The sequence below is a fragment of the Manis javanica genome, chromosome 16 (genome assembly GCF_040802235.1).
Source record: "Manis javanica isolate MJ-LG chromosome 16, MJ_LKY, whole genome shotgun sequence".
Classification (NCBI taxonomy): Eukaryota; Metazoa; Chordata; class Mammalia; order Pholidota; family Manidae; genus Manis; species Manis javanica.
The window spans coordinates 5,527,699-5,599,787 of record NC_133171.1 but is presented as its reverse complement, the minus strand read 5'-3'; positions in this window follow the sequence as shown (position 1 = coordinate 5,599,787).

Below are 72,089 nucleotides of genomic sequence, written 5' to 3'. Positions count from 1 at the left end.
TTGTATCATCCCATTTGTCCTTCCATTGGCTGGGAACTGAATGATGAAAAAATAACAAAAATGAAGAAATGTCAGTCAGGTGCTGATTCTTGAACAGCTACTGATACCTAAAATTTTAAAGAGCTCTTTATTTTAGTCAGCCAAGGATGGGCCGGCTCAATACTTATTATTCTGCTAATTGTGTTACTTAAGGCGCTTAGAAGACTATGTGATATGTCAATAAAGGCAACAATATTGCACAATTGAACCTTTTAAATCTTTGTTGCATTTGGAGATGGTCTCATTACCCTAAACATTACAGATTTGGCTGTGTATTTGGAAGGCTTTATAGAGTCCTAGCTTTTAGCATCCATGTCCTCTGGCACAGTTCATAAATTCTAAATATCTAGTCAAATGAGCCATACTTACAACTGATACTGCCAACAGGAAGGTCCCCATCAGGTTTTTCACTTTACATTTGACCTTGGGAATTGAAGGAAATAATTTGAAAATGAGATGTGTTTTGAGATAAAACACTCCTGACTTCTCTGTTGAGTTTTAAATTGTCCCAGAGAGATTTGAAAACGTTGTTTCAACTTCTTGTAGTAGCAGAATACAATTAAAAAACCAGTGCTTTTTTGAAAATTGATATAATATGTGAAAAAGCCAAGGGAAATATTGGAAAGGATGGTGTCAATTCATGAGGCTTAAAGAACAAACTCTTCTTGCATACAGAAACTTTGGTGTGGTCAACTATGAAGAACACCAAAGGAACAAAGAAAAATAAATCCAAACTGACATAGATTCCGCATGCAACTAAAGGATTAGGGTCACTTTAATGCGAATTATTGTACAATTTTGAAATTTCATTTTCAATGATAAGTATAAACTGATAAGTAAAATGTCAAGCCCTGTTCTAAGAAATCTGCTTCAGAGTGAACGGAGCTGTGGTGAGAATCGGTGTCAGTAGTAACTTGCCTTATGACATGAACATGCCGATACCTCAGTTTTCTCTGTGTTGTTCAAGTTTAGGTAAGACTCTTCATGAAGCTGCTTTCCATTCACATGCTCTCAAGCTCTTCTCCATCCCCAAAACTGTGATTCTGGGTCTGACAGGGCATTAGGGTAAAAAGAATAAGAAATGAATGGCCCTGGTTTGAGTTTCAAATTGGAAAATCACAGAACTTTTAAGTGAAACTGACCTGAGTCACGTATCTTACAGAATATTAGAAAGAATAGCTGGCTCTCTCTTTTCCCAGAAACAAAGGACAGATTTTAATGGACTAGAATGCACTGGATACAAATACCAAATACTAAATATCTGGGTTCCAGCTCTGTTTCTGTCATGTGCATATTGTATAACTTCGACAAATCATTTTGTGTCTCTATCAGTTTCCTATTTGTTAACTGAAGATTATATTATGTGATTTAAAATCAACATCTAAAAACTAAAAATAAACTTAATTTCTCAGTTGTATTGTATGAAATGCATATAAAATATGGGCAGACTTAGTGTTAGCTGGTAAGATGGGGGACAGATCTGACTATATTGAGGAAATTAAAAAATGCTTAATATTATAATAAAAGCAAGTTGTCAGATAATTTCACATATGCTTGGGCTTCACTCTTGAGCCCTCCTCAGACCACAGAAATATATTTTAAATTCTTAAGATTATAACAGATATCTATAAAATCAATTTGTTCAAGAGGCTTTCAATTTTATTGCTTAGATTTGCGGGGGCATTTTGAATAAATATAGCTCACATGGAAATTATTTAAAATCATACGGTAGATCTATGTCAGCCCAACATAGTTTATCTATAGCTCTACTTGGAAGCTAGGGCAGGGATTATATGACTTCTATAGGCTCCTGCATGTCCCAGGAATATATGGGTAATTGGTTTTAACAGTGCTTGAACAGCACATGGTTTGAGTACAGAGAAGGCAGAATTTGACCCCAGGAAGACAGACATGATGTTAATTTTTTAAAAATAAGAGCACCTGAAGGGAACCAGAAATAAATCCAGACTTACTATAAACAAGGCAGAGAGGGGCTTACTCATCACAGAAAAAAGTCAGACTCATTAAGAAGGTAATTATTACCTCTGACATATAGAACTGTGTGCTGCTTTAAATTAAGGTTCTTAACGAGGCATTTCATTGTATGTCCTTAACTGAGGAATTGAAGAAGGCAGCCTTTTTTTCCAAAGTCAACATAAATGTGAGTTGTATCTTCAAGAGTTTTACTGGAGGTGAGTATTTCAGGAAAGAATAGCTCAGGAATACTGAACAAACAAAAGTGCCCACAATTTCAGTACAGATTGGAGACGTGCTGAGTGTCCCATACACATCATGTACTTTTAAATGGGAAATGTAAACTTTGCCATGTGCTAATGATATGCTAATGAATTTTCATGTTACTTTCATGAAGTTTCATTGTTTCATCTTTGTTCCTTTTCTGTTAATGTAATGACTGAGCTTGAATAAACAGCTTTAAGAGAAAGTTGTGTTTACTCTCTATTTTTATCAGTTTGTTTATTTCACTTTTGCTCAACAAATGTCTACCTTTTACACTTTCTCTATTGTGTTACTTATAGGATTTGGGGTGGACTTCATTGTATTTGAGATTTAACATATCCTCATCTTCTCATGAGAAGGGAATTTGTCTTGATCACCAAAAAGAAACCCTTTATACCTGTGTCTAAACTGTTGCTTTATCAAAAAGTGAATATTGAACACCAATATCCACTTCTTGTGATACATAAGTGTGTTATTTTTTTAAGGAAAATAAATTGTTTTCAATTTAATACACTTATTTAAAAAGATACACTTTATGGCCCTGCTTTTCAAAGTTTAAAAATAATTCACCAAACCACACTGCTATTATAAGAAATGAAATGGGGGCACTGCTCAAATCTGAAGTTTGCATTCTACTCTTTTTCCAAGTATATAGCTAAATTCTGGAAAACCTATAGCCCATTAACATGATTTCCCTAAGGATTTTTACCTCTTCCTTCTAAGTGTAAGTGGCAGGATAGCAATTTTGTAACCTCATTTTCTCTATCTGTCAGAAAAGTAGCAATGTCTCCCAAGTGCCCAAGAGATACACTAGTCCAAGATAGAATCTATGATCTGTACCTACTATAGAGAAAAAAATCAAAATCTTTCTAAACTTCAGCATATGAGAGCATTTGAGTGTGACCCACAATATTACTACCCGGTTAAAATCCATTTCCAGTTAAATTACAAAGTCCTATTGTGATTCACTTTCATCTCACCATGGGACTTTCAAAGTTGGTTCATGTCCTTGGTAAGTGTTCAAAATGTTCTCAAAAGTCAAATATCCTGTGACATGAACCGTGATGTCAGTGTTTGCTGCTGACCTAACCTTGTTCAGTTTCCATCATGATGTCATGCTTAAAGTATTTGTTTTGTCTGTTTTTAAAATAAATTCAACATCTTCTGATTTTTTTACATGCTATCTTTCCAATCTTGGCCCTGGGTGCAGCCTTTATTCTCTGGTTTTTTTTTTTTTCTGCATGATTTACAGATTATAGGGCAGTTGTCTTACAACTGGCTATTTCAGTTGGTCTAGTTTTTCCCTATATGTTCCTCATCATTTAACATTGAAATTCAAGATATAAAATTTCTATTAAATATTAAAACTATCAGGAATTTGAAGTAAGATATTTAGGATGAAAATATTCAGAATTGTTTTTGAATATAAATGAAAAATTCCACACTATATGCTATGTCCAATATCTCAGTTATTTGATGTTTAATTAAGAGTTTAATTCTATTCACATATAATCCATTCATTTAAAGGATTCATTATATTAATCAATGGCCGTATCTTTAGGTCTCAATTTTGTGTGGGTATCTAGAGACCACAAAGCACAGAGAAAGCATGCCTCAGATACGTACCTTCAAGAATATTCCATTTAAATGAATATTAATAATCATTTCATTAAATTTTAATATTAAGTCACTGAGAGATCTTACTGGGCTCTCTCATTCTACCACAGATATTTGCATCTAAATCATAATGCCTTTGTAGGTCACTTTCCTCACTTGTGAGTTGAAAAGTCTTTACTTGCCTTTACCATTTTGGGGTCTTATTGAAAGGATTCCCCTGATATTTTCCCACTTATAGTCTTGTTTATGGCTGTAAAAGCTACTAGCTCATGGAGCTCTAAACATATTTTAATTCTAACTTATAGATGAGAATAGGGACTTTCTAAAGAGTTTACACTCAATCCAATATGAACATCCCATTTTATCAATAGTTTAATGAAAGGAGAAAAAAGTGATCTGAATTTCGTGATCCTTCACCTTCTGATTTGTAGCAATAATATCAGTCTGGAATTATGACAAAATATCTGAATTATTTAATACAATGTAATGTGCTCTTTCAAAACAGGAAGCCTTACAGTTAGCTATCAAATGTGCTAATGAAAGCTCATGGTTGTTTTGAGATGTGCATTTGTTAACTGTTTCTCAGCTAAGTTTTAGAGATACTCTAACAAAGCACGAGCATTAGATTTTAAAACCCTTTAAAAGCTTTCATTTCATATTTTGGTCATTCCTCAAGCACAAGCTTGTGACTGTTTATGTGAAGTCTAAGACAATCCAAGGTAAACTTCCTGAGATACCTTCAAAATCACCTCTGCATGTAACTGTCTTTATATTGGACAATGGCCATACTCAACTCTGCAGCAAAGGCACCCAGAGCCAGTGCTGCCCTTTGCTCTTGGTCTCATCTGCGTTAAGTCCTCTCAAGACCTCCTGTACAACTGCACCTCTGGAACCTCTTCTCTCTTAAAACATACACAGTTTCTATTAACCTGAAAACCAAATAAAATTTCATTATCTAATATTGCTACTACTCATTACTATCATGGACAACATAATTTTCCTTCTTCCTTTCGCCAAATTTAAAAAGGTTCCATAACTCATTGAATCATTCATTCTCAGATGCAGTCATTTACTAAGGATGTTTATTGCAGATCTGATACTGTGCTAGGCCAGTAGAGAAAAACCTGTGCATGTCACTCTCCTGGCCACCAAGACATATTTAACATATAGTAAGTGCTAAACAAATGTGTTCTTTTATCTGCTCACTCCCCATTCTCTCTCCACATTTGCCAATTCTCTTCTCTGTTTAAAGTTATTTTATTAGGGCCAAAGTCATGCTTTCTGTGCATAAATGCCATATATGCAAGATATGGGTAAGTTTTAAAAATTATTGCTTATAATTATACCATCTTAATACAATGTTTATTTTTATTACCTCTCCAGGAATAACTTACATGGATACATACTCTCATGCCACAGTTTTACACTGAAATCATTGTGTCTTCAAACTCACGCATGATTTTTGCTTTATCATTTCCAAAAACTCAAGAGTTTAAAACACAGAATAAAAATTAAGTGAAATTCCATCACCCTGAGATATCATCTAAATATTTTAGTGACCTTGATTTCATATATTCCCTATGTGCATACACATATAATTATATATGAATTGAATACTGTTTAAAGTGTTCAAAGATTGAAAAATCATGCCTATAATATTTGAAGACACTGTAAATATAAACAACTGCAGGATCAAACCTGAATTGTCTAAATTCTTCCCACTGGTTTTCATCCCAGTTTGATTTACCTCCTTCTAAGTCTTTCAGCACCATTACATAGATGAGTAAATATCTGAATATAGTTATTCTAACAACATAAATAACTGAGGTGGTATTAAATGTACTTATCTGCAGCTCACTTAATATAACAATGTCTTGGACATAATTCCATATCAGTGCAACAATATTCACCTCACTCAATATTTTATGTTTTTTACTAATCACATTTTTATTTTTGACTAAATAATATATATTCATGTGTCTAAAAGTACTTACTACTCTAAGGCTTGAAAATTAAAACAGCAGTTGACAGCCCATCCCACTGTAAGCTGCTCCTCAGAAATTCTTTTGGTCATTTTTTTCTGTGTTAAAAATCTGTTTTTCTTCTTTATCTCCTTTAATTTTTGTCTTTCATGTTGCAAGCCTTAAAAAAAATGTGCTATATCTGTTTCTCTGTTCAGAGTTCAAAATGATTCAGTAACACACTAATAGGCAGTTGCAAGTGAGTGAGGAGATTTGGCAACTGTGTGGAAACTCGGTTTTTTGTTTGGTGGCTTCCAAATGCTATTGTATATAAGTTTTTTCTCTTGGACTAGGGAATTTTCCCAGACAGAAACCCTGCAATCTCTTGACTGTGAGGCCAGTGTAAGGATGGTGTGAAAGAGCTTTATTTTAGCTTAGCTGCTGAGGCGGAGCACGGGGCGAGGGAGGGGGAGTGTGGGATCCTAGTTCAATCCTCACCTTCATTCACTGGCTCCCTTCTTGGTGCTTCACTCTTGTGCTCAACTCTGTACGATGTCTGTGAGCCAGAGTTTCTCTGACTCAAAATATTTTCACAGCAAACATCCCATTTCCTGTAAGGTGGCAGAGGTGTAGTTATCTAGCCGAATCAGACGGGAAAGGTACCCTGGGTTGTCATTAGTTATGCAGACTTACACCTCCCTTTTCCTATGCCCATTTCATGTCTTTGTCTTCATATGTACCAGTTGCCTACAATTTTTGAGGTATTTTGGGATTTTTTGGTGAAAATTAACTTGCTTCCTGTTGGCCTTTAATAGAGGTGAGGGTGCTGATACTTAACACTTGTGGTTACACAGCTATCGAATTTTGTCTTCTGAGTATTCTAGAAATTTCTCATCTGGAATCATGTTTTCTCTAAATCTTTTTTATTTTCTGCTGTTTTCCTTTTAAATTCTTTTACTGTGAATTTAATAAAATTTCCTAAGGTAGCAAAGATATATATGTGTTCATCTTGCCACAATTAATCAATGTCTCCAGTCCATTCCTTTCTCAAATGTTAGTAGTAGCTTGTTTTTCCTTAAATCTTTGCTTATTTACCATGTCTGCCCTTGATCTTTCCATGCACTGATATCATTTACCATTTACTTTTGAGTTGAATGACTTAGTTCTAGCTTTTTATGTCTGTTTGTTCTTGGTCTCTTTGGTAGATTTCTTCTTAATGTCTAACCTCTTAATATGAGTGTTTCCAAAGGATTCATTTATATCCTTTTCACTTCTGAGGAATAAATTAGATAATTTATCCATCACTTATTGTGCTGGGTGGCTTAAAACAGGAGCTCAGTAAACAACTACACGTAATCCTTTATTTATCCTTATCACCAAATTACAAATTGGATTGCATTTGTTTTGAGGTCAGGATCTATGTTTAATCTGCCTGTGTGTGTTCAACATCTTGAAGCATGACCAATATGTTTGTTTATGAAAACATATGATGTGTTCAATGGGTGTTTGTGGAGGGAAGAAAGGAGGATCGGAAGGGCCGAAGAAGAAATGACTATCATTTGCAAAGTTTATCAATTAACCATACAACATTTAAAAGTAATCATAATGGTTTCTTGGTATGGTAATGAAGGATGATGATGAGAAAACAAAAACTTACATTTTGAGGCCTCTGTTTCAGATATGGGAGAAAATAGCATTGGAGTGTTAATAATGACTTACAGAGAAACATTTGAAGCTTCATTCAGATCCAACACTTTCACATCTCCTTCACCTCATTGTTGAACTAGTTTTACTCTTCCAGACTGTGTAGGACAACATACGCCACAGGCAGAAAGAAACAAAAACCAAACTACAGTATAAACAAAGCCTACAGGAAGTAGTGCATTTTGTTCAGTAGTGTTTTAATAAATCAAAAGCACAAGAAAATAAGTACTTATATGAATATAAATAAGATTTGTTATTTTAAAATTGCATCAGAATGGCTGACAAAAGAGGATCCCACAAGACAATACCCCCAAAACTTGGCAGAGTCTCCCTGCTGTCAACTGTAAATTACTCCTATAGGGTGGGATGCCTACGCCAGGCCCATCAGTGTTGTGGACAATTAACAAGCTGTGAATTTCAGGAGAGGAATTTACTTTTTGATTTTCTAAAAATGTCAACATAAGGCAAACAAATTTTCCATACCATCTACACTTGAGTGTTCTTATTTAGCTATTTCTTGTCTATGGGTCTTTTCTCTTTCCAATGTTCCTCAAGAGCAGAATGCTTCTTAAGTGCTAAATAAATACTCCATAATCCAAGAAAGATACCATTCAGTGTACTTCATTTGTCCTTAGGTGGTATGACCTGGATATCTCTATACAATTTTTGGAAGAAAACTTCTTGGAAAGGGCAGTTCACAATATTTATTAAAGCAAATGACTTCTGTGAAAGGGAAGATTTATATAAGAACCCTTAAAATTGCCACCTTGTGAATTTATTCTCTGAACCAAATGATGCTCGTCTCTCATGCTAACCAACTGGCTGGAGCCCGGGTAACGGTTCTCTCAGGGTGACATGGAGGGGCCTTCTTCAATGACCCTAGAACCATTATGAAGAAAACATCTGGCAGACCATCCCTTATTGACCCCAACCGTATCATTTTACAATTTGTAATCAAAATCATTCTTCATACATATTATGCCCATAGTATTTCTTTTTCTTATCAACCTCAGGATACTAAGGGATTGGCTTTAGGATAGATCCTGAATAGTCTTGCATTTTTAATGATTTAGTTCTGAAAAGAAGTCCTAGACTAAACAGTTCTTTCAAATAGTTTCCTCAAAAATATAAAGAAACATTTTTTACTTCTGCTTTTCTCTGAGCATGACCCTCCATGCAACATTCACAGGTACTTGAGAGATGTCAGTGAGAATCAGATGTAACCAAGGAAAGGCATTTACACTCATTTTTCACAATTATTGGTTAGTCAAATTTTGTAGATTGATAAGGAAGCTATGAGTTTAATGGTAGGCAGTGTGTTTTGTCTCCTGTTTACAAACTGGAACATTCTACAGTTTGGGAGTTGCATCAGCATCAACAGGTTATCAGTGTCAGCACCGAACATTGATGAGTCCATCTGGGTGGAGTTCATGATCAAAGACCACTTATCTGAGGAGGGGCTCAGAAAACTCCCTCCTGAGGAATTCAACCTCATATCAGCAGATGTGAAGTGGATATGAGAAAAATGCCTTGTGTGTGGAGAGCATTAGGAAAGGGTATATATTTCAAAAAAGAATATTGTTTACAAGGAGTGTTAATAGGTTTCAGGGGAAATGTTAATTTTTTTTTTCTGGATGAAATAGCTACTATAAGTTTTTAATGGTTAATCATTCATTCCTGAATTTTTATATTAAGCATTTTATATTACTTTATTGACTTAACTTTTATGCTCTTCTTCATTTTGACAGTAAAGAATGACCAGGCAATACTCTTTGAAAATTGGAGACCATTTGCAGCTGCTCTCTGTTGAAGAAAGTGAATAATAGGGTGCCCTCCAGGAATTTCAAAGGTATCACTCAACAGAAACTTTTGTGTCTGAAGAAAACTAGATCATTTTATCATGGTAGGCATACTGATATGTTTGCTTTAATAAAATGCCATATTTCTGCCTTTAATCTCTTGTCAACCAGCTATTAAAAAGCCCCAAAGTGCATGCGTGCAGCACATGTAAACACTTGTGGTTTTGAGGTTACCCCAGAACATACTAATAAAGCATGTAATTTGTGTTTTGTGCACAGACTGTAATAATTTATTGAGTGGTAGAAAGAAGCTAGAAAAGGATTTTCTCTAAGTTCAGCCAGCAAGTCAATTTAATCTTAGGGCTCCATGCAGAGGTGCATTCTCATACAATTAAATCATATTTAAAAAGCATCTGAAAGCCTTCATAACAAAAGTGGGGGAAAATACAAATTAATTTCACACACACACAGTACATTCTATCAAGTATTCTAATGTTCCTGTTTGTGAATCACTAGGAGGATGTGCTGCATAGTTTTTTCCAAAGGGAAGAGAGAGAGAGAGAAAGAGAGAGAGAGAGTGTGTGTGTGTATATGTGTGTGAGACACACTGACAATACGTTGGTAGAATGTAGATTAATTCAAATAAACTATGATAAATCATAATAACAATTACTTTTTAAATTTTATGAACAGTATCTCCACAAGCGCTGTGGAAAGAGGGCCAACAGTTTAGTTCTTCATTTTATAGGGAATGACACAAGTTGGAAAGGCTGAATCCATTCTACAGACTCACAGAAGAACTTGTTCCCTGACTACAGCTTCTACAGGCTTATCTGAGTAGCTGACTTGTCTGTTTATGCATGAAACTTACTGGGAAAGGATGCATGTTATTTATCTTGATGGTACCACTTTTTCCTCATGGGATGGATATCTTGCATACAGGGCAAAGATCATTTGAATGGAAAGTTCTTGAACATATGGAAGAAATGAGAATCTTACTGTAAACATGCCAATTTCTGGAAAATTTTGTGAACCACTGTAGTTTGGGAATAAAACCAACATTATTTGCTCAGACAAACAAAAACATGTTTAGCTTAGAGTAAATGTCTGTGCCCAGAGGAAATGGGTGTTAGGAACTCTAAATGTGTTTATTTCAAAAAGATGCAAGATTTCTTTCAGAAAACAATTCACCTTGCCAGACACTTCAAAATATATAATACTGTGGGTAAAATTGTAACATTTCCAGAATATCTCACCTGGCTTTAGTACATCTGCATATCAATAGGTGTTACATGGAAAGAAGTATGGCTTTAGTGCATTTGCATGATTCCTCACGCGTGGAGAGAAGTTCATCTCCATATCAATGGATAATTACCTGGGCAAGGAGGGCTTATCTGTACCCAAGAGGTGCGGGGAGGGCTGGTTTTGCTTCTGCTGGAGCAGGAAAAAGAGAAGGGCCCAGACTGCAGTTTGTAAGCAATAAATGGATTTTAAGCTTTATTTCTCCCTTTGACTGATTTTGGTTTTTAGAGGTATTTTGCATTGGGATTTCCTTTCCCTGGACTTACAAATACTACAATATATATGTATGTTTTCAATGTTTAGACAAATTTTTGTGGTTCAAAACCATTTACATTTGAGGACTAATTAAAATAATCCTTTGTGCCACCTTTAAGGGAAAATCCACTTTGTCATTTTATACAGATACTTATATAATCAACAGTTTCCATTTACAACTAGAGATGGAAGAGCTTCCTGTGGTCTTGGGAAGCCTAAAGGCATGTTGGGAATCTATAAAGAGACAATAGCGATGTGTGCCTGAGGGCCCTGGTATTGGAAAAGATTTGAAATTTCACCTAGGTATATGCAAAGCTGATCAAACATTGAAAAAACTTTTCTACAAGGGTCTAAGCCAAGTCTTATTGGAAGGAAACCCTGAACCTAGTGGCTATCCTGTAATTTCTGTGGTCTGAACTGCTCCACAGTTTTAATCATTTGCTCATATAATAAAGACATAGAGAGGAGAGGGGAGGGAAAGGGACAGCAGAGAAAGAAAAAAGAAAAAAATAGAAGAAAGTTATTCTTCTTCAAATGTTAATCTTGAGCATGTTATCTGGTACTATTTTCTTTTGTACTAACAGAGGTGAAGTCAGTATAAATAAAAAGCCAGGAACAAATATTTTCAGATTGATGAAAGTTGTGATTTGGAAGATTTCTGATTGGCATAAAATGTGACAGATACTAAAAACATCTATTTAAATAATTAAATGGAAACAAGCCTAATTGGAGATATTTTGCTTAACATCCTTTTTCGTATTTTCTGTGAGTTTCTAGACCCTGCACGGATGTCAAATGGATGCCAAATCATCTTTCATGAAGTGTCTCTTAACTGAACCAATTTCTTTTAACACATACAAGCAAAGGGGAGGAGGGGCAAGCAGGTACAAAAGATTCAGAGTCAAAAATCTGTAAATATAAGTTTGCAAAGTTAATGTATATAAAACTTTATTTCATGTGATGATCAAAACAGTTATTGAAACATTTTAGGTAAAGATGAGTAGATTTGAAGAATAATGACAAAATGAATCAATTTAGAACACCAAGTATAGACCATACTCTAAATTAAAATTATTTGAAAATCATATCAGCATCCACTATTACTGTTTTAAGGCTTTCACTTTTTTTTAACAAAAATGTCATAACACAAGGACTATAATTCCTATTTAAGGTAATTAATTTAAAAAATTCCATTACTGCAATAAAAACATAATTGATACCAAAACATGTCAGTGTTGACATCACAGGACACAATCCAAATTGCAACTCATTCAGTCTACTCAGGTGTTTTCCTGAATAAGAAGAAGTAAGGAAAGACAATAGTTTTTCTTTTTTATTCCTATAGAGCTTATATACACACACACACATGTATATATATATATATATATATATATATATATATGTATTACTTTATAATGAGATCTAGAATTAACTGATGAGAGAAAATTGTCACAAGTTCAGGTTCCAAAAGAGTTTGTTAATGTCAATGTCTTATAGTAATCATGGTCCTTTATAATAATCTGTGAATTTAATATTTTAGGATCTCAGTATTCCACTAGGTAAGATAAAGTAGTTATGAAAAATTGAGATATAGAGATTCATACCCATCTGGACTAGATCTTGCTGAATATGACCTCTGAAAGTTACTAACTGTATTTGTTAGAATATTATAATTTACATCTGGCCAATTTTCTTTAGGGATTACTTTTCATATTTGAAATAATCATTCACTCTGAATGAATATAAAAAAATCATTCTAGATGCTATAGATCTATAGTAAATACAATAGAGTAAATTTCTTGCCCTCTTGGAGATGACATTCTAATGATAAAATCTCATTAAAATATTCATGCATTTGAAACTAAATTCCAAGGCAGTTAGACAAACAATCTTCCCCAGTGGCCCTCTTCCCTCTTCCCCGCCTCCCACCATCCCCCACCCCCTATTTAGACTCCCATGGCTCCCTTGCCCTTCACCAAGAACAAATTGTGGAGGCCGGTATTTTTGCAGACGTGGCTCTCAAGGTGAGTTTGCTAACTGTTACTTTGGCACATGCCCTTTCTCACTATGGCTTTATCAGGGGGTATCTCAGCTATAATCCCAGAAAAAGAGGTTTCTACTCAGCACTGACAAATAGAAAATACAGCAGGAAACATTCATCAATTGTCTTCCCCAAAGTATTCTGGCTAGAAATGTCAGTGTAGCACATGCCTTGACAATCTGTGTACAGATGTCTGAGAGGCATTTGCGGTTCCTCTCTTTGAGATTAGATTACAGCTGATAATGTAAAAAGGGGAGAAAATGGTCTTTCCCTACAGCATTATCAATGCTTCTTCTCTATTTCTTCATACAGTACCAGCAAGCACACTGGCTGCTTTTTGAAATCATATTTTATTTTTTAGCAAGGACATTTGGTCCAAAGCTACTGTGAGGGATTCAACTAAGTTGCATTAACAAGGTGGGGTTAGGGAGCCATCAAGTTTAGTGGGAGTCCAAGATTCAGCCATGTGGACTCCCAGAAATTGCCTTATTTGTAGGAGGTGTTGAAGTGCCTTCTTAACAAAGCTCATCTCTAGGACAGAAGAAATCAAAGCACAGAAGCTCGAAAATACCTCATGATCAGAAAGGGTGATTCCAAGATCCAAGGAAGATTTATCATCCATGTTACCCTCTGGTCCAACTTTTTAGAATGGTGCCTGAGTGTGAAGGAGAGAGCTATAGGAGGAAAAAGGGACAGAGAGAGAGAGAGAGAGAACAACCAGAAACAAATGTTTCTGTTTTATGAGAACACAGCTACATGGCTGTAAATGCAGAGTGGTGTGTGGTCAAGTGGCAGCAGCAGGATGTCCCTGAGTAGGAGAAACCTCAGCTCATAGGTGGCTCCTCAGAGGCTCTAGAGAGCTCACCCCTGACTCTAAGCATCAGTCAGACTGGCTGGTGGAGAGTTTCAGGTTACACAGAAAGTAGTCCAGGGAACCTTCTGCAGCTTCAGCTATAAGACTAAACCACATCGGCAGCTCCTGGTTACTGGAGCAGAATAGTGGCAATGGCCAGTATTTGAGCGCTATGTGCCTGATGAAATTGTAAAAGATTTATGTGTATTAACTCTTATAATCCTCAAAACAACTGTGTGTGTTAGATCTTTTGTTATCCTCATTTTATAGATGACAACGAAGGCACAGAGGGGTTAAGTGATTTGCCCAATGTCACACAGCAAAACATGTCAGAGCTGCTCTTTTAATGTGGGTAGGAAAAAAAAATGAATGATTTTTCTAGGATCCAAGAAACATTTGAAGTGGTTTGGAGGAAGGAATTTCACTTTGAAGGCAGAGTCATTGGGTACCGAGAACTTGGAAGAGTGAGAAGCCAAATTTTTTTCAGTCCTAGGTTTATGTGGCCTCACAACATTACTCTAGAAGCAATGGAGCAGCAAATACCTTTCCTGTCCTCACTACCTTAGGGGGCTGCACTCAGTTAACCCCAAGAGAAGAGGAGATGGAAGAGCACATCTGAAATGCTTATCATGAGTCAGTCACCCATGACAAACGTGCTACCAGTCCTCTGATGCTCACAGTGATCCTACCATAGATCGTTTCAGTTCTATTTTATAGTTCAGGAGACAGGCTTAGAGAAGTCAAGCAAATTTCTCAAAGTCGTACAGTGCAACATTGCAGAAATGGGATTCAAACACAGGTCTGACAAATTCCAAGGGCCATGGTCTGTTCAAGTACCTTGCTGCTCCTCCCCAGAGAAGACATCTACCAGAAAAGGGGAGAAAATAGGATTAGAGCATCTTTCAAGTTAACAAAGTGTGAAATCTGTAAAAAATATTGTATTATCAAATTGATAATTTTCTTGAATTAAACATTCCTCAGAATACAATTTGCTGACATCCTATTCATCTAATTAAAATTACAAGGAAAGACATTCATAAACAGTATTGCAAGAGGTTCAGTTGTTAACCAGAGGTTCTAACTGAATGCATCCTTACTGCTTTTGATTAGGACAAAGACGAATGCTGAAAGAGCTACTTGCCCAAATGCTTAGGAAGCACTTTGAAAACAAGACTGTAACTCTTTACACAAGCTGGTAGAGTTAGTCAAAACCTCTGATGCACAAAGGTTTGTGCTATCATTCCCACTCATGCAGTGATGTTCCAAAATATTTACATTACATAAATGGCCTATTTCTGCTCTAAAATGTTTCTCCCATTCCTTCTCCCTTAACCTAGGCACTATGTTAAACATCAGTGTGACAATGCAAAAAGTCTCTGATTTTAATGAATTATATTCTGCAGTTGCTTAGAAATCAAATCCATTCTCTCAGAAGATACTTATTATAAAGATAGCATAATTGTCAGTCCTCTTAACCTATTTGACAGATTAAGAAAGCATACCAGAGACAGCCTAGGTGAGTTGAGGGAAGATAAGTTTGGTGTCATGAGAACAGGATTTTGAATCTTTGAGTGATGGACCAGTATTCCTCCCCACTAAATTTTATCTTCTAAGCCTTGTTTTAAGTAATGCTAATACTAGAAACTCTACTCCACTCTTCCTCTGAGCCATATATGGCTCTATCTACTTTATGTATCTATTCATTTTACAACTTTCTATGGCAAGTACTATTTGGTCCCATTCTACCCAAGAAAAACAGGGAGGGATAAAAATGTGCCAGTGTGAGAAGTGAGGCAAAAACCTCCCCCACAAACCACATATAACATGAAAATGCAACAAATACAACTAATCCTGAAAGAGCAACCCGAAGACTGCTACAGATTGCCTATATCTGGAGAAAAAAGAAGACCTCACAAAAAGGGGTAAAGTAGCAAAGCCTCAATCTGGCAAGACACAAGCCCTTTTCCCACCCCAGCTTACAGGTGGGAGGAAGAGAAATGGAGCAGGCAGGGAGCAGAAGCTCAGGACTGCTAAACACCCACTCCTGAAGATCTGCTGTGCGAGCACGAATTCACATTACATGGTACTCTGGAGATTAGTGGGGCTGGAAAGCAAACACAGTCAGACTACTCAGAGAGACTGAGATTCTGGCCACTGGTGGAGAACAGGTACCCACAACCAGCTGCTTCAGGACAAAAGGAAGGTGGGCATTTTGAAAGACTTCCCAAGAGCAAAAGGGGAAAGGATTACACAGACCTTGCTGCTCAGGAGAAATGACAGGTAGACAAAATCATCCTGGCACACTCAACCCAGCAGATTGGGAACTTTCAGAAACTACAGACATTTTATCTCCCTGGTTAGCAATGCAGCACTGAGCCCCTGCCCTGCCACTGCAATATGCAGCTTGCCACTCCTTCCTCTGGCTGGCACCAGTCAGCACACCTGCTGCCCCTGCCATCATATCAGGCCAGCCAGAGGAAAGCCCACCTATGGCAGCTACAGGGATGTAACATAGAGGCTCCTCCCCGCGCAATTGGCCCACTGGCCATGGCAGTGGAGGCAGGCACTGCAGCTGGAAAGCAGGAAAGAGCTCTTTCCTCCCAGCAGGTGCTGGCACCATGTGCCTGCAACCCCCACCATCACTCCAGGTGTTGGGTAGCTCCAGAGAATAGAGCTTCTGGAAACTACAGGGCACTGCCAACACAAAGTTATTTTTCCATATTATTCATTAAGATTATGAAGCAGCAAAAGAAACTTGTTCAAATCAAAACACCTCAGACACCAGAAAGAAGGCTGAGTGAAACTGAAATCACTAATCTTCTTGATAAAGATTTCAAAATAAAAATCATAAACATGCTCATGGAGCTGCAGTAAACTATTCAAGATCTCAGGAACAACTTCAAGAAAGAGAATCTTTGAAAAATACAGTATCTGAAATGAAATATACAAGGCAGGGATTTAAAAGCAGATTAGATGGGGTAGAGAAGATGGTAAATGAAATAGAAATTATAGAACAGGAAAACAAAGAAGCTGAGACACAGGGAGAAAAAAAAGGATCTCTAGAAATGAAATAATAATAAGATAACTGTGCAAACAATCCAAACAGAACAATATTCACATTATAGGGGTACCAGAGGAAGAAGAGAGAAAAAATGATAGAAAGTGTCTTAGAGGAAATAATTGCTGAAAACTTCTCCAATCTGGTGAAGGAAATAGTCTTTCAGGCCATGGAAGTGCCAGATCTCCCAACACATGGGACTCTAGGAAGACACCACCAAGATGTATAATAATTAAAATGATCAAGGGCAAGGAGAGTGTATTAAAAGCAGCCAGAGAGAGAAAAAAGATTACCTACAAAGGAAAGCCCATCAGGCTATCATCAGACTTTTCAGCAGAAACCTTACAGGCCAGAAGAGAATGGCACGATGTATTCAATGCAATGAAACAGAAGGGCCACAAACCAAGAATACTCTACCCGGTAAGATTATCATTTAAATTTGAAGCAGGGATTAAACAATTTCCAGATAAGCAAAAGTTGACAGAATTTACCTCCCACAAAGCATCTCTACAATGTATTCTAAAAGGACTGCTCTAGATGGAGGTGCTCCTAAGGCTAAATAGCTGTCATCAGAGAAAATAAAACCGTAGTAGAGGAAGAAGACCAATTAATTACTAAGCAAATGCCAAATTAAATCAACTACCACCAAAGTCAGTCAAACACAAAGAGTACAGAGTGTAACAACTAATATATAAAGAGTGTTGGAGGAAGAAAAAGAAGCAAGAAAAAAAAGAACATTTAGATTGTGTTTGAAATAGTGTAATAAGCGAGTTAAGTTAGACTGTTAGATAGCAAAGAAGCTACCCTTGAACCTTTGGTAACCATGAATCCAAAGAGAAACAGGTTAGGTAGTTTGCCCAAGATCACACAGCTGGTAATGGCAACCAGAATTATAAAATGTGAAAAATTATATCCATTCTCACAGTTCTGAGACTCACTTAAAAGGTATATATATTTAAGTGATAACAACAAGATCTTTTTTTGTGTGAAATACCCTCTTATTACAAACCACCTTCTTCAATCTTTCCTGAGGTAGAAATGTCTCATAAAAGATATCTCAGATCTTTTCCATGGACTCAGTAGTAAGCCTTTGAATATCTCAGCCCAGTTTCTTTTGAACAGTTTTCAAAAAACAGTTGCCACAGATAAACTGGGCAACTTGGACCTAGGAATGGTTTTGCCCCTCTTTTTCTGTCTAAAATCTTATTTTGATTTTGGCCTCACAATAATCAAAACACAAAAGATTGAAAAAAATAGAAAGGAAAAAGTTGAAATACAGCAGGAAATTATGTCCTTCATAAAAATGGTGAAAAATCAAAACCTTCAAAAAATCCTCAAGTATCAATTAATATATTTAAATAAATTCTGGTATAAAATCAATGGTTGTAACTCTAAGAGGAAGGGAGTTCCCTTCTCTGGGCAAGTTTTTTATGAATCTTAGAAGACCAAAGGAATACAAGGGAAAGGGTAGGTTGGGGGTTAAGAGTTTTTTATTCTCATGCCTCAGTCTTTCTCCCCTGTGGAGCTCTGCTTGGAACCGCCGGCTATTCCACTCTGTCTCTCTCTCTCTTTCCCTCTGCATTCCACTCCCTCTCACTTAGCTCTGCTTCCAAGCTCTGCCTTGCTGGCCTTGGTACGCAATCTGCTTCCCCAACTCTTTGCCTCAGGAGGAAATCTGTGGGTAGATTCCTGGTGACTGGTAGGTGCCTGACCAATACCAGATGCCAAAGAGGATTGATGAATGGGGACAGATATTCTAGTCAACTTTATTGGCATCAGGCAGGGGAAGGTATTTAGCATTCAGGCACCCAGAGCTCAATGCTCATAACACATTGCAAAAGCCTTCAGTGAAAGGAACAAACAACCTTATTTATGTATTAAACATCTATTTATGGCCATCTTCAGAATCTCTGGGGGTCTGGGGGTGCAGTGAATAAATATCTAGCAGGAATTTCTGAGACATTGTGAATGGTAATGTACTAACAATCTCAGGGTAAAGCAACAGTGTTTCCTCAGTAAGCTTCATGGTAAACTTTGGCCTACAAAAGTCCTACACAGTCACCTATGTATTGCTGGGCATATATCTAGTATGGCATTAAGGCTTTGTAATGAATTTCTGAAAACATATTTTAAATTTTTTCTCCCACTAGAACTTTAAGGCTACTCTTTTCCTATTGCAATTCTATGAAAACAAAAAGGTAGATTCTTATCTTCCACCAGGGAGACTTTCCAGTATATAAATAATAGTCATAGCCATGTGTGTTTGATTTATGGCTCAGATCATGGTAGTGTTCTGCATGGCCATTGGTGTTAAAGGCTTAAGTGTTGCATGTCTCCTAGTGGGACTATTATATTTTAAGTACAATTCTTGCAGTTCATTTTTTTCTTTTTCCCTCTGTATGTAATCTCAGATTATACCACAGAGGTAAACCAGTTGCAGAAAAGAAAGAGTGCCCGAAGTCCTATGTAATGGATAATCTAAAAAGGGCTGATAAGATCTTTTCAGCTCAGCAGAACAGGTCAGAGAGCAGTATATAGTTTGCTATGTGCTAACCAGGTGCTCTCCTCTCCTTGGACACCAGAGTCAGTCCTGTTAAATTGAGGACACAGTATTCTGAAACCAGAGAAGCTGTCTTTTCTTAGTTCTATTGTGTGAGCAAGCCTATTCTGCTTAATCACAAAAACATGATGATGCCAGAAATCTGATTAACTATCAAAAGATTTTAGTCATACCATTTCCTCTGGAACTTCCAATTCCACTGGAGGAACATGGTATAGATAGGCTAATCTGGAAATGCCTCTAGGAAAATTCAGTCCTTTTTATCTTAGTTCCTTCCAAACACTAGGATTGTTTTATGTCCATGGATTATTTGAGCAATATTTTTTCTCAGTAAATTAGTTAATGAAAGTAAAGTCTCTAGATAAACTATGCCTATATCTTGTGTCTATATTGATCCATTTAATATCTTTCCCCCTCCTGTTTTGGGGAGCTTAATCCAGTGTATGGTATTTTAGTCTGTGACAGAATGATTAAATCAACTCTCCATTTGTGGGGAGGGGCAGAAACTATTTTGAGATGTGAATCCTTATCCCATCTCTGCCAATAATTAATTTTGTGATTTTTTAAGGGCATCAAGCATTCTGCCTCCATTTCTTTACTTGCAAGAAGGCTCATTCTTGTGACTAAATTCTTCAGAAAGAGGGTAATACATTACATATGCATAAGGAAATATAGTCAGCAATGTAACCAACTTTCTTGTTCAAACACTGGTCTGATATATTCCCTGTATCCTATCCTTAATTAATTAATTCCTTCAACAAATATTTTTTTGTATTCTAATTATGTACCAAGCACTGTACTAAGTACTGGAAATAAGGTGTGGGTAAACTTGTAATATTTCCAGAATCTCTTTCCTGACTTTAGTGTACCCACATATCAGTAGGTATTTCAAGGGGAGGAGAGAAGTGGTCCATCTACATATCAATAGATAATTACAAGGTCATGAGAAGGTCTATCTGGATTGGAGAGTTTGGGTGGAGCTTTCTTCTGCTGCAACCTGCTCAAGAGAAAGACAGGACCACTGCTTGTAAGAAATAAAAGGGTTTCTTAACTTTATTTCTCCTTTTGACTGATTTCAGTTTTAGAGGTATTTTGCCCCTGGAAATCCCCCTTGGAGTTACATCTGGCAGTAGTTGGCAGGACCGCTAAACCCAAAATCTGTTTATGTGGGTGCAACCATTAGGCAGGCTGCTTCTAAGGATGGTGGGGAGGCCCCAGTGGCTGCAGTGGTAGAGAATGCAGCCTTATTTGGGAAACCCCTATATGAGGGACTTTCAACTGGGGAGCCCCTAGTGGGAAACTGGTCTACGGTAAAGAATCTCCTATAGAGGTGTGGCCTTCCCCAGAACTTGGGAAGAGTGGAGACACCAGAAACTGCAGAATTAGCCCTCCGTCAGATAGAAGACTATTTAGAGGCCCTAAGTGGCCATGTAGCAGCTGGCATTGTAGGGTCTCTTTTTGTCGAGATAGTGGAGAGTGTTATCGAGGAGAGAGAGAGAGATTTTGGCATGGGAGAGACACACTTCAGCATCATTTGGAGAAGCTGGGTCATGACCTATGGGATGTTCTTAAGGAAGAGAAACAGTTATTGAAAGGATGGGTCATGCTCCTGGAAAATTCTTTAGAAGCAGCCAGCGGGCAGACAGCAGAAGAGTCTGCATTGCAGAAGGTCATGGGGGAGGGAGAGGAAAAAGCGGTGCCTTCAGCTCCGGAGATGGTGGAGGAGGTGTCGGGAGGGCATGAGGGAGTGGGGGTGAGGGATGATCTGTTGCCAAGGCCACCGCCAAGGCACCAGCCTCTCCCATATTAAAGGCCTGCCTGGTTGTAATTAAGAAAGTAAAAATACAAAAACCATGGGTTCTTGAGGGGAAGGAGCCACCCATTCCCCAGGTTGTGGAGCACTCTGTGCTCTGTCCTTATACTCATAATGAGCCAGTGAACATGAGCGTCTGGTATCAGCAGAAGCCATGGGAACCTTTGCCTACATGGTTTATGTGTCTCTGGATTAGGGGGTGGATAACATTGTTATATTGGTTTCTGAAAGACTAGAGTGACTTCCCTGATGACTCGTCTTTCTCTCTGGCAGTAGTTACAAATTGCTCATTACACCTCATGGAATCAGGTGCTTCCAGATTGGCTGACAGTAGCCATCAGGGCAGTTTGGCCTAATCAGGGCAATTTACCATACTTACCCCTAGCTGGAAAACTATGCAGAGCTCCAACAGGTGTTGCAGGAATTGGGCATGAAAAATATCATCTATAATATGGTTTCCCAGGGCCCTGATGAGGAGTTGTTCTCTGTAGGAATGAAAAATCTGGTCACGACTATAAAAAGGAACAGAGGTCTAGTACACCTTGATAGAGAAGCAACTGGCTGCTGTGTACCACACCTTGCTATGGAGCCCATCATCAGAACAGCTCCAATGAAGGTAATAACCACCTATCCTATTGTGGGGTGGGTGCAAGACTGGACCCAAAGGCCATGGGGTGGTGTGGCACAGATGCCTACACTGGCCAAATGGGGCACATATATGCAGCAATCTAGTGCCCTTTCTACTAGCCCCTTAAATGGAGAACTCCAATGCTTACTGGGGCCAGTGACCTATACTAGTGGAAAGCAGGAAGAACTTGCTTTTGAGCCATTGTTAGCTGGAGTCCTTATCAGGAGGGAAAATCCCCTATACCTGAAGATGCTTGGTATACAGACCGCTCCAGTCATAGGCAGCCTCTGAAGTGGAGGGCTGTGGCTTTCCATCCTAAAACTGAGACAATATGGATGTAGGATGGAGAAGGGAAGAGCAGTCAATGGGCTGAGTTTCAGGCTGTATGGCTCCCAATGACCCAGGAGGTCTCTCCTATAGTTAGATGGTCCAGCTGTCAGTACAGACAACTATAGGAGAGGGTTCCTGGGTGATCATAAGCCATACTGCCCACAACGTGGTAGTTGTGATTTTACTTTCTTAAGTACAACTGGACATGCCTTTAATTTGGGAGAGGCTGGTGCCTCAGGCGGTGGCCTTGGCAACAATTGGCCCTTGGCCCCAGCCCCTCATCCTCTCCTGACACCTCCTCCACCATCTCCAGAGCTGAAGGCACTGCTCTTTCCTCCCCATCTCCCACGATTTTCTGCAAAGCAGACTCTCCTGCTGCCTCCCCACTCCCTACTGCTAAGAAATTTCCCAGGAACATGACCCATCTTCTCAATAACTGTCTCTCTTTCTTAAGGGCATCCCATAGGCCATAACCCAGCTCTTCTAAGCGATGCTGAAGTGTGTCTCTCTCCAGCCAGAGCCTCTTTCTCTCCTCAATAATTCTCTCTCTCTCTCCTCACTAACCCTCTCTCTCTCCTCAATAACACTTTCTACTATCTCCATGAAAAGAAAACCTACAATGCCAGCTGCTATATGGTCACTTAGGGCCTCTAAGCAGTGTTCTATCTGATGGAGGGCTAATTATGCAGCTTCCAGTGTCTCCACTCTTCCCAAGTTCTGGGAGAAGGCCCCACCCCTCTAGGAGATTCTTTACCCTAGACCAGTTCCCCACTAGGGGCTTCCCTACTGGATATGCAGATGCACTAAAGCCAGGTGAGAGATTCTGGAGCTTCCTGAGTGAAGATGCACCTTCTACCACTGCAGCCATTGGGGTCTCCCCATCATCCCCAGAGGCAGCCTGCCCAAGGGTTGCAGCCATTTGGACAGATTTCAGATATGGAGATTCTGCCCACTACTGCCAGATGTAATTCTGAAAAAAAACCCCAGTGCAAAAATACTTTTGAAACCGAAATCAGCCAAAGGAAGAAATAAAGTTAAGAAACTCTTTCATTTCTTACAAGCAGTTGTCCCATTTCTCTTTTGACCAGGCTGCAGCAGAAGAGAGCTCCACCCAACCTCTCTAATCCAGATAAGCCCTCACACGCCCTTTGATTACCTATTGATATTTAGATGGAGTATATCTCTCCACCCCTTGGAAACACCTATAGATATGCAGATGCACTAACGCCAGGTGAGAGATTCTGGAAATATTGCAATTTTACCCACAAGGAGGTTTTCTATTTAGGTTATTAAATGGAAACTACAAATATGTAAAATGAACTTCATGACATTAGAATTTCAGAATTATTTTTTCTGTACAACTTTGCTCTTTTTTCTCTGAATACATTTTATTAGTATTTTAACCTAATTTATAAGGGAGTCAGCAAATTTCTTTTCATTTTCTCTTTTTTTTCTGACCACAATTGAATTCGTTTTTTGTCAATGTATATTTCAAATTTTAAATTGCAGTATTTCTAAACCAGCAAACTTGCTTAGTAACTTTAAATTCATTGACATTGTTTGTCTCTGTTGCTAAACTCACATTTGAATATTTCTTTTCTTCAATTGTCTTTTCCATTTCTTCATTCTCTTTACAGGCGTACTCTCACTTCAGGATTTATCAATCTCTTGCTTAATTGTTTCATTCTAGTAAATCCAGCACAAATCTAATTTAATGAAGCAAGAAAACTCCATCTAATTTGACTGTTGGGAATGTCATGCCCTGTTCTTCTGGTTTATATTTACCTTCTATATCAGAGGGGAGAAAGGAGTATTAAATGGGGGTGGGGGATATCTATAATAGATCTCTTAATGATGGAAAAATAAGTGTGCAAAGAATGTTTACATGTATTGGATAAATTGGTAAGGAAATTGGTTTATTAAGTTGTACATTCCTACATATTTTAGGAGTTTTATATGGAGTACATACAAAAATATATACAGACTTGCATTAATTAAAGATAAATAGAAAATAGCACCTACAATATCTTTTAAATGAAAAACATTAAGAGAGTATTCATTTGCAAATATACTTAACTAAGGTATTTGTATTTTGCTGTTTGTTTTGTATTTCCACTAGCTTTTGATAAACTATGCTATTAATGACAAATATAATTGCTCCTTGTACAAAGAAACTTCATATTAGTTTTGTGAGTTTGAAAGAGCCCTTCCATCTCTTCTAAATTTCCAAACCCTCTTTTCCATGCATGAGCATCCTTCTTAGAGAAGGAATAAAGAGTTTACTCTTAGATTTATTTACATCTTAACTTAAAAAGTTATTAGAGGAGTACAAAGGTTATCTCTTTATATCCCAAAATATTACAAACATAGATCTTACATATCATTATCATGTACCTCTAATATGACTTACTGAGAACTGCACATCCATTTCCAAAAAATAAGTTCAGATACAGACCTTACACCCTTCCCTAAAATTAACTCAAAATAGATTATAGACTAAAATATAAAATGCAAAACTATAAAACTCCTAGAAGGAAACCTAGTAGAAAATCTAGGTGACCTTGGGCATGGTTCTGACTTTTTAGGTACAACCCTAAAGGCACAATTCATAAAGGAAACAATTGATAAGCTGGGCCTCATTCAAATGAGAAAAAAAAAAAACTTCTGCTCTATGAAAGACACTGTCAAAAGGATGAGAAGACAAGCCACAGACTTGGAGAAAATATCTGTAAAAGACATATCTGATAAAGCACTGTTAGCCAGAATAACAACCCAACTAAAAATGGACAAAGACCTGAGAAGACACGGCAGCAAAGATACACATTTGGCAAATGAACACATGAAAAGATGTTCTACATCACATGTCATCAGAGAAATTCAAATTAAAACAACAGTAAGATACCACTACACACTTATTAGAATGGTTAAAATCCAGAACCTTGACAACACCAAATGCTAGTGAAATGTGGAACAACAGGAATTCATTCATTGCTGGTGGGAATGCAAACCGTTGAGGCCGATTTGGAAGATAGTTTGGCTATTTCTCACACAACTAAACATATTCTTACCATATGACCCAAATGTTCCTTGGTATTCACTCAGACACATTGGAAACTTATGTTCACACAAAAACCAGCACAGAGATGTTTATAGCAGCTTTATTAATAATTGCCAAAACTCAGAAGCAACCAAGATGTCCTTCAGTAGCGAATGGATGAAAATTATCTGGTACACGAAGACAATGGAATATTATTCAGGACTAACATGAAATGAGTCTTGAAAGCATGAAAAGACATAGAGGACTTTTGAATATCCATTACTAAGTGAAAAAAAGCCAATCTAAAAGACTGCATACTTTATGATTCTAACTGTATGATATTCTGGAAAAGTCAAAACTATGAAGACAGTAAGATCAGTAACTGCTAATAGCTGGTGCAAGGATGAATTGGTGATGTACAGAGGAATTTTAGGGCAGTAAAAACTATTCTGTGTGATTCTGTAATTGTGGATACATGTCATTAAACATTTGTCAAAACCCATAAAATGTACGACACTGAGAGTGAATCCTAATGTAAGCTGTGGACTTTGGGTGATAATGATGTCAATGTAGGCTCACTGATCTTAACAACTGTACCACTTTGGTGTGGGGTATTGATAGGGAGGCAAGTTTTGCATATGTGGGGTCAGGTGGTGTATGGAAACTCTCTCTTGCTGCTCAATTTTGCCATGAACCTGAAGTTTCTCTGAAAAACAAATTCTATTTAAAAAGAAAAAAAGGGAATGAATATTGATAACTCAACAACATGGATGGATCTCAAGGGCATTGTGCAGAGTGAAAAAACAGTATCAAAGGTCATATAAGATTATATAAATGTAGGATTCCATTTATAGAATATTATGTAGCATTCTGGAAATGACAAAATTATGTAGAGAGAGATTAGTGGTTACGAAGGGGACTGGTTGTAGACATAACACTGTAGCAGGAGGCAGATCTTTGTGGTGATGTAACAGTTCCTTCCATGTCTTGATCTCTTCGTAGTTATATGGATCTGCATGTTTGATAGAATGGCATAGAACATGCACTTGCACAGATTGTACCAATGTCAATTTCCTGCCTTTAATACTGTGCTATACTAGGTAAGGTGTTTCTATTGGCAAAAATTGGGTAAAGTGTACATGAGACCTTTCTGTATTGTTTTACAACCTCATTGAATCAGTAATCAATTCACAAAAGTTTTAAAAAATAAAACAAAAAAGGATGCTCCCAGTTGTGACTGGAAGTGAGCTGCAAAAGTCTGAGGAGCCCTATGGACATCCAAGGGAGGTATTTGCAGGGGTAGGATCAGCATCCTACTGTTATCTCCATTAGCAGAGTGTCAAGGAGGTTCCAACAGGCTGCCCATGGGCCACATGATTTTTCTGAGAAATGGGGGTTCATCAAAGCTGTGCCCAGAGGCCTCAATCCTCAAAATGCCCAGGTTCATGAAGGTACTATTACCTGGAAGGGTGACCAGGAAAAGCCCTGACCTTAATTTTCTATTGATTTAAAAGGATGCTATATTTGTGTCCATTCTTTCTTCTTTCTTCTTCCTTGAAGAGGCTGTTTTTCTCTTATTTTCAGAGATACTCCACTCAGAAGATTCATTTTAATGGACAGTAGGATGAATTTCAGAAGGTGATTTTTTTTTTTTTTTTGCTCAGAATTCCCAGAATGGCACAAATCCAACTTTACATTAAAAACTTGAAGAAGAATAAAAATTAAAACCCAGCACCTATTATTCAGAAAGCAAAGCAAAGTAAAGGGAAGGCATCTTAAAAACAATTACTAACGAAACAAAGAATGGTCAGGGCAATGCCCAAAGAATTCATGTTTGAAGTAATGAATAATCCCATAATTGCCACTTCTAAGAAAAGTTCTGAGTGTATATGGGAGAAAGCTGTTATTTAAATCATGGAACATTATGCATCAAAGCTGTTTCTGTCAAGGATGTTCAGTTGCTTTCAACATATTTGAAGAAAAAAAAAGAGGACTTGGGTCTAAGATTTGAGCTGAACTAAAGGAAAGAAAGGAAAAGAAAGTTTCTTTCAGTGGAGGAAGGGAAAGAAAAAGGACTTTGTATTTCCAAATCCATTCTTTTCTATCACAAAAGAAATACAGCCCTTTGTGATGAGTTCATATACAAAAGCAATAACAGGAAGTATTGCATCTGTCTCATCATTTCTGTGTTTCCAACAGGGGCCCCTTTGCTTGTATCTGCCACACCCCCAGAGACCCCTGAGTAACATGTAAATTCAATTATGTCATTCGCTTCCTTAAAAAATCTCAGATGGTTCCATGTCATATATTTTTATATTTTCAAACCTCTTAATATAAAATACAAACCCCTGTCTAAACATTGCCCTTATTTCTCACCCCTATTTTCTTCAGACTTGATGCTCTAGTAATTCCAAATGTACTTGTTCTTGAAGACACCATGTGGTTTTACTGCTAGGTATTTGGCATGCTTTTCCCTTTCTCTACATGCCACTCCTTCCCCAACACACACATCACTCCCCTACTCCCTGTCTTGGTCTGTTCATACAGTTGTAGCAGAATATTATAGGCTGGGTGGCTTATAAACAACAGAAATTTGTTTCTCACAGTTCTGGAGGCTGGGGAGACCGAGACGAGGATGCCGGTAGATTTGGTGTCTGGGGAGAGCCTCCTGGTACACAGATGGCTGTCCTGTGGCTGAGTCCTCACATAGTGGAAGAGAGCTCTCTGGGGTTCCTTTTACGTAGACACAGATCCCATTCATGGGGGCCACACCCTCATGACCTAATCACCTCCCCATGGCCCAGCTACTAACACCTTCAGACTGGTCCTCAGAATTTAATATGAAGTCTGGAGGGAACACAGTCAGTCAGTCTATGGCACTAGACTAATTTTACTGGTATCCCACACCTGAGCGAGCCATTTCTGAGTCTTTTTTGGGTGGGCCACTGGTCCCAGCACATCTCTGTGCTGACAAGAAGGAACAAGAATAACCTACTGACTCATCAATTACCCCTATAGACTGGGTGCCTCTATGAGAGTAAAGCCACATTATCTCTGTTTCTCAGCAACTCAGCACAGAGGATGCACTGGATGAATAAAGTGAAATTAATCTTTCCAGTTGTAGTACCTCCCTTCTGCTTTAGTGACTCAAAAAAATCAGTCCATCAGACCTCAGGAAATCTTGAGAACTGATTAGTTTTTGATATATTAATATTTCAGGGTTTCCCAGGAAACTCTTCGGATGTTACTCGTGCGATCTCTGTGATGCTCCTTTAAACAGTAATTGGACTTTGGAACTAATTTATATGAGGTCTATTGTCACAGCAGGCTTATCATCTTTCTGTTGAGAATTTAGGTTCTGAGGCCACCAGGCATCTCTGGTATTTGTAAACATCCCCAAATTGCCCACAGGCTTTGGAGGTATGTACATTTTCTGGGGAGAGAATTTATAGCTTTTTTTGAGATATTCCAAGTAGTCTGAAAAGAAGGAAGGAAAAAGGAGCGGGGAATTGGCAAATGGGAGTGAAGGGCGGATGCCTAGGGTATTCAGGAAGAAAAGGAGGGAAAATGCTCACAAAGAGTGAACTGATACATGACATGGCAATGAACAGGACAAAGCTGGCTTAAGCTCTGTCCCAACTTACATGCAGCATGACATCTCTCTTTTGGAGAATACATATGTCTAAGTGTGAATATACTCCGTTTCCCCCACTAGAGTGAGAAAATCCAGTAGAGGCCTTAAACGATTGGGAACTCAGAAGCATAGTGAGTGGGTCGATGCCTGCATTTCTAGGTCAGAATATCCAATGGGTGTGGATAAACAGAGGGACACATATTATCTGTAAGATACTTGCTTTTGATGAATATACATAAATATAAAATATTTAGTACCAGGGCATAATTATCTCCAGCAGAAAGCTCTTTTAGTTAAAAAGGAACTGAAATGAAAATATCAAAGCCTTACTGTCCTTCTCAGGTGAAATGTCCGTGACCAAGACAGGGACAGACTCTGTAGCCTGCCAGCAACTGGAACGTGGGAATCCATGAGCGTGTCCAACTATAACCTGTGAGGACATTTATTCCAGGAAACCTTCTCAGACCTGACTATTTTTGTAGCTGTGGGGCAATCAGCCATCAGATTTAAATTAAGTTCAGAGAAAAGAAGGGCAGTAAAAAAGGAACATCTCTGAAATCTACCTTAATGAAACCCAGTTAATTATGAAACTGGCAATTTTAACTCATGATTGAAAAAATATAATCAACGAATTTCCAAGATTCTGACTTTAAGAAGGAAAAGCACAGCATTTATAAATAAAATCAAGGCATTTATTCAACCCCAAAGCTGCATGACCTGGCTGCTTTGAGGATGCTCACAGGCCACTGTTTGGCTGAATGCAGGTTGGGAGACTTTTGACCACAGGATTTAATTTACTAGATTCACATGTGTCAGTCACTCAAGTAAGGAAGCCATTTACAAGTATTTCTAGTGAACATTCCTGGAGTGAGCACCTTAAACTGTTGTTTTGTAAAGGATCAAGGATGGCAGAGCATGTTTGCAAACATTCCAGTTTTACATGTATTTTTAATACAATGTGTTTCCTAAAAACCTTATAGAGTGGTTACATTTTGTTAGTAATGGTCCTTCATTTCAAATCTCCGGAGGGTTCTTTATCCTGGGAAAAGAGTATCTAAACACCCCCAGGTAATATTTCAGAGAAATGACTGTGTGATCATCTACTCTTGTGTCAGTGCAAGTTAAAATATTTTATGGCACTGTCAAAATTTGGTCAATAACAAGTAACTTATTGTCACAGTCTATAGGAATAACAAGTAAGCATTTGTCAATAACAATGCAAAGAATAGCTTATCCATCCTGGGTTTCTGTGTGGGTGAAGCTAAATCAAATGTCTACAAAGAGTAGAAGAGGATATTCTAAGATTAAATCTGGTTATGGAAGGCATTTGATATCTCCATCAATGGAAAGATTCATAGTCTTAAATAACAGAGATAAAGAGCTTTGAAGAATGAAGAAAAATAAGTCTTTGAGTGTGGATTTTCACAAATAAAGCAAAGGAGATTTTTTTTTTTAAAGAGTCCTTAACTGGGGAGTGCACTTGCAATAGTTCACAGAATAATTTCATATTCATCCTGCATACAGACTCTCCATAGAGATGTTATTTTTGTGATGCAAATTTTAATGAAAATGATAATGTTTCTGAGTTAATGGTTGCCAGGGATAGAGGTACACTGTATGGAATCGGAAGCTCCTATTTTGACATCCATGCATGCTGCTGTAACTTTGCCCTCTGCACACCTTGTGATGGGCCAGGAAATAAATGTCTGTACCTGAGCTGAAGCTGGGACTCTGGGAAATGGCTAGGCTATTTGCATGCTCCTTGCCCTTAGATGTTAGATCCATTTTATAGTACTAGCTTCTGAGACTCAACAAAACTCTAAGGCACTAATTCCCTGAAGCTTGATCAGATCATAAAGTCTGAGTTAGAATGGCATTTGGGGCCATGTAATCCCACACCTCTTCTTAAAATAAATCTTCACTCTAACCCATGTGCTGGTGCTACAAGCAGCCTCCAGGAATGGGACTGTCGCTTCATTCTGGGTCAGACATTTTAACTGATGCTATGCTAAGGGTTTTCTAAGGGTTGAAAGGATTTCTTTCTTTCTATTGGCATTGTTTCAGGCCATAATTACATCTATCTACTTTCCCCATCGCAGCCCTTTAAGATAGCTAGAAACTCTACCCAAAATTTCCTTCTATTTCTCCTTATAATGGTTCCTTATATGGTATAGTCTCCAGACATTTCCCCCTCTCCATGGTCCTCTTCTGAACATAATTCAGTTTTTCATGGTACCTTTTTACATCTGGAGACTTATCTTCCATATGCTATTTTGAACATTGATTGCCAAGGACCCTCACCTTTGTTTAACCAAGCACCATAATTATAACATACATTTGCCTTATCTTATATGATATAGTTATATATGACATAAATTCAAGTGGCACCAGTAATATGAACTCTAGACAGAAAAAGCCAGATCTCTATTTTTTTAAACAAATACTGAGATAGTGGACATAGTGCCAGCATAAGAATTCTACAATATGCACACAGGCATAAACCCCACTAGGAGCAGCAGAACACATGTGGTAAACTTGAACCCAGAGAGAATGCAGAGCCATTGTAGAAGAAATGGAAGTGTCTCAGAGTCTGGCTAGAAGAAAACCTTATCGATTAATAATATAGTTTTAATAATAACAACAATCAAGAAGAATAAAGTAGGGGGGATCTCACTCCCCAACTTCAAGCTCTACTACAAAGCCATAGTAATCAAGACAATTTGGTACTGGCACAAGAATAGAGCCACAGACCAGTGGCACAGATTAGAGACTCCAGACATTAACCCAAGCATATATGGTCAATTAATATTTGATAAAGGAGCCATAGACATACAATGGCAAAATGACAGTCTCTTCAACAGATGGTGCTGGCAAAACTGGACAGCTACATGTAGGAGAATGAAACTGGATCACTGTCTAACCCCATACACAAAAGTAAATTCAAAATGGATCAAAGACCTGAATGTAAGTCATGAAACCATTAAACTCGTGGAAAAAAACATAGGCAAAAACCTCTTAGACATAAACATGAGTGACCTCTTCATGAACATATCTCCCCAGGCAAGGAAAACAACAGCAAAAATGAACAAGTGGGACTATATTAAGCTGAAAAGCTTCTGTACAGCAAAAGACACCATCAATAGAACAAAAAGATACCCTACAGTATGGGAGAATATATTTGTAAATGACAGATCCGATAAAGGCTTGACATCCAAAATATATGAAGAGCTCACAACAAACGAAAAGCAAATAATCCACTTAAAAAATGGGCAGAGGAACTGAACAGACAGTTCTCCATATTTTACAGGTTTTGTAATTTGGTTTGTATTTAATTTGTAAATTTGCTTTTGGCCTTATAATCACATAAGAACTATAAGCATACACTTGCACCTAGTTTTATATTTATACATACTTAAGTAATATTATAACAAAATGGATTTGTCAAAAAAAAATAACAACAACAACCAATTGCTATTTTTTATTGTATTTCACCAACTTGATTGTTTTTAATTTTTTACACAATCCTGAGGGATAGCTATCACTATCCTTATTTACAAATGAGGAAACTGGAGTTCAGAGTATTTAAGTCCCAGGCCTAAGTTACCCAGTTGGTTAACAGTGAAGCTGGAATCCAGGCAGGCCAATCTGGTTGTGGAGCACTTGTTCATAATCAGAGCTTACCAAGCCTCTTAAATGTGGCTTTCTTGCCCTGGAATTAATTGAGGAATCTGGGAGATGGCCTGAGGGGGAAGACAGAGCTCAGTGGCTGCCCAGGGGCTGAGAGGACAGAATGTAAAGAGTTGGGACCTGTGGATCTTGAACTTTATTATATGACGTGCAAGGTAGTTTACTGTCATACAACTCCAAGTGTAAGGTGAACTATGAAACTGCTTCCTATCTCAAAACAATTTAGAATGTTGGCTATAGTAAAGAAGGTTATTATTAAATATGGATTGAAAAGTGAAATTACGTCCAAGGAAAATCTCCCCTCCTTCCATACAAGAGGAATGGTCAGAACTTTGTAACTAGAAATACAAAGACTTTTTAAAAGAAACTGCCCCAAACTGACAACTCTTCACATTTTAGGAATCACAATTATTATTACCCAAGCCAGCAGTTATAATGTGCCTTCTATTGATTTAACTGCCTTTCATGAATTAGTTTACTTAATGCCCATAAGAACTCCATGAACTGAGTACTATTATTATTATTTTTTTTATTTTTGTATCATTAATGTATAATTATATGAGCACCATTATGGTTACTAGACTCTCCCCATTATCAAGTCCCCACCCCATACCCCATTACTGAAAGGAAAGGAGCGACACATAGCAGCAATTCACTGGAGAGTTCCGCTTTATTAGGGAAAGGTGCTGGGTTATATAGGAGGGGGCATGAATTGATTGAGGTGTCACTTCTACAGGGCTGGTGGCTGTTGGCTAGGTGCTGGGATTGGGAGGGGGGCGAGAGGTGATTGGGCTTCAGGTGGCGCCGGCGGGAACTGAGGACCCCGAAGAGAAGCCAGAAGTTTGCCATCTTACTGGTGGGGACCCTTCATTCCCCCCTTTCTCCTCTATGGGTTTGTGGACGTTGCTTTCTCTCTGGCTGCTTCCTGCTGAACAGGGGTGGAGAAGGGAGTGAGGGCTTGAGGATTGGGAGGAAAGGGTTGATAGGACTCCCCACAGTAAGGACGAGTAGATGTGGACTTCTTCAGGTTGGAAATCAATGAAGGTTCCCTGTAACCATAGGTTGGCCAAGAGGATATGGGTGTCAGGAGCCAGGCGTCTGCGGCTATTGTTTCCAGGAACAGTTTCCAGTGGAGAGAGGGGTCCATCTCAGCGTGTGGTGAGGAGGTCACGTGAGGGTGAGGGATCTTCTGTGGCCAGAAGCTGGTAGTTCCTGAGTAAAAGCTGGTTGAAAGCTTGATTAGAGATTTTTCTGACTTGGGATTTGATGAACTTTATTATACAGGGTAAGAAGAGACAGGCAAGAAGAATGATTATTATGGGGCCTGCAATGGGCCAGAGCCAGGTGAGGAGGGGGTTTGTTAGTATTGATGAGAATGGGTTGGAATTGGAAGCAGAGTGGAGACTGGAGGCAAGGTCGGTGAGTTTGGTAATGTCAGTTTCTACAATGCCGGATTCGTTGATGTAATAGCAGCACTCTTCCCAGAGGAAGACGCAGGTGCCACCCTTCTCGGCTGTAAGCAGATCTAGGGCCTGCTGGTTTTGAAGGGTGACTTTAGCTAGTGAAGTGACCTGTCTTTGGAGAGAGGCTAGGGAATCGGCAGTGGATGTCAGGGCTCCCTCAAGTTTGGCGTTGAGATCTCTAACTGCCTATAGAGAGTGACCCAAGGCTTCTCCCGAAAACCCTGCCCCAATGGCTGAGGTGATCAAAGAGCTACTGACCATGATGGGAAGGAAAGCAGCTCTTTTTGTGTGCGAGGGCAAGGGAGGTTGGAGCTCAAGGAATTCTGCCATGCTGTAAAGTGTTAACTGTGGTATTAGGGTGATGAGAATGCAGGGTGTATCGGAGTTGAGAGGCAGTGAGTTGAAAAGACTGCCATTACACTAAAAGAAGTGTCCCGGTTGCGTAAAAGTCTTAGAGCCGGAGGTAGGGGTGTAGATAGAGAGGCAGTGAAGTGCGCTGGAGGGGGATGGAGTTGGGCCTACACAGTGGTGGATGGTGAGATTATCTGTGTATTCTGGTTCCCATAGGGGTATGTCTGCCAGGGAGCAGAGGGGTTGTCTTTCTGCATGGAAGCAGTAGTTGGAAATATTAAGGGGCACGGCGGCCAGCAGTGGGCGCTGTAGTGATGCGCACAAGAAACAATTGGCTGTGTTAAGGGTGTGGTTGAGAAAGATGGTGGTGTCCTGAATGAGCTGTAACCAAGAGTAGGAGAAATGGGAAGAGGGGTGGGGATAAGAAGATGAAGAGGTGCTATCAAGAGTTTGGATAATGACTTTTTCGGAATGTCTGCTATCTGATGCAACTTGAGAGATCTGGGAATGAGAGGGAACATACTTTCGAGAGATATGAAGGGTACTGTGGGGGGTCGAGGACTCCTGTAGTAAACTGAGGCTGTGACTCTGGCAGCCCATCGAGAGTCCCAGGGATCTGGGATTGATAAGGAGAATGAGCCATTGGGATATTTCATTAAACGGTTGGAGGAGTAATACTGTGGGTACTGGAAGTTACCTATGTAGTGAATGGTGCAAGACTAGTAGGGACATCTCCCGTAGGTATCTGGCCATCGCCTGCAATAGGCTTGTTTTTGGTCATAGAGGAAGTAGCTGCTAGTGAACACTTCAGTGGAGGGAGGAAAGTGGAGGTATAAAGGCTCAGAGCAGCTTTTCAGAGGGCAGTCTGGTGTGGCAATGAGGGCAGTAACTTTTGTTTGATGCTGTGTGTAAGTCTGTCTGACTTTGAATCGCCATACAAAGGAGGCTGGGGTGGTGGGGAAGACAATAGGAATGAGGAAAAAAAGCGAGAGAGCAGTAAAGGAGGAAAAAGTCATGATTCGGGTATGGATGGCAAAGGGGGTGAACAGGATTTTGGAGGAAAGAGGACAGTAAGATCAGGAGTCTGGAGGGAGGGAGAGTCTGTAAACTTTTGTAGGTTAAGAGATCTTTTAGGTGATGTGGGGACAGAATGGTAAGGGGTGCTCTGAATGTCAGTTTATGAGCTTCTTTCTGCAAGAGCTGTCTAGCGGCTAATGCTCGTAGGCAGGGGGCCCATCCCTGAACTGTGGGGTCTAATTGCTTGGAGAGATAAGCTACTGGGGCAAAGGATGGGCCATAATATTGGCCTAGGACTCTTAGAGCGTGACTGGACCTCTCATGAATGTATAATGAGAAGGGCTTCGACAAATCAGGAAGATGGAGAGCTGGGGCTTCCACAAGGGCTTGACAGAGCTTAATGAAGGAGTGTCGGGGTGAGGAGGATAATGGTTTTTTAGGGGGGGCTCTTGCTGAGGTCGTATAGGGGTCTTGCCAACAGGGAGCAGGGAGAAGTTAGGGATCTACATTTTAAAATATCTAGCCAGGCTTAGAAAGGGCCTAGAAAGGAAAGGATTTCTGTCTTGGTTTTGGGAATGGGCAGGTCAGAGAGGAGCCATTTTCTGTCTAAGGTAATGGACTTTCTTTGTTGAGATAGAAGGAATCTGAGGTAAGTGACAGGAGGGGAAGAGATTTGAGCTTTGATGGGGGATACCTGGTAACTTCTGGACGCTAGAAGGTTAAGTAGGGAGGCAGTGTCAAGTTGAGACTGTTCCCACGAGAGACTGCAGAGTAGAAGATTGTCCATGTATTATAATAAGGTGGACTTGGAGTGATCATGATGAAACTGTTTGAGGTCTTGAGCTAGGACCTGTCTAAAAATATGGGGACTATCTCGGAAGCTTTGTAGCAAAACTGTCCAGGTGAGTTGTTCAGAATGTCTTATGTATGGGTCCGTCTAGGTGAAGATGAAAAAATCTTGGGAGCAGGGGTCTAGAGGGATAGAAAAATGGGTCCTTGAGATCTAGGACAGAGAAGTGGGATGCTGAGGCTGTATGGATTTGGAACTAAGGGATGGATAGGGACAATGGCTATGTTGATGAGGCGAAGGTCTTGGACAAGGCGGCAAGATCCGTTGGTTTTTTTAACAGCTAATATGGGGGTATTAAATGGGGAGTGAGTGGGTCTGCTTGAATGATGGGTTGGAGGCCTATGAGGGCTGAAGTGGTTAGGGGTTATTGGGCCTGACAGATATACTGAGAGGGGTCACATAATTTGATAGAGGCAAAGGGAAATAGGGCCACAGAGGGGCTTGTAATGTCCCAAACTTTGGGATTTACAGGGTGTATGAGGGCAGAACCGGAGCTTTCATTGGGTAGAGGGGGGTCATCGGCTATGAGGGCCATCAGAAAGGGAGTACTGGGGGCTGTGGGAGTGGATATAGTTATGTAAACGTGGAGGAGGGAAAGGATGTCTCGTCCTAGTAAAGGGATGGGACACTGGGGCATAACCAGGAAGGAGTGGGAGAAAGGTATGGGATTGTCTTGGATTGTGCATAAAAGGGTGGGTGGGGGGTTTAATGGGAAAATCTGTTTACCTCCTACTCTGACTATAGGAGTAATGGCTGGTGTGGTAGGGCCTCTGTATTCTCACAAGACTGAGAAGGTGGCTCCTGTATCTAGGAGGAAGGAGATGGGGTGACCGTCTACTGTTAAAGTAACCCTGGGCTCCTGTTTGGTGATGGAAATGGTCGGGCGAGAAGCCCCCGGGCCCCATCAATCTTCTTCTGCCAGCCCCACTACGGCGGGCTTAGGATGGGGGTTGTTCGTCCAGCCTCCCCTTCGGGTGGTTGGGCAATCAGACCCCCAGTGGTCCTTTTTGTGGCATCCGGGGCATGGGGTGGTAGGAGATCTGGGGGAGGGGCACGCCCTTGACCAATGTCCCTCTTTTCTGCACTTGAAACAAGCTCTTGGGGGGGCTTGTTTGTAGAGGGGCGCCCAGGTTGTGGTTTTATCAGCTGGGCCAACATCTGGAAATTGGCCTGATCAGCCTTTTGTTTACGGCATTCTTTCTCCTCCTCCCGCTTATGGAAGACTTTAAAGGCCACTGTTAGGATCTCAGTCTGTGGGGTAGCAGGGCCCTGTTCTAACTTTTTGAGTTTAGCTTTAATGTCGGGGTAGCCTTGAGCTAGGAAGTATGTCATAAGGACGTGTCTTCCTTCAGGTGTTTCTGGGTCCAGGCTGGTATACTGTAATAGGGCTTGAGTGAGTCTGTCTAAGAACTCGGAGGGGATTTCATCTCTCTTTTGAATTATGTCTTGGAGCTTTTGAAAATTGACTACTTTACAAGCTGCCCTTTTTCAGACCTGCTATTAAGCAGGAGGCAAAAATATCTCGAGAGCGGAGACTCATGGTGGTGTTATAATTTCAGTGTGGGTCTTGTTCGGGGACAGCAGTGGGGCCAGGGGGATAGGTGGGGTCAGTCCTGTGGATTTCAGCAGCCTGCATTTGGGCGAAGTCCTAAACTCGTCTACGCTCTTCAGGGAGGAGAGTATTGGCCAGGAGCATTAAAATGTCATGATGTGTGAGGCTGTAAGACTGGAGGGTCTATTGAAACTCCCTGATGTATGTCATGGGATCAGTGGAAAAGGAACTTAGGCATTCCTCTAGTTGGGCTAAATCTCCTAGGGAGAAAGGGATGTGAACGCGCACGCTGCCTTCGGATCCTGCTACTTCCCGGAGGGGAGGTGATAATTTTGGGAGGCTCTCGGGACTGAGTCTGAGGGGGACTGAAGGGTTCTGGCTCAGTCTGTGGGGGAGTGACGCAGTCTAGCCGTGCCTAGTCGAGCAGGTCCTGAAGTGCAGAAGGGGGGCAAAGAAAATAAAGAAAGATAGAATCAGACCCACATGTTGCCAGCCTGCAGCCCAGCTGCTTGCCTCTGCTGCTTTAGTTGGGCTTGAACTCATGACTCTGAGATTGAGTCCCATGCTCTACTAACTGAGCTACAGCAGGGCTCCAGTTAATTGCTTATGGAATGCGTTGTTTTCTATTCATGCCACATCGGCAAGTGGGGGAAGGGCATAGTAGAAGCAGGGGCGGTGTTTCTACACATCTTCAAAGTCTCCCTATTTTCAGAGTGAGGAGTCTTGGCAAGATATGTTTTTGTGGACAGATAACTTCTAAGGACTGCACCGGTTGTTCTCTAGCTTGTGCTTTCCCATGCTGCGTTCAGACATGGGGGAAGGTGCTTTCCCATTCTCTCTACAAACATGTGAGAAGACAAAGGCGGTCCCTAACAGGGGAGAAACAGGTGATGAGGGCAAAGAGGGAGGAGGCCCTTGGGACCTAGTTAAAGGGGGGGCTGAAAGGCTCAGGCTTAATCTGTGGGGGAGGAAGGCGGAGGAGGTGAGATGGGGGAGGAGATGGTGGGGGAGGAAGGGAGAAGGGCTGTTGTAGGAGAAGAAGGGATAGGGAGTGAACAGGAGGCTTCTGCGGGGGCGGCGGCTTGCAGGCTAGGAGAACTTGGGAGGGGGCGGGGAGAGGAGGAGGCGGAAAGCTTCGATATAGGGAATCTCCTTCCATTTTTTCAGGCACTGGCAGTAGTTAAAAAGATCGCGAGTGATGTTAGGATCAAGAGTTCCCCCTGCGGGCCATTGGTTGTTATTGTCTAGGGGGTATGTCGGCCAATCTTAGGAGCAATATTTACGGAGAAGTTTTGGTTTTATATCAGGCGTCAGGGAGAGGGTAGCCAGATGCTTAAGCAGGCATTCAAGAGGTGAACTTTCAGGGAGGGATGAGGAGGCTCCCATGGCTAAAGGACAGAGAAGGAGACAAACAGGGAAAGATGAACTGAGATCCTCGGACTGGAAGCAGACCACAAGGAGACAAAGGGCGTCCCCGATGATCCTTGGTGGTCTGCGGAAACTCGTATACGAGTCGGAATTTCTTGGGAAGTGTGGGTCGTCACCCAGACTTCCCTAAGAAGGCAGAGTGCCGGAGTCACGAGGTACCTAGCACTAGGCGTTTTCGGTGGATGGAGCAGAAGGAGGAGGGGGAGAAAATGGAGCGTTCTCATCCACAAAGGAGTCACCTCGTTTATGGCTGTTGGAGGGGGGCCTGATAGTCGGCCGCAGCCGTGAAGGCCTGAGGCGGGGATTTATGACTGTCGGAGGAGGGGCCTGAGGGTCCACCGCAGCCGTGAAGGCCTGAGGCGGGGAGAGTTCCCTCCTCATCCCCGAGCATCAGGGCCTTGCTGGACGATCACGGTCAATGGCACTGCGATAGCTAGGGGAAGAGTGGCCCACCCCAGGGAAATTTTGCTTAAAAACTTTCAGCACTGATGGAAGGGACGGTGAATGCATTTATGACTGTCGGAGGAGGGGCCTGAGCGTCCGCCGCAGCCGTAAAGGCTTGAGGTGGGGATTTATGGCTGTTGGAGGAGGGGCCTGAGGGTCCGCTGCAGCCATGAAGGCCTGAGGCGGGGAGCGTTCCCTCCTCATCCCCGAGCGTCAGGGCCTTGCCGGACGATCACGGTCAATGGCACTGCGATAGCTCGGAGAAGAGTGGCCCACTCCGGGGGGAAAACTTACCTAAAGGCCAGAGAGGAGTGGTGAGTATGATGAGCCAGCGCCGGAAAAAGAGGACGAGGGCAAGCTGCTGCTGGTGTCGGGGGGAAGATGGGGCCCAGTTGGGGTGTCCCATCTCCCGGGTTTCGGCACCAATGAAAGGAAAGGAGCGACACATAGCAGCAATTCACCGGAGAGTTCCGCTTTATTAGGGAAAGGTGCTGGGTTATATAGGAGGGGGCATGAATTGATTGAGGTGTCACTTCTACGGGGCTGGTGGCTGTTGGCTAGGTGCTGGGATTGGGAGGGGGGCGAGAGGTGATTGGGCTTCAGGTGGCGCCGAGGGGAACTGAGGACCCCGAAGAGAAGCCGGAAGTTTGCCATCTTACTGGTGGGGACCCTTCAATTACAGTCACTGTCCATCAGAATAGTAAGATGCTGTAGACTCACTACTTGTATTCTCTGTGTTGTACAGCCTTCCCTGTGCCCAGCCCTATATTATGTGTCCTAATAGTAATGCCCCTTTTCCCCACCCTTATCCCTCCCTTCCCAAACATCCTCCCCAGTCCCTTTCCCTTTGGTAACTGTTAGTCCAATCTTGGGTTCTGTGAGTCTGCTGCTGTTTTGTTCCTTCAGTTTTTGCTTTGTTCTTATACTCCACAGACGAGTGAAATCATTTGATACTTGTCTTTCTCCACCTGGTTTATTTCACTAAGAGTAATACCCTCTAGCTCCATCCACATTGTTGCAAATGGTAGGATTTATTTTCTTTTATGACTGAATAATATTCCATTGTGTATATGTACCACATCTTCTTTATCCATTCATTTACTGATGGACACTTAGGTTGCTTCCATTTCTTGGCTATTGTAAATAGTGCTGTGATAAACATAGGGGTGCATCTGTCTTTTTCGAACTGGGGTACTGCATTCTTAGGGTAAATTCCTAGGAGTGGAATTCCTGTGTCAAATGGAATGTCTATTTTGAGTTTTATGAGGAATCTCCATATTGCTTTCCACAATGGTTGAACTTATTTACATTCCCACCAGCAGTGTAGGAGGGATTCCCCTTTCTCCACATCCTGGCCAACATTTGTTGTTGTTTGTCTTTTGGATGTTGGCCATCTTAACTGATGTGAGGTGATATCTCATTGTGGTTTTAATTTGCATTTCTCTGATGATTAGCAATGTGGAGCATCTTTTCATATGCCTTTTAGCCATCTGAATTTCTTCTTTGGAGAAGTGTCTTTTCAGATCCTCTGCCCATTTTTAAATTGGATTATTTGATTTTTGTTTGTTGATGTGCATGAGCTCTTAATATATTTCAGATGTCAACCCCTTATCAGAAATGTCATTTATGAATATATTTTCCCATACTGTAGTATGCCTTTTTGTTCTACTGATGGTATCCTTTGCTGTACAGAAGCTTTTAAGTTTGATATAGCCCACTTGTTCATTTTTGCTTTGGTTTCCCTTGTCCAGGGAGATATCTTCATGAAGAAGTTGCTCATGCTTATGTCCAAGAGATTTTTGCCTATGTTTTTTCTTAAGAGTTTTATGGTTTCATGACTTACATTCAGGTCTTTAATCCATTTTGAGTTTACTTTTGTATATGGGGTTAGACAATAATCCAGTTTCATTCTATTGCATGTAGCTGTCCAATTTTGCCAACACCAGCTGTTGAAGAGGCTGTCATTTCCCCATTGTATATCCATGGCTTCTTTATCATATATTAATTGACCATATATGTTTGGGTTAATATCTGGACTCTCTATTCTGTTTCACTGGTCAGTGGGTCTGTTCTTGTGCCAGTACCAAATTGTCTTGATTACTATGGCTTTGTAGTAGGGCTTGAAGTTGGGAAGTGAGATACCCCCTGCTTTATTCTTCCTTCTCAGGATTGCTTTGGCTATTCAGGGTCTTTTATGGTTCCATATGAATTTTAGAACTATTTCTTCCAGTTCATTAAAGAATGTTGTTGATGTTTTGATAGGGATTGCATTGAATCTATAGATTGCTTTAGGCAGGGTGGCCATTTTGACAATATTCATTCTTCCTAGCAAAGAGCATGGGATGAATTTCTATTTCTTAGTGTCCTCTTTAATTTCTCTTAAGAGTGCCCTGTAGTTTTCAGGGTATAGGTCTTTCACTTCCTCTGTTAGTTTTATTCCTAGATATTTTATTCTTTTTGATGCAGTTGTGAATGGAATTGTTTTCCTGATTTCTCTTTCTGCTAGTTCATTGTTAGTGTATAGGAATGCCACAGATTTCTGAGTATTAATTTTGTATCCTGCAACTTTGCTGAATTCAGATATTAGATCTAGTAATTTTGGAGTGGTTTTTTTTAGGATTTCATATGTACAATACCATGTCATCTGCAAACAGTGACAGTTTGAGTTCTCCCTTACCCATCTGGATGGCTTTTATTTCTTTGTGTTGTCTGATTGCTGTGGCTAGGACCTCCAGTACTATGTAGAATAGAAGTGTGGAGAGTGGGCATCCCTGTCTTGTTCCCAATCTTAGGGGAAAAGCTTTCAGCTTCTCACTATTAAGTATAATGTTGGCTGTGGGTTTGTCATATATCGCCTTTATTATGCTGAGGTACTTGCCCTCTATACCCATTTTGTTGAGAGTTTTTATCATGAATGGATTTTGAATATTGTTGAATGCTTTTTCACCATCTATGGAGTTGATCATGTGGTTTTTTTTCCTTCTTTTTGTTGATGTGGTGGGTGATGTTGATGGATTTTTGAATGTTGTACCATCCTTGCATGCTTGCATCCTACTTGGTTATGGTGTATGATCCCCTTGATGTATTTTTGAAATCAGTTTGCTAATATTTTGTTGACTATTTTTGCATCTATGTTCATCAGGGATATTGGACTGTAATTTTCTTTTTGTGGTGTCTTTGCCTGGTTTTGGTGTTAGAGTGATGCTGGCCTCATAGAATGAGTTTGGAAGTATTCCCTCTTCTTCTACTCTTTGTAAAACTTTAAGGAGGATGGGTATTAGGTCATCACTAAGTGTTTGATAAAATTCAGTGGTGAAGCCATCTGGTCCAGATGTTTTGTTCTTAAATAGATTTTTGATTACCAGTTCAATTTTGTTGCTGGTAATTGGTCTTTCAGATTTTCTGTTTCTTCCTTGGTCAGCCTTGGAAGGTTGTATTTTTCTAGAAAGTTGTCCATTTCTTCTAGGTTATCCAGTTTGTTAGCATATAATTTTTCATAGTATTCTCTAATAGTTCTTTGTATTTCTATGGTGTCTGTAGTGATTTTTCTTTTCTCATTTCTGATTCTGTTTATGTGTGTACACTCTCTTTTTTTTCTTGATAAGTCTGGCTAGAGGTTTATCTATTTTGTTTATTTTCTCGAAGAACCAGCTCTTGCTTTCATTGATTCTTTCTATTGTTTTATTCTCGATTTTATTTATTTCTCCTCTAATCTTTATTATGTCCCTCCTTATACTGACTTTGGGCCTCATTTGTTCTTCTTTTTCTAGTTTCATTAATTTTGAGTTTAGACTGCTTATATGGGATTGTTCTTCTTTCCTGAGGAAGGCTTGTATGCAATATACTTTCCTTTTAGCATGGTCTTCACAGCATCCCACAGATTTTGTGGTGTTGAATTATTGTTGTCATTTGTCTCCATATATTGCTTGATCTCTGTTTTTATTTGGTCATTGATCCACTGGTTATTTAGGAGCATGTTGTGAAGCCTCCATGTGTTTGTGGGATTTTTCATTTTCTTTGTGTAATTTATTTCTAGTTTCATACCTTTGTGGTCTGAGAAGCTGGTTGGTACAATTTCAATCTTTTTGAATTTACTGAGGCTCTTTTTGTGGCCAAGTATATGTTCTATTCTTGAAAATGTTCCATGTACACTTGAGAAGAATGTGTATTCTACTGCATTTGGGTTTAGAGTTCTGTAGATGTCTGTTAGGTCCATCTGTTCTAATGCATTGTCCAGTGCCTCTGTGTCCTTACTTACTTTCTGTCTGGTTGATCTGTCCTTCAGAGTGTGTGGAGTGTTGAAGTCTCCTAGAATGAATGCATTGCATTCTATTTCCCCTTTTAATTCATTTAGTATTTGTTTCACATATGTAGGTGCTCCTGTGTTGGGAGCATAGATATTTATAATGGTTATATCTTCTTGTTTGATTGACCCCTTTATCATTATGTAATGTCCTTCTTTGTCTCTTGTGACTTTCTTTGTTTTGAAGTCTATTTTGTCTGATACAAGTACTGCAACTCCTGCTTTTTTCTCTCTATTAGTTGCATGAAATATCTTTTCCCATCCCTTCACTTTTAGTCTGTGTATGTCTTCAGGTTTAAAGTGAGTCTCTTGTAGGTAGCATATAGATAGGTCTTGTTTTTTTCATTCATTCAGTGACTATATGTTTTTTGATTGGTGCATTCAGTCCATTCACATTTAGGGTGATTATTGATAGGTATGTACTTATTGCCATTGCAGGCTTTAGATTCATGGTTACCAAAGGTTCAAGGTTAACTTCCTTACTATATAAGAGTCTGACTTAACTCACTTAATATGCTATTACTAAACTATCTAAAGGTTCTTTTCTTTTTCTCCTTTTTCTTCCTCCTCCATTCTTTATATATTAGGTATCATATTCTGTATTCTTTGTCTGTCCCTTGATTGACTTTGGGGATAGTTAATTTAATTTTGCATTTGCTTAGTAACTAGCTGTTCTGCTTTCTTTACTGTGGTTTTATTTCCCCTGGTGACAGCTATTAAACATTAGGAACACTTCTGTCTATAGCAGTCCCTCCAAAATAAACTGTAGAGATGGTTTGTGGGGGGTAAATTCTCTCAGCTTTTGCTTATCTGGAAAATGTTTAATCCCTCCTTCAAATTTAAATGATAATCTTGCCAGATAAAGTAATCTTGGTTCCAGGCCCTTCTGCTTCATTGCATTAAATTCATCAAGCTACTCCCTTCTTGCCTGTAAGGTTTCTGCTGAGAAGTTTGATGATAGCCTGATGGGCTTTCCTTTGTACATGATATTATTTCTCTCTCTGGCTGCTTTTAATAGTCTGTCCTTATCTTTGATCTTTTCCATTTTAATTACTATGTGTCTTGGTGTTATCTTCCTTGGGTCCTTTGTGTAGGGGGATCTGTGGAGCTCCATGGCCTGAGAGACTATTGCCTTCCCCAGATTGGGGAAGTTTTCAGCAATTACCTCTTCAAAGACACTTTCTATCCCTTTCTCTCTCTCTTCTTCTTCTGGAATCCGTATAATGTGAATATTGTTCCCTTTGGATTGGTCACACAGTTCTCTCAATATTCTTTCATTCTTAGAGTTCCTTTTTTCTCTCTGTGCCTCAGCTTCTTTGTATTCCTCTTCTCTAGTTTCTATTTCATTTATTATCTCCTCCCCCATATCCAATATGCTTTTAATACCCCCCATTGTGGTCTTCAATTATTCAATCTCTGACCAGAATTCATTCCTGAGTTCTTGAATACCTTTCTGAACCTCTATTAGCATGTTAATTATTTTTATTTTGAACTCCCTTTCAGGAAGAGTCATGAGGTCCATGTCACTTAAATCTTTCTCAGGAGATGTATTAATAATTTTACTCTGGACCAGGTTCCCTTGGCGTTTCATTTTTGTATATGGTGCCCTCTAGTGTCCAGAAGCTCTACTCTCTGAAGCTGCTCAGCCCCTGAAGCAATGTCGGGGATTGCAGGGGAGTGGCATTGGTGCCTGGGGGTAGGAAAGAGCTGTTTCCTGCTTTCTGGATGCTATGCCTGCCTCCACTGCCTGGACCAGTGGGTGGAGCACACAGGTGTAAGCTTTTGTCCCAGAGCAGCCAGATATGGATCCCTGCTTTCCACAAGTGGCTGGAATCCCAGTCTCCTCAGGAACTCTGCCTGTCCCAGCTTTCCAACCCTGTAATCATGAGAGTATGATGAAAGCACCATGAAATGTAAGTTTGTGCTCCCAGAGCAGATCTCTGGAGCTAGGTATTCAGCAGTCCCAGGCTTCCACTCCCTCTCTGCTCAGTTTCTCTTCCTCCCACCAGTGAATTGGGGTGGGGGAAGGATTTGGGTCCTGCCAGGCCACAGCTTTGGTACTTTACCCTGTTCCATGAGGTCTGCACTTTTCTCCAGGTGTATGCAGTCTGGCACAGTCCTCTTTCCTGTTGCTCTCTCAGGGTTAATTGTATTAATTATATTTTCTTATTGTATGTGGTTTTAGGAGGAAGACTCTGTCTCACCTCTCATGCCGACATCTTTAATTCTTCTACTCCTTATTTATCTCTTGTTACTTTCTTTGTTTTGAAGTCTATTTTGTGTGATACAAGTATTGCAACATCTGCCTTTCTCTCCCTATTGTTTGCATGAAATATCTTTTTTCATCCCTTCACTTTTAGTCTGTGTATGTCTTTGGGTTTGAGGTGAGTCTCTTGTAAGCAGCATATAGAAGGGTGTTGCTTTTTTATCCATTCTATTACTCTGTATCTTTTGATTGGTGCATTCAATCCAGTTACATTTAGGGTGATCATAGATAGATATGTACTTTTTGCCATTGCAGGCTTTGGATTCATGGTTACCAACGGTTCAAGGGTAGCTTCTTTCCTATCTAACCATCTAACTTAACTCACTTATTACACAATTATAAACACAGTCTGATGATTCTTTATTTCTCTCCCTTCTTTTTCTTCCTTCCCCACTCTTTATATGTTTGGTGTTTTATTCTGTACTCTTTTGTGTTTCCCTTGACTAATTTTGTGGACAGCTGATTTTATTTTGTATTTATTTAGTGTTTGGTTTGTCTACTTTCTTTGCTGTGGTTTTATTTTCTTTGGTGACATCTGTTTAGCCTTAGGAGCACTTCCATCTAGAGCAGTCCCTTTAAAATACACTGTAGAGATGGTTCATGGGAGGTAAATTCCCTCAACTTTTGCTTCTCTGGAAATTGTTTAATCCCTGCTTCAAATGCAAATCCCTGTACACAGTATTCTTGGTCTGAGGCCCTTCTTTTTTCATTGCATTGAATATATCATGCCATTCTCTTCTGGCCTATGAGGTTTCTTCTGAGAAGTCTTATGATAGCCAAATGGGTTTTCCTTTGTAGGTGATCTTTTCTCTCTCTCTGGGTGCTTTTAATACTATGTCCTTGTCTTTGATCTTTGCCATTTTAATTATTATGTGTTGGTGTTGTCCTCCTTGAGTCCCTTGTGTTGGGAGATCTGTGGGCTTCCATGGTCTGAGGGACTATTTCCTTCCCCAGATTGGGAAGTTTTCAGCAATTATTTCTTGAAAGACACTTTCTATCTATTTTTCTCTATTCTTCTTCTTCTGGTACCCCTATAATACAAATATTGTTCTGTTTGGATTGATCACATAGTTCTCTTAATATTCTTTTATTCCTAGAGATCCTTTTATCTCTCTTTGCCTCAACTTCTCTGCATTCCTGTTCTCTGGCTTCTATTCCATTAACAGTCTCTTCCTCCTCATCCAGTCTGCTCTTAAATCCTCCCATTGTTTGTTCATTTCTGTTATCTCCCTTCTAAATTCATCCCTTAACTCTTGCATAGTTCTCTGTGGTTCCATCAGCATGCTTATGACTTTTATTTTTAATTATTTTTCTGGAAGATTGGTGATCTTGGTCTCACCAGGCCCTCTCACTAGGGTTTGAGGGATTTTGGACTGATCAAATTTCTTCTGCCTTTTTGTGGTGATGGAATTGATCACTGGTGAGTGGCATGTGTGTTAGCTGGGAGAACAAAGTCCCTCCCTGCTTCCTGGTTGCCTTGCCCATCTTTGCTGCCTATGCTGGGCAACCACATACAGGGAGCAGCCTCTGGGTTGATCCCCTGAGCTGCCATGGGCAGTGTCCCCTCAAGATGGCCTAGGGCACTGGCAGTGGTTGCTGTCAATCAGTGTGTGTTTACCATGAGAAAAGAGCCCCTATGTGCTTTGTGGACTCTGTGCCTGTTTCCTCTGCCTGTGCCAGTCAGACGCATGCAGGGTACCCCTAGGTTAATCCCCTGAGCTGCAGGGGGCAGGACGGGTCTCAGGCCTAGGACACTGGTGGTGGTTGCAGGTGGTCAGTGCATGTTTGCTGTGAGAACAGAGCTCCTATGTGCTTTACGGACTCCAAACCAGCTTCTTCTGCCTGTGCCAGTCAGCCATGAACAGGGGGTAGCCTCTGGGTTGATCCCCTGAGCTGCCATGGGCAGGGTGGACCTCAGGATGGCCTATGGCACAGGTGGGGGTTGCAGGTGAGCAACACGTGTTCACCATGAGAATAAAGTCCCTTTGCCTTCTGGATTCTGCACCAGTCTCCACTGTCTGTATTGGTTGACTGCAGGCAGGGGGCAGCCTCTGGGTCTGACCTAGTTAGTCGTGTGCTGGGAGAACCCTCTGTGTGGTTGCTGTGGGCTGTGCTGCTCCCCGGTTGCTATGTAGCAATGGCGGATCAGCCAGTTCACTTGCAGTGCCAGTGGGGGGCAATGAACAGCAGGCTGCATATCGCCATGAGGGGCTTTGGTACTGTGTTGCCACCCAGGTGTTTAGGGTGTCTGAAGTTCTGGTTATTTTGCAGTCCTGTGCTTCCACTCCCTCCCCACTCTAATTCTTTTCCTCCCACCAGTGAGCTGGGGTGGGGGAAGTGCTCAGGTCTCACCTAGTCATGGTTTTGTATCTTACCCTTTTTGTGATATGCTGAGTTCTCGTAGATGTAGATGTAACCTTACTGTTGTACTATATCTTCTGGTCATTCTTTTAGGAATAGTTGTATTTGCTATATTTTCTAAGTATATATGGTTCTGGGAGGAGATTTCTGCCACCCTACTCATGCTACCATCTTACCATCTTGAGAATCCTCCACCCTGAATACTATTATTAACCTCATTTAATGTACAGGTAAACTGAGGCATGGTTTGGCTAAGTACCTTGTCCAAGTCACTTCAGAACCCTCATTTTTTTTTTCTAGAGTTCAATATTTGCATGGTGATATTTTCAATCTTCTACTGGATATTTCCTCGGGAAAATGCTCTTGTGAGCCACCAAGATAAGCCCCCACCAAACACTGCAGCTGAGCCCTACCCCTTCACCAGGTTGTGTGTTTGCATGTCCTGCTCTGGGGTAACCATGAGCAGTTTGTCTGTGGGGATACCCTTTGCAGGTTTGACGAAGGCTATAATGGTTCCTACTTGGATGGGATCACCCTGGTTTGAGGGTTGTAGTTTTAAACCCCAAATATAACTATACAATTCCCTTGTTGTTCTTCACTTTTTCTTATAGAGTTTCTTTATGCAGAAAGAACTGACGCTCAAATGATCTTGCATACTTCTCTAAGAAGTCTGCTCTATGGAAGTCCTCAATGCTAATGGCTCTTGTAGGGAATTTTTTAATAAATAATTTACATCTACCTTTTCTTAAGTTCATTGACTGCAATTTCCATTAAAAATTTTTTTAAAAATCATCCCCTGAAAAATAATTCATTTACTTGTTTAGATGTTTCATTAGTAACAATAGTAATAATATAATGATAACATATTTGAAGAAATGAAATAGATAATTTTACCTTTGGTATATTTGTTATTTTCTTCCTCCTTCCTTGCCTGGCCTGTGTGTATGGAGCTCCATAGAATGCCAAGACAGCATTTGTGAAAGGGGATTTATTTAACTCTGGGTGAGTTGTACAAATGCAATAATGTGGCCCAACTCTTGTTTAATTTTGAAGGCTTTCTTCTAGACAACATTGTTCATAATGGACGGTTCAAGCCAAATTATCCATTCCTGTTCCCAAAGTTTACAATTAAACTATCGATCAACCCTGGCAGTGGTTCCTCCAGCAGCCTGAGTATAGAAGACACTGAATTGCATCAGGACCTGAGCGTGTGGAGTCAGAAGAAGGTGAAGCAGACAGACAGATAACAGACTGAAGGATGGACACAGCCCCACCAGTTACCCTTGGACCCAGACTTTGGTGATTTTTTTTTGAGCCAAGAAACAGGCTAGAACCAAAGCACGTAAGGTACATGTGTGGTTTTAATAGCCAGAGGTCCCCACAATTTGTGACCCCTATTCCTGGCTGTAAAAATTGGAGTTTAACAGGTTCGGCTCCATAGGGAACCAAACTCAGCTTTTAGGCTCCTTCAGACACTGCAGAATGCATCTTTTCTGGGGAATTCCACAATAAAATGACTGTTATTTATCATTACAAACCTCTTTATCATTTAGTCAATAAAAGGCTTCTCTCTCTCTCACTTTTTTTTCCTGTGGCGTGCTCGGAGTCAGAAATCGGTATTAGTCTCTCCTGGCCTGAAGGCAGGAGATGTCAAAAGCTAAATCATGATCTACCCTGGCTTCCTGGCTAAATTGTGTATGAAGGCCTGAGGCGAAAAGGTGCCCATGCTCATTATTTGAAACAGAGGTTTTTTTTTATCCCTCTCTTTTATTTTTCTTTCTTTTTCTCTTTCTTCTTTTTACATATTGAGCCATATAATAAATACGTATATAACTCAAAGGACATGGGACATGAAACAAGGCAATGAGAGCTTAATGTGTCACCTTTGTGGATTTTCTGATCAAGAAATAAAAATGTGGATTGTCATTTAAACAAAATAAACAGAATATTTCACCTCCTGAACTTTTGGATTATAGTGGATGAAAAAGAGAAAGAGAGTGTCGCTTATGACTGGGTGTCGGTAGTGGGTGCCTTCCAAAAGGAGAGCAGAACTGCAGAGCGGCAGGTTTCTAGTTAAGCATAAGTGGTGTTATTTGCACTTGCACAGAAGCAAATGTGGAGTTTCTGCCCTGGACAGGGAAGAGGAATTCATTCCTTTTCATCTGCAAATAGCCTTTGCCTCAGTGATTCCCTCACTCCCGGCAGTACTTTTGGGGTGGCCAAGTGATGTGAGGTTCCAACATCAAAAAATGTCAGTAGGAATGTCCAGGTGGAAGTGTCTGTGCATGAACCAGTCCAAACAGCTCCCTTGTTCATGCAGATGGTTCATGCATGGTTCATGCAGAGCCGAGTCTCCTGACCATGGTCTGAAGCATCACCTTTTAGCAAAAAGTACAATTTGGAGGACTTAGATCCTCTTTTCATTGTTGTGGGTATGCTTTCCTGATTTTTACATGCCAGATAAAGACAACTCTCTGCAGGGGCATGAGCTCATTCATTTCTTTGTTGTCTTTTTTATTCAATGCATATTTCAAGCTCATCCTATGTATTAAATACAAGTGATGGGAATGCAATGGAAAACATGACAGAGATTACTGAGCATAAGATGGGCCTAGAAATATCTTTCAATGAATGCAATTACATAGGTCCACATCCAATTAATAGTAGGTCAATTTACAAAGGAAGAAATACAACTTCATGATATTGCTATTGTTAAAAACTTGCTATTTCCCCTTATATGTCTAATTCCTGGAGGAAATAACATCTTGAAGTATAGCAACTGATATTTTTAGACCTAAAAATACTTCAGAGAGAATCTTGTTCACTCCTATTTTATAGGGGAAGAAATTAAAGCTTAAAAAAGATAAAGAGGAAAACAAGAATTGTATGAACATTCACCTAGTCATTGCAGTATACGACCTGACACTTGGATTCCTGTCCATACGCCCAGCTCTTTCCTAGGTGAAATCTTCAGTCTTATCTTTCTCATATGGCATTGAAGATGCATTCAAAGTTTGCTTGGCAATGACAAAAGGACAGAGAAAAAAGTTGTCTCCGTGGTATCAAATATTAGGATTTATTGTCATTGTTTTCTCATCCTTGTTCTTAAAGATGAGCAAGAACGTATTCAGGTCTAGTGGCTCATTTGGGAAGAAGTTCAGTTAAACTACAGAATACATTTATACTTGGTGCATTTGCCATATAGTATTTTATATATATGGTTATATACAATTATTATATACATAAATTACATGTACATGTGATATATATAATATACATTTGATATATATAATGATATATATAAAATACATATTTGGTATACACAGTCATATATATATATGTACATATATATATGTATATGGGCTTGCTTTTCTTTAGGGCAGACCCCTAAAAATATAGTGATGCTTACTTATTATCCCTGCCAAAACATGGACAAAGATGAAAGGTCTTGGCTTTGATTCTGGTCTTCTGCCTTTTTTGACTGGCCTATGAGCTGCTCTTTGATATAATTTGCAGGAGAGAGCAAATGTGTAGAATTCTAAGCTTCAAGCAGAAGAGCCAATCCCAAAAGAACTGAGCCTTAGTCAGACCCCTGTTAATCTTCCAGGCAGTATAACCAAGTCTGGGTGAAAAAGAGGTCATGTTGTAGGAACCCATGCATGTGGAAAGCAAAACTTCCCTTTTGGTGGAAAACTGTGTGAAGTCAAACTTTTTCTCCCCTTCTCATCAGACCAGAGAATGGCCCAAAAGAAATTGACCACACTTTGTAATTTTCTAGTTATTCATTTATTTGTTTTCAAAATGGCCTGGAAATCCTTTAAACATTTATAAATAATGATTGCTTCTAGATTGAAACCTCATGTTCTCATCTTGGAGTGAAATCTTATGAGAAGTTATAAACCACTTAAAAAATGAGATGAGGTCACAAACACAAGGCTTAGCAGCACCTTGTTGCAGCTTGAAACTACTAAAATAAAGAAGGCATCATCGGATTTGTCTGTTCTTCCATCCTGAGCATAGCGTTTAAATCAAATCTTACCTTTAAAGAGTGCAGGATTGAAAAAAAGGTTTGAGAAAAAGAAAACTGCATGTGTATTTTTCATGTATTTTTGTTCAGATATTTGTATCAGTTCCTCTCATCCTTTTTTTTCTTTTTCTTTTGTTCTTTCTTGCTATTTAAAAAAAAAAAGGTAAAGGCCCGTGACTTGAGCCTGCCAGCTCTAGCTTGCAAACTGCAATGGTCTCCATATTCTCAGTAGTCTGAAATTATTCCAATTATTTCCGAAACTTAGAGCTATGCTTTTTTTATCATTTAATCCTAAGTCTGTACCTCCTAGTTATTCCTGTTATGCAGGCATGGAGCCGTGGCTCTTCCATTTAACCAAGAAATAAAAGCTCTAAGAATATTACTAAGTTTATTTGCATGTCTCTCACTTTAGATTGTAAATGTTTCTATTTTCCTCGTATCAAACACTGGCTTCCTTCCTTGGCCTCAAGTGGCTCATTGCTTAAGCACTTTTGGTCTAGTTGCCCAACGATGTGAGTAGTGTCAGACTGCACATGCGAGCCCCTTCCTTAGGTCTGATGAGCGTATTTATGGTGGGCAGTCATGAAAGCCGCGTGGTGGCTTTCTGAAGCTGGAAGTGACCGCCTCTCCCTGCCGTGCGTGAATGCTGGTGTATTCTTCAGTGTGACTTTGGCACCCAGCTCTGTCTTACCTACAAGTGTCCATATTCCCTTTGAGTGTGGGCTTTTTGAGAGAAGAGTGTTTAATAAGTGCTTTTAGGATTAAGCCCATCTTGATGTGCAGAAGTAGACTACTGACATGGGTAACACACTCTGAACAAGGAAGCTGTTTGGGCTATTTTATGTTAGGAATATTTTTCTAATGTCACTGTATAACTTCATAAAATTGTTGATGGGCCATACTTTTGGGATAGGAGAAGATTTGTTCAAGATTAAGTCCCCAAAGATGGCAATGAACCTTAAATATTTAAAAAATACCCAGCAGGAGTTTAGCTTCTTGTTCTGGCTAGATACATTTTACACATTATATATATACATATATATATACAATCTACATAAATATTTTATTTAAAGTTCCCTTTATGAACACTATAATTTCCGCAGTCTGGAAATTTCAAAATAGAATAGTTTACACTCTGGTAGAGGCTGTTGTTGTACTCAGTAGTCATTACTTCCTCCAGTAAAATGGTATTACCCACTCATTGCCAAATGACTGTGCCTTCTGTGGGCTCCAGTGGGGCTGAGTCATGTGATTTGTTTTGTCAATGACCAGTGAGCAGGTGGTCATGTGGTCTGATGAGCCACTGAGTGATTTTTGCCAGTTCTCTTGCTTCTTCTCTCCACCGTAAGTACGGCTCAAAAATAGTGTTCTATCATCCCAGAATGGTAAGTTGCATCTGGAATAGCCACAGAAACCTTAGCTTCCAACATTGGACATGACTGAAAAATAAACAACTGCTAAAGGCCACAAATTTGGGGGTAATTTTTCTTGTAACAGAGATAACTAATATTCTTGTTAGTATTTACTTTTTAAAAGGTAATTAGATTTTCAGGACACAGAGATACAATGAAAAAAAAAAAAAGTCATGATCCTCAACACAGATGACCTTTGTGAATGTGTATATACAGTTTAGATACTTCAAGCTGAACAGAAGAAGAGTATATTTTTAACATATAATTTAATTACAAGTACCTTTTAAAGTATTTCTCACATATATTATGTGACAGTTACATATCATTACAAAATTTGTGTAGCTTACCTGATATCCCTATGTGTGATTAATAGTTGAAAGAGAAAATTGATGACAAACAGGTATTTTATTATAATTTATTATTTACTTTTAAAAACTGAGTATATTGCCAATGTTTATAATATTTAGATTAGAGAAACATGTTTCTTTGAAAAAAAGTTGATGATGTTTTGATTTATTTGGTACTGTTTTATTTTCGAAACACTAAAATAAATTTTGATTCTCCCATAAAGGCAATGACTTTGCTTGCTTCTTCTTCTTTTTTTTTTTTTTTTTAGCAAATAATCATGTGAGAATCTGAAATTGGCCTGATACTTTATTTCAAAAAATGGGTTTCTTCAGAGAAATTTCACTATGGTCCCAAACCTCTTACATACAGATTTTTGTGATAGGTTTGCAAGGTAATGCCAGAATAAAGTCTTTAATTTCATTTTTCTATTCTTTTTTTTCCACTCTTTTTATCTTGCTTGTCAAAAGATATATTTAGTGAGTATCCACTTCATTTTCTGCATGCATGTTGCTATACACATGCAAATCTTCTTAGAACCATTGAGAAGGAACCTGTACCTGGTATTGATGCGCAAGGATGATGGAGGGTTTTCTGAGAACTAGAGTGTGTGCATTTTGAATCTAGACCTGTTTTCAGGTACATACAAGATACAGAGAGATCAATCAACTGATAGGTAGATAGATCAACAAGAGTTAGAGATAGATATCTAAAATAAATATATGTACATAGTAAGTTATATGTAGGCACATGTATTATAAGCAAATATTTGTAAATATTATAAATACATTTATATATATTATATATATTGTAAAAATTACATGTTTATAAATATTATCAATATATAGAGTATTTACATTGAAAAGTAAAAGCACCTACGATTTCCTTCTGGGCAGTGACCATTTCAGATCTTGTACTTACTTTGAGTGTCATCACAGTTGATAGAAGACTCTTCCTAGAGTGGATTATTATACTTAACAAGGCATTTAGTGCAGTTTTCACCATTGGTTATGTCCCATTTTGTATATATGTACTATCACTCCGAATTCATTAAACATCTATGAGGACAGGAGCTGTGTCTTTTGCACTCATATGCCCACATCTCTTAGCACAGTTCTTGGCTTATATGGGGTTCAATGAATAATAACTGACAATTATGATAACTGTGTTGTATTATTAATACAGCTGGACAATGAATTACAAAGAAATCCAGAAGCTTAATTCAGGGACAGCAGTCCTATGCTTTTAATATTTGAAGGAAAAGAGAAGGAACAAAAAATTGAATTTATTATTTGTTGTTTCAGAGGGTAGAAAAAAAGAGAGAGATTTCAGTCCAGTGTAAAAGAGTATGTAAAGTACACTTTATTGGGCATGGCCAAGCATATTGAGGATGCCCATTTATCAAGGATATACAAAAATAGATTCCTGGGAGTGAAGATGGCGGCGTGAGTAGAGCAGCAGAAATCTCCTCCCAAAACCACATATATCTATGAAAATATAACAAAGACAACTCTTCCTAGAATAGAGACCAGAGGACACAGGACAACATCCAGACCACATCCACAACTGCGAGAACCCAGCGCCTCGCGAAGGGGGTAAGATACAAACCCCGGCCCCGAGGGACAGGAGCGCCCCTCCCCCCAGCTCCCGGCAGGAGGAGAGGAGTCAGAGTGGGAGGGAGAAGGAGCCCAGGACTGCTGAACACCCAGCCCCAGCCATCCGGACCAGAGCGCAGACACAGTGCATGCGTGGGGCCCTGGATACTAGGGAAACAGGGCAGCAAGAACGGTGAGCAGGTACTGGAGGTGGGCACCGGAGAACAAACAAAAGAGAGTGGCCAATTTTTATTTTATTTTTATTTTTTTTTATTTTTTATTTTGGTGAGTGCTTTTTGGAAGTCTTAAAGGGACAGGGACTCCAATACTATGGAAACAGGGCAGCAAGACCAATGAACGGGTGCCTGAGGCTGGCGCTAGAGAACAAAGAAACGTGAGCGGCCATTTTTTTTTCTTTTTTTGGTGAGTGCTTTTTGGAAGTCTTAAAGGGACAGGGACCCCAATACTAGGGAAACAGGGCAGCAAGACCAGTGAGCAGATGCCTGAGGCTGGTGCCTGAGGACAAAGAAAAGAGAGCTTTTTTTTAAAATTAATTAATTATTTATTTTTTTGTTGTTTTGTTTTGGCAAGTGCTTTTTGGAAGTCTTAAAGGGGCAGGGTGGGACACTTAGTCCAGAGGTAGGGAATCTGGGGATCTCTGGGCACTCTAATCCCCTGGGAAGCAGGGAGCACGGACGCCCCTACGGAAATAAATAGCTTCCCGGCTGCTCCCCCTCCAACGGGGCTCCACCACTTTGGAGCAGCAACCGGAGCCAGGTCATGCCCACAGCAACAGCAGAGATAAACTCCATAGCAACTGGGCAGGAAGCAGAAGCCTTGTCTGTGCACAGCTGCCCAGCACAAGCTACTAGAGGTCGCTGTTCTCCCAGGAGAGGAAGGCCTCAAACCAACAATAAGGGAAGTTCTCCCAGCCATCACTTGTTCCAGCTCTGCGAACTATTTCTATCACCATGAAAAGGCAAAATTACAGGCAAACCAAGATCACAGAGGCAACACCAGAGGAGACAGACCTAACCAATCTTCCTGAAAAAGAATTCAAAATAAAAATCATAAACAAGCTGATGGAGATGGACAGAAAAATGAAAGAGCAATGGGATGAAGTCCAGAGGGAGATCACAGATGCCAGGAATGAGATTACAGAAGTGAAACAAACTCTGGAAAGATTTATAAGCAGAATGGATAAGATGCAAGAGGCCACAGATGGAATAGAAACCAGAGAACAGGAATGCATAGAAGCTGACATAGAGAGAGATAAAAGGATCTCCAGGAATCAAACAATATTAAGAGAGCTGTGTGACCAATCCAAAAGGAAAAATATCTGTATTACAGGGGTACCAGAAGAAGAAGAGAGAGGAAAAGGGATAAAAAGTGTCTCTGAAGAAATAATTACTGGAAACTTCCCCAAACGAGGGGAGGAAATAATTGAACAGACCACGGAAATACACAGAACCCCCAACAGAAAGGATCCAAGGAGGACAACACCAAGACACATAATAATTAAAATGGCAAAGATAAAGGAGAAGGAAAGAGTTTTAAAGGCAGCTAGAGAGAAAAAAGTCACCTATAAAGGAAAACTCAAAAGGCTATCATCAGACATCTCGACAGAAACCCTACAGGCCAGAAGAGAATGGCATGATATATTTAATGCAATGAAACAGAGGGGCCTTGAACCAAGGATACTATATCCAGCACGACTATCATTTAAATATGATGGTGGGATTAAACAATTCCCAGACAAGCAAAAGCTGAGGGAATTTGCTTCCCACAAACTACCTCTACAGGGCATCATACAGGGACTGCTCTAGATGGGAGCACCCCTAAAAAGAGCACAGAACAAAACACACAACATATGAAGAATGGAGGAGGAGGAATAAGAAGGGAGAGAAGAAAAGAATCTCCAGACAGAGTATATATATAACAGCTCAATAAGCGAGCTAAGTTAGGCAGTAAGATACTAAAGAGGCTAACCTTGAACCTTTGGTAACCACGAATTTAAAGCCTGCAATGGCAATAAGTACATATCTCTCAATAGTCCCCCTAAATGTAAATGGACTGAATGCACCAATCAAAAGACACAGAGTAATAGAATGGATAAAAAAGTAAGACCCATCTATATGCTGCTTACAAGAAACTCACCTCAAACCCAAAGACATGCACAGACTAAAAGTCAAGGGATGGAAACACATATTTCAGGCAAACAACAGCAAGAAGACAGCAGGGGTTGCAGTACTAATATCAGACAAAATAGACTTCAAAACAAAGAAAGTAACAAGAGATAAAGAAGGACACTACATAATGATAAAGGGCTCAGTCCAACAAGTGGATATAACCATTCTAAATATATATGCACCCAACACAGGATCATCAGCATATGTGAAATAAATACTAACAGAACTAAAGGGGGAAATAGACTGCAATGCATTCATTTTAGGAGACTTCAACACACAACTCACCGCAAAGGATAGATCCACAGGGCAGAAAATAAGTAAGGACACAGAGGGACTGAACAACACAGTAGAGCAGATGGACCTAATAGACATCTATAGAGCTCTAGATCCAAAAGCAGCAGGATATACATTCTTCTCAAGTGCACATGGAACATTCTCCAGAATAGACCACATACTAGCCCACAATGAGAGCCTCAGTAAATTCCAAAATATTGAAATTCTACCAACCAATTTTTCAGACCACAAAGGTACAAAGGTATAAAAGTAGAAATAAATTATACAAAGAAAACAAAAAGGCTCACAAACACATGGAGGCTTAACAACATGCTACTAAATAATCAATGGATCAATGAACAAATCAAAATAGAGAACAAGGAATATATAGAAACAAATGACAACAACAACACAAAGCCCCAACTTCTGTGGGACGCAGTGAAAGCAGTCTTAAGAGGAAAGTATATAGCGATCCAGGCACACTTGAAGAAGGAAGAACAATCCCAAATGAATAGTCTAACATCACAATTATCGAAACTGGAGAAAGAAGAACAAATGAGGCCTAAAGTCAGCAGAAGGAGGGACATAATAAAGATCAGAGAAGAAATAAACAAAATTGAGAAGAATAAAACAATAGCAAAAATAAATGAAACCAAGAGCTGGTTCTTTGAGAAAATAAACAAAGTAGATAAGCCTCTAGCCAAACTTATTAAGAGAAAAAGAGAATCAACACAAATCAACAGAATCAGAAATGAGAATGGAAAAATCATGACAGACTCCACAGAAGTAGAAAGAATTATTAAAGACTACTATGAAAACCTATATACCAGCAAGCTGGAAAACCCAGAAGAAATGGACAACTTCCTAGAAAAATACAACCTTCCAAGACTGACCAAGGAAGAAACACAAAAGTTAAACAGACCAATTACGAGCAAAGAAATTGAAACGGTAATCAAAAAACTACCCAAAAACAAAACCCCTGGGCTGGACGGATTTACCTCAGAATTCTATCAGACACACAGAGAAGACATAATACCCATTCTCCTAAAAGTTTTCCAAAAAATAGAAGAGGAGGGAATACTCCCGAACTCATTCCACGAAGCCAACATCACCCTAATACCAAAACCAGGCAAAGACCGCACCAAAAAAAGAAAATTACAGACCAATATCCTTGATGAATGTAGATGCAAAAATCCTCAATAAAATATTAGCAAACTGAATTCAAAAGTATATCAAAAGGACCATACACCATGACCAAGTGGGATTCACCCCAGGGATGTAAGGATGGTACAACATTCGAAAATCCATCAACATCATCCACCACATCAACAAAAAGAAAAACAAAAACCACATGATCATCTCCATAGATGCTGAAAAAGCGTTCGACAGAATTCAACATCCATTCATGATAAAAATTCTCAGCAAAATGGGAATAGAGGGCAAGTACCTCAACATAATAAAGGCCATATATGATAAACCCACAGCCAACCTTATACTGAACAGCAAGAAGCTGAAAGCTTTTCCTCTGAGATCGGGAACAAGACAGGGATGCCCACTCTCCCCACTGTTATTTAACATAGTACTGGAGGTCCTAGCCACGGCAATCAGACAAAACAAAGAAATACAAGGAATCCAGATTGGTAAAGAAGAACTTAAACTGTCACTATTTGCAGATGACATGATATTGTACATAAAAAACCCTAAACACTCCACTTCAAAACTACTAGAACTGATATCGGAATACAAGAAAGTTGCAGGATACAAAATTAACACACAGAAATCTGTGGCTTTCCTATACACTAACAATGAACCAATAGAAAGAGAAATCAGGAAAACAGCTCCATTCACAATTGCATCAAAAAGAGTAAAATACCTAGGAATAAACCTAACCAAAGAAGTGAAAGACCTATACCCTGAAAACTACAAGTCACTCTTAAGAAAAATTAAAGGGGACACTAACAAATGGAAACTCATCCCATGCTCATGGCTAGGAAGAATTAATATTGTCAAAATGGCCATCCTGCCCAAAGCAATATACAAATTTGATGCAATCCCTATCAAATTACCAGCAACATTCTTCAATGAACTGGAACAAATAATTCAAAAATTCATATGGAAACACCAAAGACCCCGAATAGCCAAAGCAATCCTGAGAAAGAAGAATAAAGTAGGGGGGATCTCACTCCCCAACTTCAAGCTCTACTACAAAGCCATAGTAATCAAGACAATTTGGTACTGGCACAAGCATAGAGCCACAGACCAGTGGAACAGATTAGAGACTACAGACATTAACTCAAACATATATGATCAATTAATATTTCATAAAGGAGCCATGGACATACAATGGTGAAATGACAGTCTCTTCAACAGATGGTGCTGGCAAAACTGGACAGCTACATGTAGGAGAATGAAACTGGACCATTGTCTAACCCCATACACAAAAGTAAATTCAAAATGGATCAAAGACCTGAATGTAAGTCATGAAACCATAAAACTCTTTGAAAAAAACATAGGCAAAAACCTTTTAGATATAAACATGAGTGACCTCTTCTTGAACATATCTCCCCGGGCAAGGAAAACAACAGCAAAAATGAACAAGTGGGACTATATTAAGCAGAAAAGCTTCTGTACAGCAAAAGACACCATCAATAGAACAAAAAGAAACCCTACAGTATGGAAGAATATATTTAAAAATGACAGATCCAATAAAGGCTTGACGTCAAAAATATATAAAGAGCTCACCCACCTCAACAAACAAAAAACAAACAATCCACTTAAAAAATGGGCAGAGGGACTGAACAGACAGTTCTCCAAAAAAGAAGTACAGATGGCCAACAGGCACATGAAAAGATGTTCCACATTGCTAATTATCAGAGAAGTGCAAATTAAAAGCACAATGAGGAATCACCTCACACCAGTAAGTATGGCTGCCATCCAAAAGACAAACAACAACAAATGTTGGCGAGGCTGTGGAGAAAGGGGAGCCCTCCTACAGTGCTGGTGGGAATGTAAATTAGTTCAACCATTGTGGAAAGCAGTATGGCGGTTCCTCAAAATGCTCAAAATAGACTTACCATTTGACCCAGGAATTCCACTCCTAGGAATTTACCCTAAGAACACAGCACTCAAGTTTGAAAAAGACAGATGCACTCCTATGTTTATCGCAGCACTATTTACAATAGCCAAGAATTGGAAGCAACCTAAGTGTCCATCAGTAGATGAATGGATAAAGAAGATGTGGTACATATACACAATGGAATATTACTCAGCCATAAGAAGAAAACAAATCCTACCATTTGCAACAACATGGATGGAGCTAGAGGGTATTATGCTCAGTGAAATAAGTCAAGCAGAGAAAGAGAAATACCAAATGATTTCACTCATCTGTGGAGTAAAAAAACAAAGGAAAAACTGAACTAACAAAACAACAGCAGAATCACAGAACCCAAGAGTGGACTAACAGGTACCAAAGGGAAAGGGACTGGGGAGGATGTGTGAGTAGTGAGAGATAAGGGAGGGGAGACAAAGGGGGGTATTGAGATTAGCATGCATAAACGAGTGGTGGGAGAAAGGGGAGGGCTGTACAACACAGAGAAGACAAGTAGTGATTCTACAGCATTTTGCTATGCTGATGGACAGTGACTGTAAAGGTGTTTATAGGGGGGACCTGGTATAGGGGAGAGCCTAGTAAACATAATATTCTTCATGTAATTGTAGATTAATGATAACAATAAAAAAAGGGTATTACTCCTTGATAGGATAAAACTACCTGTAAATCAATGATTAATGCATGCTTTAAATATTCTTAATTTTAATCATTTAAAGGGTGTTAGATGATCAGCTATGGAAGTGCATTTTTCTGATAATATTCCTTTCTCTTAAAAAAAATAAAAGCAGTTCCTGTGTGGTGACCTCCAATAAGTTCTTCACAATGGTATAAAGGGCATATCAAAGTGTGGGCAAAGGGTCTGTTTGTGTTTATACAGAGGATCAAAGCCTAATTTGGCTACCCAGAAAATGAATTAAGATGCGCTATGAAGAAGAACTTCCAACATCAGCACTCTCTGGAAGAGTCACACCAGAAGATGATCATCAAAAAACCTCAACAATGATCCAGGCACTGCTACAGTTGTAGCTGCATTCATCCCACCGGTTCCTGGACTTGCCATGGGAATGAAGGAGATGTCTAAGCTGGCCTGTGCATACAGTAAAACAACAAATTTGACTGGATCTATACTGTTGGAACTCAACTGAGAATTAGGAGAAGTGCAAGTTGTAGCACTCCAAAATCTTACGACTACAGACTATCTAGGGTTAAAAGAACATATGGGATGTGAACAGTTCCCAGGAATGGGTTGTTTTAGTTTGTCTGATTTCTCTCAGACTGTTCAAGTTCAGTTGGACAATATCCATCATATCATAGATAAATTTTCGCAAATGCCTAGGGTGCCTAATTGGTTTTCTTGGTTTCACTGGAGATGGCTGGTAATTATAGGTCTGCTTTGGTTATGTAGCTGTATTCCTATTATGTTAATGTATGTGCACAATTTAATTAGGAGTTTAAAACCTATACATGCTTAAGTTACTCTACAAGTAGATATGTCAAAGAAATAATCAATCTTCCCATGTTTTCTTCCATCTGCTACTTCTATAGCTTTTCTTCTTCCTTCTTAATTACAACCCTTAAATAGAATTCATGCCTCATATCGAATTTACCAAGTATCATAATTCTTCCAAGTGGTAAAGATACCTCAAGACAAATGCTGGGCATAGAAGCCACAGGGCATAAATCTGCAAAGAAGTAAAAAGCTAACCTTTTCTAACAATATTGCTTCTCTCTCACTTACCAACTTTACATTTCCCTGTATGGCCCCGGAAGAGGACTGGTTAGCCAGAGACAGGTAAGATTCCTCAAGGGAGGAACAACCTAAGACAGGCACAGTCGCAGGGGGGCCATCAGGTGAGAAATTGGGGATCAACAGAGGTGAGGCTTAGAACCACCCCCCCCCTGTTTTGAGAGAAATCTTCAGCATCCGTGGGTGTTTTGTTGCCCTTGTCTAGCTTGGATTAATACTTAGTCTACAGGCACACACCTGATCATCTACATTTGCTTCCTTACAGCACTAAACTATGCTTTCTACCTTTATCTTGCATCTACCTACCACTGCAGCATTTTATTAAAAAATAATAATGATAATAGTAAGGGAGAAATGTGGGATTCACATATAAATCAAGTATAAAAATCAAACGAATATTCATATTTGACCTGATTGTTTATAGTTCATAATGCGTGATCGAAACCAAAAGTTTCTGTGATGACTGCCCGTGTACTGTTCACCATGTAAGAACTTATTCACTATGTAAGAATTTGTTCGCCATGTAAGAACTTGTTCGTTATGCTTCAGAAGATTGGAGACTGACGAGAATTAGGCTTGGGGTGGATTAATGATTGTGCATTGAGTCCCCTGTACAGAATTTTATTGTTGTTAACTGTTAACCATTTGATCAATAAATATGAGAGATACCCCCTCAAAAAAAAAAAATAGATTCCTATATTTTGCTGCAAGTGAAACTAAGTTATTTGTACAGCTTCTTTCAACTGTTTTGAGTTGTCTTTTCCAGCTCAAATTATAAATTTATGGAATATAGGTATCATATTGTACATTTCTTGATATCACTAGTCCCTGAGCTTCACCCTACATAGTAACTGCTTAATAAATGTTTATGGAATTTAATGATAGAGACTCTTCAGAGATAAAGCAAAATCAAGCATAGTGTGTGTTTCACTTGCTGCAGGGCTGGGAGGAGCTCAGCCTTTAAGAAGAAGAGGAACACAGGAAGGCTGTGAGCCCCTCTCAAAGGGGCAGGCAATAAGAAGTGGATAGGCATGGGGGCGCAGATTTAGCAAGGGGATTATGGGTTTGATTTTTCACCTGTTGAAATTTCTATGCCTGGGAAAGGAGGTACCATTTTTTTTGTTCCAGACTATGTAATGGGTCTGGAGCTTTGAAGGGAACTCTGGGTTGGAAATCTGTAGTTTGCTAAGCATGTGGTCCAGTTCTGGCTCCAACACTGACTATCTCTGCATCCTTAGTAGGAGAGTTAGGTGTCACATAGAAATAAAAATTTTGCTTACTTTTTAAAGTTGCTATGGAGATATCCTCACAGTGTCTTCCACATAGTATCATTTAATGCTGACTTCTTCACACTGTAATTATTTTCATTATTGGTTTTTATTCTAGTGAGAACTGTTTCAGTAAGTTAAGTGCAGAAGACATATTACAGTGGCAGAAGCAAGTAAGATTGTTGATTATTCCTTCTAAAACACTGAGAAATGGAGAGATAAGATTATAACTAGATGTAAAAAAAGAAACTTTTTTTTTCAGATGAGAGTAATAAGCACTTTTATATGATGAGAAAAAGTGACAAGAAGAGAGAAAAATGTTGAAGAGAAGAAGAAATTAAGGGAACAAAGCCTATTGAATGAATGAAAGGACAGAGTCCACAGTAAATCTAGAGTGATGGGCTTTGTCTAGAAGGAAAGGTGTCATTCTGGTAATGGAGGGTCAAAGGGCACAGGCATGGTGAGAGGGGAGGTAAGGACTTCTTAGGTTATAATGTGCTTAATCATTGAAAGAAACTAAGTGTCATCAGTATTCCAAATTCAGTTTTTTTTTATTACTTTATTTAGGGAATTCCTCACTCTTTACTCTGTAAGAGACTGGATCATACTTGATTCTCCAAATAAGTTTGAAGCTTAAGGGAGAGTAGGTGATATTTTGCCCTTGTATTAGTGAAGAAATTGAGACCCAGAAAAAGAACGTGACTTATTCCAGATGATTACAGTACCTGCTAGCTCTGTAACTGCACGCAAATCCTACCACTGCTGTGCAATGCACCTGTCATTAGACTCCATCATTAATCAGTTGGCTGTGACCTCTCTTTGGGACCTTACTTCCTACCTCTGAGCTCTAGTTTGGCATTTGAATTTTGCATCACTTCCAAGAACTTTGATTTCCCTCACAGTCTTTTCATCACTAGTCTTCTAGATTTTTTCTCTTATTTGGAGTAGTAACCTTTTATACAGCTCTATCGACCTAAACCACGACCTTTCACATGGCTAGAACCTGATCAGGATGGTGTTGGTAGAGTCAATATATAGTTTTAATCAGAAACTGAATTAGGGACTAGGTCATACATCCTGGAAGCTGGGACTTGTATCACTTTAATACAAGTTTGTAGGTACTTGTATCAGCCAGGTTTATGGGCACAGTTCCCAATGGAAAGCTGTGCCATTTGAAGCTTCTACAATATGAATAAGACTTGGCTACTTCTACATAGAATAACCTGAATGGCTAGTGGATCTTCCCTGCATTCATTTGTATCTTCCCAGTTCTAAAGATAAATATTATCTCAACCTGCTAGGATCCTAAGGTTGCTTTTATTTTGATTTTTTTTTGCTAACATCATCACATGCACCCTCTGACAAGTTGGAGTTTATTCAGACTATCTATTGCTCTGTAAAGTGCTTGGATGACTTAGTCTAGAAGTCTTTCCTCATACTCAGGCAACACTGCTAGACAACTCACATGCCTCGATGTCCAAAATCGTATCTTTTAAAATTCTCTTATATTCTCTGTGTGCCAAGGGATAGTCTGCTAAATCAAGTAATATTGGAATTATAACACAGTTAGATAGTAACTGTCTTTAGCAATGATTAGTTTATTAGGCACCACGAGAAACATGCAAAGAAGATAAATAAAAAGGGTCAAACTCGTAATATCTCCGTTCCACATGAGCTACAATTAAATTCTGAAGGAATTGCTGGAAGACTAGGTACAAAATCTATTCTAAAGACACACTGAAATGATCTGCCCTCCCGGATAAGTAGAGTTAGAACAAGAGGACCTCAGACTTTCACAAGTATTATAACAACTAAGAAACTATAATTTTGCAGTTATCTAGTACTCCAAAGTTGCAAAGTTTGATACCTATTTTGGAATAGAACATTTCTTCCTATGGTGATGTCTAGTTGTCAAAATTTGCCATTTCTATTTCAATTATTTTTTTATATTTGAGGTGTGACTTTTGTTAACCAGTCCCCAATTTTATCAGCCATCCATCCTTATAGTTACTGTAAAAAACCTGAAAAATAATGGTACGTTAAAGCCGTTTGAATGTATTGTAAAAGATAAGAGTTTTCAGTCCACTGTTACTTGTTTTATATTTTTTTGTTTCAGTTTTGACTCTGTTTCAAATGTTTTTCCTGTTTTATAGTTATCGGTGCTTATTGTTCATTTCCTAATAAAGAGGGAGTAAGCCTGATTATATTAAATATATTTCTTTATTTGACCAAATTTGTAAATGTTTACAATTTTTTTTCTCTGATTAAGAAAGTATATTGTAGAAAATTCAAAAAGCATGAAGAATAAATTAAAAATAATAGTTCCACTTTTTAGAAATGACATGTTTACTCAAATACTTGCAAGTAAATATGATAAACTTTTCTTTTACCATAAAAATAATAGTTGAGTTAGTCGAATTTCATCTTTCTATATATCAGCTTTAAGATGATAGTATTTTGTCAGTGTGTGATTTCAGTTTCTTCAATCATTGATAGCCATTTAAAAATTTCATTCCTTTATAATAACTCTTCGGTGAATATTCTAGTAAATAAATCTCATTAATCTCTGGTTAATTTCTTAATGTGAATTCCTACTAATATAAGGATGATGTTTATAGTATGATAGTTAAGATTTTGGGTTTTAGTGTCATGCAGGCTTGGGTTAAATAGCAGGTCCAGCAAAACAAAACAAAACAAAACAAAACAAAACAAAACAAACAACAACAAAATATATACACACACTCTCCAAAACATGATATTATGGGACACCTACTCAACCCCAACCTCTTTGAGCTTTGATTTCATCATCTAGAAAATGAGGATATTTATGCTTAAAGACAATAAAATAAGGTATATTTACATGTGTATTTCATGGTTACCACTTACCAGGTATTATTTTAATTGTATTCATTACACACAAAATCTCAGTACATATTTACAATGAACCTGTAAAACACTACAGTTAAGGATATTACATAATTAATAATCTTTATTTTCAAAGATAAGAAATTAAAATTTTATCATGGGTGTATCATCTCAAATCTATCATTTCTTAAATCATGAATGCCTTGGTCAAGTTATCCTTTCCCCTTGACACATTACCGCATTTTATTGCTTGACTCCTTATTTCTAACTATTTGGTTGTGTGGCTCTTAGGCAGAGTTGCCAATTTAGCAAGTAAAGATATATGATGTCCTATGAAATTTGTGTTGCTGACACAGACAAATTGTTTATAAGACATAAGTACATCCTATGCAATACTTAGGATTTTTTTATCTTAAAATTTTTTGTTTTTAATTTGAAACTCAAATTTAACTGGGAGTTCTTTATTTTATATGGCAACCACACTCTTGGAATTTCATACCTTCACCACTGCAGGTAGGCTTCAGTTGGAGTTCCTTAATGCAGCGCTGGGGTGTGCAGGGCACAGAAGAGCCAGCAGCCTTGCAGGTGGCAGGACCCCTTGGGTCTTATCTCTATTTCATTTCATGAGTTTTATGAGACATGTTTCTTGGTCCTCAATTTCCTTATTATTATGATTGTTAATAACAGGGTGCACTAGATGTCATCTACTTGCTCTTCCTGCTCTATAACTTTCCTTCCTCTTCATCATCGTGTACATGGACCTTTTTTGATGAACCTTCTCAGCCTATCTTCAAATAGCAAACATTTAACAAGGAGCAATCCATTAAAATATTCATGTCTCTATCTCCACCTCTACCACACAAAACAGTATGATGAATGAAAAAAACAAGAACACCAAGAACCCCTTTTTCTGGGAAGTGATGCCCTTCCTGGAAGACCAAAATAATGAGAGAACGGGGAATTTTAAAGGAAGATGTGGTCAGATTTTTTTTCACTACTTGCCCTGATATGTCTAAGGGAGTGAGATATGCAGAAATGCACCAGTTACTCAATTTTGCAACATGCACATTAACATTTAGTTAATTTAGTTAACATCTCTTGCAGCATATCAAGATTTTCCTAGCCCCACTGTAAAACTGTAGCCCTCATTACATCTCAACACTTCCTTCCATGACACCTTCCCTATAGGCAGTTGACCTCTCCCAGAAAAAGACAGAGAGTGCCTAGGAGTTCAGGAATCATGTTGCTGTCATGGTATTTGCAGTTACTTAGCCCTGTGCCCTACTATCTAAGCCCAGGGAATAGTTTAAAGACAAATCCTACTGCTGTTTTTTGTTTTGTTTTTTCAGTTACTCGTTCGTCCTTGATGTCATGTCATATGCATTTTGCTTTTGGAATTAGAAATCCTGGCTTCCACCTTGAATACCTTTCTCCTTTTATCTTGGACAAAGCAGTAAGTTCATATAATCAAGAGAAGGCAGAATTCAAATACATGACTTGGTGCAATTGAAGTTGAGTGAATTGAATTTTTCTCACTTTGTGGTCAATTGATTTGTTAACCAAAAAATGTAACCTGCTACTCTTAAAGAAAAGTCAACTGGAATTTATTAAATTTATAAAATAATGAAGAACCCTAAACTCTTTAAAGGTAACAGATAATGAAGAGATTAGTTGCATCAATTTATAATTTTAGCAACATTTATTTTTTTATGATTATATATTTCATACATGTACATTAATAAAAATATTGGGTATATGAATGAAAACTGAAAATGTAGAAGATATGGAATTAGATAATGAATAATTACAATAATGAGGAAATGAAATTAGAAAATTTCCATTTGACAACCTTTATAGAAATACTTGATTCAGACTGGGAAATGCTGATAGATGCTAAAACTAGTGGATAATTCTCATGAGAAACACGACATTTTTATGTTGGTTATTTCAAAATATGTCAAAATGCTACTGTATCAAGCACAATTACAAAAGAAAAAAGTAGAAACTTCACAGTGGAGAAAACTGGCAGACACTTGTTTACCCAAATACTTACAGTTGAAGTCACCAGGAATGAGACAAATTGACATCATATGACTCTTGATATAATGCCATAAGAAGGGTACAGTATCATAATAATTTTGTATCATTTGCTTCTTTTGATTTAGCTTATTTTGTGGAATGTATAATATTTTCACATAAGGATGCACCATATAAAATACTTTGTCCTAATTTTGCTAGTGAAAACAGTGTGCCTTAGTATGTATTTAATGTAAATAATAAATAATGTTTATTGGTTGTTTGCATTTACTATTTCTGAATTCCTTTTTTTATGTATCTTGATTATTTTCCTTAGGAAATGTTAGTGATTTTCTTATTGGTTTCTATCAATTGTTTTTAGATAAAGATATTAATCACATTTGTTGCAAATAAAAACTTGTATTCTTGTGGAACTCAACCTGCTTTGAGTTATGTTATGTGTGGCTAGCCAGACTACATATAAAGAAAAATAACAAGTTTTTTTCTTGCATTTGATGCTCAAAATATATATGACTATATACATAATAACTCCTTACTTTGGGACAGGTGAATCCACTGATTATAAGTCCCATGATGTCTCCTCAGTTATCTGAAAGCCAATAAAAAAAGAGATTGTTTATTTTCATTTTAGAGGCTGATTTCCCAGGCAAAGAGAACAAAAAGATATAAACAATAAAAACCAATGAAACAAGCAAATGTACGTAAAATCCCTCCACCACGATTGAAAACTTCAGGTTTCTCTGGGTTTTTAGGTCTGAGTGTGTGTGTGTGTGTGTTGTGTTGTGTTGTCATCCCCCTGTATAGTTCAGTCTAGCTTGTTTTTTACATAGTGATAGATAGGCTTTTACAAACTGGTGAATAGCCTATAGAAATGAACATAAGCTCTGGGAAAGCCAGATTCCTCTCCTGTTTATGTTGTGTTCCCAATACCTATGGCCTAGCACATCTTAAGAACGCAATGTTGACTGATTGAATTAATGAGTTAATAAAAGGTACACTTACCTCAGAATAATGAAGAGAGATGCCTGGGAGAAAGGAGAATTTGAAAAGAAAAGAGGGACAGAAGAGAGCTTCAGAAAGGTGACAAAGAGACTCTTTATAATTCTGCCAAAAGCCACATCTACTCTCAGGTTTTAACAAGGTTTTCTTATACTGCCCAAATTCTTAGGATTCTGTTTCTGATATTTTTGTTTTGTGCAAACAGTTTTCACTTGGGAAAATGAGGAAATTCACTTGAATAACAATGAAGATAGAAGATAGTTTGGCTCAGGTTTTACTTGGTAATTTATTTATGAACCCATGGGATCATCCTTGTTAATTATTCCATCTCTCTCTTCTGTCCATTTTATAATAACTTTTGTCAAAAATACACAATTTTACAAACTCCATAGATTTCCATATCAATCAATTTTCTTTTCTTTTTATTGAAGTATAGTTTCTATACAATCTTATATTGGTTTCAAGTATTATTACCCACATTATTAAATCTTCACTCCCTCTAGTACAGTTACTACCTGTCAATAGAGGAAGATGTTACAGAATCATTGGTTATATTCCCCATGCGGTACAACCATCCTCAACTTATATTATGATTAAGAATTTCCATTACAATTTATCCCCCTCACCCTCTCCAAATATATGCCCCAACCCCTCCCCCAAGGTCACCACCAGTCATTTCTCAGTGTCCATGAGTCTACTTCTATTTAATTAATTTTTATAAAATCATAGCTTATGAAGAAATTACATCAACAGCTACTGGGTAGACATTTGTTGTCAGATACGTGGAAAAGGAAGCACCCAGTTTTGTAGAAAAAACCTTGGATTAGGGTCACCATTCTTGTTCCTGAGAGAAGGAAACAAATGCCGCTTAAGAATTAGACAGTTCAGAATTCTACTAGGGGAGAGAACTTCCCCTTAATTGGGAAAACCACCTATTCAGACCGAAGGTTTGGAAGGGGAAACCTCCTTCTTCCACAACTGCATCCAAGCACTGTCAACAGAGGAAGATGTTACAGTGAGTGAGAGAAGCTAACCTGCTTTGAGAGGAGCTTTTGATGCAGCTGGGAAGTCTGAAGGAAACTGCCATCAAAGGACTAGTGAAAGGGAAAAGAACCCTACTAAGACTTGAGATCCAGTGTTCAGAGGAAACAGGAAACAAAGTGACATGGGAAGATCATAGCTAAATTTCACTGACTGTTTACTGTGTTCCAAATACTTTTTCTGAACACTCAAAATGCATTGATAATTTAACCCATGAATAATCCTATTTGGTAGGTAGTATTATTTCTCTTTCACAGATAAGAAAATGGAGACACACAAAGCTTAATCAACTTAATCAAAATCACAACAGCTGTAGATGGCATTCAAACTCTGTAAACTCACATTGGAATCACTATTTTATATTGTTGAGCCATCAACAGGTATCTTGAAGAGAACATCAACTCTCCTATTGTGCATGGGATGGAGACTCCAGCTATTTTACTTTATTTTTAAAGGAATATGCAACGTCAAAGTTCTGGAGGGCTTGCAGCCATCCAAAGATCATATAACTGGCTAGATATGGATTTATCTACTTATTTTTGACTATTAGTTAACTGGTAACCCAGACTACTCTGTAAGGTCTTCCCCGGT